Consider the following 72,089-nt stretch of genomic DNA (forward strand, 5'->3'; position numbering starts at 1 on the left):
CCTCAACGCTTGAGTAGTTCTGGATACTTCTGTATAAAAGTCTCATCCTCCCATGTGGAATCTTCAGTGGATAAGTTCTTCCACTTGATAAGATACTCTGAAATAGATCGATTTTGTAGTTGTCGAGTTCTTGTTTCTGTGACTGCTTCCGGTTCCAATATAATTTTTCCTTCCTCCTCAAGTTCTAGCAATATTGTTTGAACTAGGAGCTTGTCACCTATAACCTTCTTTAAACATGAAACATGGAAAACTGGGTGCAATCGAGAAGTTGCAGGAAGCTCCAATTTGTATGTCATAGTACCAATCTTTTGCAACACCTTGTATGAACCATAATACTTTGGTGATAATTTATTATCCTTCTTAGATTGCTTGAGGGACATTTGCTTATATGGTTGTAGTCGTAGGAATACCCAATCACCTACATCAAAACTTCTTTCACTGCGATGTTGATCTACCTGTTTTTTCATTCTATTCTGTGCCAACACGAGGTTATCCTTTAAGAGTTGGAGGACTTGTTGTTGATGTTCTATGTGATGTTCCACTGCCTGAACCTTAGATTTTTCTCTTGAATATGATGTGATGGATGGTGGTTGATACCCATAAAGTGCCATAAATGGGGTCATTTTTGTTGCTGTATGGAAGGAAGTGTTATACCACCATTCAGCCAGAGGCAACCATTTGACCCATTGTGTCTGTTTATCAGATACAAAGCAACGAAGATATCATTCCAAACATTTTTTTACTATCTCAGTTTGCCCATCAGATTGAGGATGATAAGATGAGCTATGAGCTAACTGAGTACCAAGACAAGAAAATAATTATGTCCAAAAATTTCTAGTGAATATGGGATCTCTGTCACTTACAATAATCTTTGGGTTTCCATGTAGCTTTTGAATTGTTTCCATAAATGCAGTAGAAACTATACTAGCTTTAAATGGATGTGATAATGCACAAAAGTGTGCATACTTGGTAAGTCTGTCAACTACCACCATGATGACACTCTTTCCCTCAGACTTGGGTAAATATGTGATAAAATCCATTGAAACCTCCTCCCAACGTTGTCCTGGAATGGATAAAGGTTGTAATAGACCCGGTGTCTTAATTGTTTCAACTTTATTTTGTTGGCAAACCAAATATTCTACCACAAACTTTTGAATATCTCATTTAAGGCCATCCCAGAAAAATTCCTTCTTAACCCTGTGGTAAGTTTTTAAAAATCCTGAGTGCCCTCCTAAGGGAGAAGTGTCCAATTCCATAAGAATCTTTTGTTTTAGCTAGGAATTCTTACATAGGTATAAGCGATATTTGTACCATAACGAATCATTTTGCCAGCTAAATGTATCAGATGTACTGGAATCTTGTTGTAACTTTCGAATAAGTTCCCACACTTCTTCGTCATTCTTCTATTCCTCCCTTGCTTCATTTATCCAATCTAGTTGGATAATAGAAATGGAGCACAACAATGCTTCCAGATCCTCATCCTTTCTTGAGAGTGCATCTGCCACCACATTTTGCTTCCCTCTTTTGTAGATGATTTCAAAGTCATAACCCGACATCTTTGTGACCCACTTTTGTTGCTCTTCAAAGGACAATCTTTGTTCTAAAAATTATTTAAGGCTATCATGATCCGTTTTTACCTTGAAGTGTCTTCCCATTAGGCAGGGTCGCCATTTCTTAAGTGCATGGAGTATTGCCAACGTTTCCTTCTCATAAATAGCTTTGCTTAAAAACTTTCCCTTGATTGGACGACTTTCAAAAGCAATGGGTCTTTAATCTTGCATTAGAACAACACCAATTGCATTTCCTGAAGCATCACATTCCACAATAAAGGATTTTGTGAAGTCTAGTGTAGCTAAGATCGGTGCTTGCACATTGCCTCTTTAAGATGTTCAAAGGCCTTTGTTGCTTCCAGAGTCCATGAAAATGCATCTTTCTTCAATAATGTTGTTAGAGGTGTTGCTATTCTCCCATAATTCTTAACAAACTTGTGATAATACCCTGTCAACCCGAGAAATCCTCGCAGATGCTTTATGGATGTGGGGATTTTCCATTCGTTAATGGCTTTAATTTTGCTAGGGTCTACCTTAACTCCTTCATGAGATACAATATGACCCAGATATTCCACCTCCTGGACTCCAAAGAAGCATTTGGATCTTTTTGCATATAATTGTTTCTCCTCCAATAGTTGTAGCACCCTATCAACATGTTCAACATGATCCTTCCAAGACTTGCTGTAGATTAGTATATCATCAAAAAATACTAACACAAATTTTCTAAGGAATCATTTGAAAATTGAATTCATCAAACCTTGAAATGTTGAAGGTGCATTAGTAAGGCCAAAAGGCATGACCAAAAATTCATAATGACGCTCATGAGTTCTAAATGCTATTTTTGGAATGTCTTCAGTATTCATTCTGATTTGATGATATCCTGAACGAAGATCCAACTTAGTGAAGTAAATTGATCCATGCAATTCATCCAGTAATTCATCAATGACAGGAATGGGGAACTTATCTTTAATAGTGAGCTTGTTGAGCTTCCTATAATCCGGACACATGCACCATGATCCATCCTTCTTGTGCACCAATACTACTAGAGCAGAGAAAGAACTTTGACTCGGCTGAATTATACCAGCCTCTAGCATTTCTGCAACCATACGTTCAATTTCACTCTTTTGGACATAGGGATATCTGTACGGCCTGATGTTTGGAGGAACACTTCCTGGAATCATATGAATAGCATGATCATGATCAAGCATAGGTGGGAGACCTTTGGGAGTCTCAAATAACTTGGAATGATTGTCCAAGACGTTTTGGAGATCTGGGGAAATAGATGATTCCGATGTGGAAACATCTAGCGAACATAATTGTGCAATTACACCTATTTGCTCCTTTTTTAGAAGCTTTGTCATACCATTAGAGCTTATTATCTTTCCTGGCTTCCCGACAATACCCCTTAATTCAACTTCCTTTCCTTTCGTAGAAAATTTGATGAAAAGTTCTTGAAAATTAAAAGCTATTGTACCCAAGGATTGTAGCCATTGGACTCCTAGTACAACATCAACACCTCCCATTGGAATGGAAAGCATTGGGCTAGTCAATACATATTCTCCCATGGATAGCTTGATATTATGGCACTTTCTAGAGCAATTTATTGTTCCTCCATTTGCAATCATCACTTGACACTCTGGTGCTGGATATAGGAAGCAATTCAATTCTTTTGCTACCTTAGAATGAATAAAATTGTGGGTGCTTCTTGAATCAATCAACACTATTATCTTTTTCTTCTTGATTTTTCCTTCTATCTTGATGGTTTAAGGAGTGGTAATTCCTGCCAATGAATTACAAGATATGGTCGGATTTATTTTTTCTTCATCTAGGCTTTGTTCCTGGAGTATATCCTCTTCTTTTGACCTTTCTTGCTCCTTTTCTTCTTCCTCTTCACAATCTATGTAGAATAATTTCTTCTCATCACACTTATGACCTTTAGTGTATTTGCTATCATAACTGTAACAAAGCCCTTTTTCTCTTTTTCTTCCAATTTTTGTGGTGTCAACCTTATAGGTTGTGGAAGACTAGGGGCAAGAACACTTCCGTCTTTATAGTTGTGAGTGGTATGCTTCCTGATTTCCATAATTTTGCTTTCCATTTTTCTTGCTAACCTGAATTCCTTCTCTAATGAATTAGGTTCCCAAAGGCAAACATCATGTTGGATATTATCCTTTAAATATCCTATGAACACATCAATCCTATGCTCCTCTGGAATATCTTTTACCCTTATGTTCAATTTTTGGAACTCTTCAATGTGCTCCATTATTAAACCCTTTTGTTTGAGACTTATCAATTGGCTAAAAAAAGTGTTGCTTTTTGTATCCTCATAATGTGCTATCAATTCTTACGTAAAAATTGCCTAAGTGATAAATTGTTTACGAGAGAAAAGCCATTGATACCATACAAACTGATTTGGTTCCAAATATAAAGTTTCCATACGTACCTTTTGTGTGTTTTGCACATTATTGAGATCGAAGAATTGCTCCATCTGTAATATCCATGTGGTGGGATCCTTGCCATCAAACTTCCTCATATTGATTTTTGCAATATGGTGAGTCTTCGATCCAACATTAGAGTCTATGGAATCATGATTAACATTTTTTTTGTTCTCATCATGAGTTTCCTTTAGTACCCTTTCACCCTTAATGACCATTTCTTGTAGCAACTTATTCATATTTATCTCTAATTCTTCCATCTTATCATCCATGCCATCAATTTTAGCGTCCATGCCATTCACCTTAGCTTCCATGCCATCCATCTTAGCTTCTATGCCTTTCTTTAAACCATCCATCTTAGCTTCTAAATATTTCCTTAAACCATCCATCTTAGATTCTGTTGCTTTTGTGCAAGTGACACTTGTTGCACTTGTTCTTGTAATTTTGGTATATCATATAGCATTTCTTCTTCTTCTTCATGAGTCATGCTAGAGCATTCAGGTTCCTTACTAGGTGTTTGCATTTTCTTTCCTCGGGGCATTAGTTACCAATAATAATGCTCTATTATGCCCTTTGAATTCCTTCAAAATAAATTATCAAACCAAGCTTAAGCAAAAATTTAAGAAAATCTACACACCTTTTTTCACTTTGTAGGAGCTCAATATTGTCTCTGATGTGTCTCTGTACTTTCCAATCATCTAGTTCTGAATTTGTGACCTGCAGTAGCCCTATGTGTCCTCTTTCCAATGCCACAAGTCTGACCCAAATTGGATTCTCCAAGGAAGAGTTATGCGAAATCTCCCACAGTGACTTGATTATAGACTAGTTCAGTAGAGCGAACTTGTACGACGTGCCATGAGTCACTGTTTCAACCTTTGGATCTGAAAAATGCATAAAAGAAACTACATTCCATCCTCTTTCTGCACCTTCTTATGCAATTTCAATCCAAACCCCAGAGAGAAGGTTATGACGATTTTCCCCAGGTCGCCTGTTTGGAATGTAAGTCAGGAGTCTGCAAAAAGACCAACTTCTTCAGATCATATCTCCGCAAATATAGCACGACAAGCTCTGACATTCAGATCCAAGGTTTAGTAGGATCACTTCTCAAATGGGTTTTTTTTGCAACTTCTGAAATGTCGCAGAAAAAAACGTTATAGTGAAAATGCCACGATGACCTGTTTGTAGCAGCGAAACCCTAGAATCCAAAGCTCTGATACCAAATCTTATGAAACCAGCTCAAGAAAAGATAGAAAATATAGATCAATGCCTTAGAATTCAGCCTCTTCGAGGGGGAAACCTCCTTTACATTACATAAATGAACAATTCTTTGATGATTCAAATGACAAAACCTCCTTTCTATATATAGGAGTCTAAGGAGTCACAATATAATCCAGCCAACCTAACAACAATAATATAAAGCCACAAAAATAACAATAGAGGGATTCTATGGGGCACAGTAATAACAATATGGGGGCAATAGGGGCACAACAATATTAATAAGGGGTATAACTATAATAGTAATGGGGTAATCACCAGTATCAGAGGGACCCAACATTTGCTCCAAGAAACCCAAATCCATTCAAAAGAGCAAATGAACAGTTGCAAATAATTCATAGGGGTAAAGAAGCTAACGAAGATCAAAGGGTTAAAGCTCCTTTTCAAACTGTAGTCATGGAGGAGGAATAGATTGAAGATGAGGATGAAATTCATTGTATGGAACATAAAGGTAGTGCTGCATTTTTGACATTGGCTGCATGTGAAGAATCTTTGCTGCAAGAACAAGACAGTCAAAGGTCGGACAGAGAGGCTATTCTACAAACGAAGGAGTAGTAAAGATATAATCTGAGGTCAAACACAAATAATGTCAAGGATAATCCTGCCCAAAAAGCTGATGTCCAAACAGAGTCACAGAATATCAAACAGAGAAGGCCAGCATCTGATCTAGTCATCTTCAAAGAACCAGTTCAAGAGGTAAGAGGTTCTGACAATTTACCTCCCTCTTTCAACTTTGAATCAGAAGTTCAGAAGTTAAAAATATTTGTGCCTCTGGTAGATTTGTTAAAGAGTGAAGTATTTAGAAAGCCTATCCTTAAGGCTCTTGAGCTGAAAGCCATACAAACCTCCACTGACTCTGTCAATTTGCTAGACGATAGGCCTGCAGTTGTGCTAAGTCCAATGACTGAACTTGCTAATGATAGTTCTCCATCATTTTATGTCTCCTTGAACATACATGACAAAATCCTCCAAAACTGCCTGCTAGATATAGGGGCTAGATACAATTTGATGCCTAAAGCTGTCATGGAAGAGTTAAGCCTTGACATCACCAGACCATATCATGATTTATTCACATTTGATTCAAGAAAGGGGAAATGTCTGGGGTTGATTAAATATTTAGCCATTACCCTAACTCAGCTGCCCATGATGAGTATGATGATGGATATTGTGGTAGCAGATGTCCCTCCCAAATTTGGCATGTTATTGTCAAGAGGATGGATTAAGAGACTAGGTGGGACATTGTAGAATGACCTATCTTATGCCACTGTCCTAGTTTTTGGAGGAGAAAGTAGGAGATTATACAGAGAGGCACAGTTGGCATATATCATCAGTGATGAGAAGAATCCTTCTAATCATCCTATTTATGCTGTGGACACCGATTTTGGAGCATGTATCCTCCAAATTGAAGAATCTCAGAAGGCCTAATTGTAGCTCAAGAAACCAATTGTTCAGGCTGAGGAAGAGAAAGGAAGTTAGGTTTGGGAGATGTTCTTTGATGGAGCATGTTCCAGGGAGACTGCAGAAGCAGGGGTGGTGTTGATATCTCCAGAACAAAAAAGCACACAACTTTCTTTTAAGCTAGCTTTTCAGTTCCAATAACATAGTAGAATATGAGGCTTTGATATTGGGCCTTAAGTAGCTAAAGACAGAGGAATCAGAAGCATAAAGGTATTCAGAGATGCTAATTTGATCATTCAACAAGTAAACAGAACATTTCAAGCAAAGCAACCAAGGATGAAAGAATACAGAGATGAGGTATGGAGACTCAAAGATTCTTTTGATGACTTTTGTATCTCATATATCCCTAGAGCCAAAAATCAGCTTGATGATTCCCTTGCTATGTCAGCTAGCATGTTTATCCCTCCCATGCCTCCCAGACTAGTTTATGAAGTTCAGATGAAATATAGACCATCCTTGCCTAATAATGTATAGCATTGGAAAGTTTTTGAAGATGATGAGGAAGTGAATAGGTTCCTACAAGTCATTGATGAATTTTCTGAAATGAAAATTGACCAAGAGAATGAAGCTTTGCATGAAAGCCCCCAATTCCAGCTTAGAAATAAAATTGGCAAAGATAGTATTGTCCAGCTTCCCAACAATCATTTTCCAAAGGGTTTAATTCCTCTAGAAATACTGTTTGACTAGAATGATGTGCCCTATAAAGCTACTCAAAATGAAGATCAGTCTGCAGTCTGTAAGCTTGATATAGGGAGTCCAGGTTAGCCAAGATACATAAATCTATCCACGCATCTGTCTGCTGACCAAAGTTCAGAATACTGCAATTTAGTGAAGCAATTTGCTAATGTCTTTGCCTGGGAATATAGTGACCTGAAAACATATGATAAGAAGATCATCCAACATAAAATCCCTTTAGAGAAAGATACCATTCCTTTCAAGTAGAAGCTAAGACCAATAAATCCTTTACTCCTTCCCTTGATTGAAAAAGAAATGAAAAAACTGTTGGCTACCAAAATCATTGTTCCTCTCAGATATTCCAAGTGGGTAGCAAACCTAGTAGTGGTAAGGAAGAAAAGTGGAGAAATCAGACTGTGTGTTGACTTCATAAACTTAAACAAATGCTCAAAGAAAGACAACTATCCTTTACCCAAGATGGAGCATTTGTTGCAAAAGGTCTCAGGAGCCAAAGTGATATCTTTCCTAGATGGATTTTCAGGGTATAATCAAGTGGCTGTACATCCAGATGATCAAGAGAAGACTGCGTTCACCACTCCTTGGGGCACTTTTATGTATTCCAAGATGCCTTTTGGGCTGATGAATGCTGGAACTAACTTTCAGAGAGCTATGGATATAACATTTGTGGGAGAGAAGGATAAATTTGTCCTTATCTACCTTGATGATATAAGAGTATACTCCAGCAGCCATCAAGACCATTTGCAACATTTGAGGAAAGTGTTCCTGAAGTGTAGGAGGTTTGGGATCTCAGTCAATCCTAAAAAATCACAGTTTTCTTTAGAAGAAGGTAAGTTGTTGGGACATATTGTTTCTGCTGCAGGCGTCTGGATTGATCCAGAAAGAGTAAAAGCAATATAGACCTTGTTTGTCCCAAGATCAAAGAAGGACATCCAGTCTTTTCAGGGAAATATTAATTTTGTGAGGAGGTTTATACCAAATTTTGCAGAACTGGTGAAGCGTATTACCTCCATGTTGAAGAAGGGGTCGGAGATCAAATGCACTGACGTAGCAAGAAAATCTTTCGCTTCCATTAAAAAAGCTATTATGGAGGTTTCCACTTTAATCAGTCCAGATTACAGCAAGGAGTTCCATATATTTTCTTTTGCCTCTAATGACACCCTTGCAGCAGTTTTATTGCAAGCATATGAAGAAGGCTCAGAGCATCTGGTGGCATTTTTCAGCAAAACCTTAATGGATGTTGAGCTGAGGTATGATATTATCGAAAAACAAGCTTATGCTCTTATCAAGTCTTTGAAAGCTTTCAGAGTTTATATTCTGCATTCCAAGATAATTGCATATGTACCCTCCGTTGCAATAAAAGATGTCTCAACACAACCTAATGCTTATGGAAGAAGGGCTAAATGGATTGCAAAGTTTATTGAATTTAATATAGAATTGAGTCCCACTAAGCTTGTCAGAGGTCAGGGCCTTGCCAGCCTATTGGTTGAAGAAAATTGCAGAACATTGGACATAAATCTCATAAGCACAGATGCAGAAAAGGGTCAAACAGAAGAAGATGAAGCAGCTGAACTAGAGAGAAAGTAGTCGGTGGCAGAAAATCTAGCTTCTTGTGATTGGTACTCTGCAATAGCTAATTTCTTGTTGAAGCTATAAATCCCTCCAGGCCTTACTTAAAGTCAAGTCAGAACTGTTAAATTCAGGGCAGCAAAATATTGCATCCATGAAAATCTGCTCTATTGGAGGGACCCATCTAGAATGCTTTTGAGGTGTCTAGACAAAGAACAATCAATGGAAGTTATGAAGCAGTTTCCTTCCAGCATGTGTGGTGGACACCATTATCGGAAAACTACAGCCCACAAGATCCTCAGAGCTGAGTACTATTGGCCCACCTTATTTTCTAATGTCTTTTCATTTGTTAAATCTCGTGATAGGTGCCAAATATTTGAATGGAAACAATAGTTGAAGTCCCTGCCCTTAAAACCAATACATGCGAAGAGACATGTTCAACAATGGGGCTTGGAATTCATTAGAGAAATCAATCCACATTCTAGTGGCCAGCACAAATGGATATTAGTAGCCACTGGTTATTTCACTAAGTGGATTGAAGAAATCCCTACCAAAAAGGCTGATCATAATGTGGTCATGAATTTTTTGACAGAGCATATCTTTACCAGATTTGGTTGTCCACATAAATTAGTCACAGACAATGCAGCAGCCTTCAGGGTAAAAGAATTGGTGGATATGTGTGATGCAATGGGCATTAAACTGGTTCATTCCACCTCATATTATCCTGAAGGCAATGGTCTAGCAGAATCCTCTAACAAAAGCCTGATAAGGATAATCAAAAAGCCGTTGGAGGACAACAAAAAGAATTGGGATTCTAAGCTCAAGTATGCACTGTGGGCCAACAAAGTGAACATCAAGAAATCCACAGGGAATTCTCCATTCAAGCTGGTGTATGGCACTGAGGTTGTACTCCCGATTCGGTTAACTCTCCCTGTGGCAATGTTCCTGCAACAAGAACAGAATGAGGAAGAAGAAATGGAAAAAAGGATCACTAATTTAGTAGAGGTACATCAAATCAGAGAACAACTAGTTGAAAGGCTACAACACATCAGAATAATATCAAGGAATATTTTTAACAAAAAGACAAAAACAGATAATTTTCAAGTTGGAGACTCGATTTTGAAGTGGGATGCACTAAAAGAAAAGAAAGGCAATCATGGGAAGTTTGATGCTTTCTGGACAGGGCCTTTTATCATTTCTCATATTCAAGGGAACAATACCTTCATACTAAAAAGTATGGGAGGAGAAGCAGGTTTTGATGGCCCAGTCAATGGGCGTTTTCTAAAAGTTTATGTTGTTTAAGGTCTTTTGGCCTTAAAGTTGTAAATATTTTGTTTTATCAGTTTAGTGTAAGCAAAGTAGACTCCATGCCCAATGGAACACTAGGAAATTTTGCTAATTTGTTTTTCATCAGAAAGGCAATGATCTACAAGTTCTTAAGGATCTCATCCCCAGAAGGAGCCAGCGTTAGCTCTACTATGGAACGAATAGAAGGCCCAGAATTGGATCCATATCTGTTGTAAAAGTCTGCAAATCTGCTTAAATCATGCCAAGGGATCCATTCATGCTGTAGAAATCTCCAATTTTTGTCAAAGGTCATCCACCGATTGAAATAGTTGCAGCTGGAAAGCCCTTGGAAGGTCAGAAATACACTATCAAGAGACATAAAACACTCTAAAATCATGAAAAAACCCACAGGCGCAGGCTTAAACAATTGTTTCACAACAGTCATTGGATCTAGCCGATCAATGGTCCAGATCTAATTGGCGGAGGTTATTGGCGCAGACAATATTGCAATGAGCGATTGTGATCGGTGATTCAACACAGACTGTTGGTTGCGTGCGCAAATTGACGGCCCACATCGCATCGGTGGATTGCAATCAGGAAAACCAAAGGGGTAAGGCATTTACATATACATGCATGCGACCTGATGGGCCGGACCTGATGGCGTTATAAATGATTTCTTATAAAATTTCAGTTCCGCACCAAAGCCTTGTTTAACGATTTTTTCGTGTATTTTGTTATAAAAAAAAATACAAAGGAACCTTTGGCGAGTGCTGATAGGGATGAAGCCCGTACCTGAAAGGGTCTAGGAGGTGAAATATATATATTTTGAAGTCCGCCAAAGGCAATTTTTCATGTTTTCCAGTGTTTTTTTATGAATTTCCAAGTACAAAGGGAAGAGAGGGAATCGGTCGGCTACAATATGTGACAATGACCTGAAGGGTGGACCTGATAAATGAATTAATCATGTTTATGGACTTTTTGAAGTCCAAAAGAAGCAAAATGGGTGGGATTTCTCAGTATTACAACATTTTTTGTATACAATAGAAAATAATCATCATTAAGCATTTTCGAGAGATCACAAAGGCTCGAATAGCCATCCGATCACGTAAAATAGGCCGAGAGATAGAGACGGAAGGTTGGAATTGGAAAGGCAACAACACAACACGATTCAGCCCATAACAGAAGTGATCAAGGAGCATAGACAGCGCAACATAGCCATTTCATACTCCCGAAAGGACGAAGGTGGCCAGTGTTCAACACTCTACGTAGTTACTCTTCAACCACCACATTCAACAAACAGAATGGCCGAGAAGGAAAGGACCAGCCTCAAGTAGATCACAACATTTACCAGTTATGGAACTTCTTCCATACTACACTCCACCTACTCGAGAAGGACATCAGAGCATCCGAGAAGATCAAATTTGTTCATTAAAGCAAGCAGATTGTAGCAGAGACGCCATCAGAGAGTTAAAGTGGTTGGTGGTCCATTATGACCCCTCCATGCATAGAGCAGCAGAATATCTTTGTAATCAAACTCTATATATACCCAGAAAATAGATGTAATGGAGGTTGATGGTTGTATTTTTTATGTAAGGTTCAACTTCTGGAGACTGTAACTACATTGATACTTGCAGCGTCTGGTCTTCATTTTCAACTAATACAAGCTTCTTTTGCTGTTAATTGCTCACTGTCCACTTCTATTCTATTCTAGGTCGTGCCTGTTATGCATTTGTTCATGTGCTCTTGATATTTAGCATTAGAGGGGTTGTCATCCCACCTCTATATTGAAGTCTAGTATGTATCATTGAATGTGTTATGTAGGTTTCTGTTTACTTAGTGCTAGAGAGTTGTCATCCTGTCTGTGCATTAGGAAATAGATTTGCAGACCTCTTTACTAGTTGTAGCCGGCCATCACAGGGTCCTGTGCATCTGCTGGTGTGGTCAGTATTCTCCATGTTCACCTAATCCTCAAACTATGAGTAATTGGTGGTCTAAAGCCTTGTAGTCTAGGGGTGTTCACCCATGTCTGGAGTTAAGCATGATAGAAGTGGTTATCTGGCTTGAACAAGCATCATTCCTTCCATTCATCCATTTCCAACATTTTGTTGAGTTTGTAATGTTCCCAAGCATCTCTGAGATACAACCTAGGAGAGTTTCTTGGGGTGATAACAGGGGGTTAGAGGGGGGGGTTATAAATATGTATTGTAACACTGAAAGGAATATAATGAAAAAATCAAGTTGGTAGTCCAGGTTTTGGGATCCAGGGGAAATCTCTATGTATATATGTGCTTTATGTGTTATGCTCTTGTATTGTTTATTTTCTTTGTTTTAGAATTAGTATGTAGGTAATTTCTGTACGGAGTTAAAACCTACAATTTTGAAAGTCAACAAAAATGACAGGCAACGTGTGTTAGCTTCTAATGTTAAAACATTAAAAACTAACTCTAGGGGACCAGATGAATTACCAGATCCCTTCTATGAAGAAGCAACATTGTTACCTAAGGAAGTTTGTTGAAGGGCTTAGGGAAGCAATTCCTGATGGGTGGCTATCCTTGTAAGGTCAAAGATCAAAATTTTTACGCAACTTTCTTCATGTCATCCACTATATCATAATTTAGCGCAACAGGAATTGTCAAAGTGTCTGGAGGAATGACTTTTTCTGACACTTAGATAGTGGTATACTTCATTTTACGATTAGCAGAAGTGTTGTTTCTAGTGGAAACTTTTCCAAACTTGCCCCAAGTGTTCTGAGCTGAGCTGACCAATGGTGTGATTTTTCTTAACAAGTGTTCTTTCATTTCTACCTCATCACCTCTTGTTTCTAAACTATACCTTGGCTTCTCAACTTATATCGACTATTTTTCTTGTGTTTTGATGCCTCATGTGGTGGTGGTTCTTTGACAATTTTCTTTTAAGCTTTGAACACACAAATGGAAGTATTCACTACATGCCCAACACTTTTAGTCTCTTCAACTGCGACAATTTCTTCTGTTTCTCCCATTTTTTTAGTTTGCTCATTTGAAAATAGTGTATCAATGATGTGTGTAGCTAGATAATTCATGTTGTGATTCCATTTTGGCATGTCTTTTATGAATGATATTCTTGGTGAAAAGAAAAATATTGGTCCATACCCCTACTTTCAACATCCATCACGACATTTGAGCTTTGTGCAGATTTATCTGATTGATTGTTTTTGTTGTTGTTGTTGGTAGCTCTTGTCAAGAAGTTGAACTTTGAGGGCTTGCTATAGACTGTGGTCATGCTTGACCTCTATTTTAACTCTTCCAACTCATTAGAAAAATACTTGATGGTCGAGGTCAAGCTTTCAATATTAGTGGCTTCTTTATCCTTGGACTTGTTTGAAGAGGCCTGATACCTTTTACTTGTGCCTTTGGAGTCTTCTGATGGTTCATCATCATTATTGAATCAAATTGTCTGCAAGTCCTTTTCAATTATGATGGCTTCTTTAAAATTTTCAGCCAAATTTTCTTTCACATTTCTCTTCATGAATTGCGTGATGCTTGTCATCAAGGTGAAAGTGTAATAGTCAATTTTGATGGAGTCACGAGGTTTCATATTCCTAGGAAATTTGCTCAATATGAAATTGAACCTATGATTAAAATATTTAACCTTTTATTTATGTTCCATCTTTAAATTTCCCAAATCCGTTAATAACCTAGCTAGGGTTTTTTCATCGACGAACTTTTCAAGGAACATTTTCTTAAACTCATTCCAATTCTAAATTCATTTTGGGGGAAGATTGTGGTACCAAACAATTGCTTTACCATTGAAGGTACAACAAAAGAGTCTACATGCAACATCATCGTAACGTACCTCAAGCATCTACAGTTGTAGATAGAATTTATACAAATGGTCTTGCACTTTCATTTCTCTATCAGGGTCATATTTTTTTAGAAAATTTCATGGGTGTCTCAGAATCTTGTGTAAAATACTTGGTAGAGAAAGTGGGCCCTGATTCATCCAATCTAGATATTGTTCTGCCATGTTTTTGTTTCTATGCTCCTCCTCTTCTTCATAATCTAATGAATCTTATTTGTGACTGCCTAAACTGTGGAAAGTGTCATACGAGAGCACAAAATTGTCCTGTCACCCTATTAAGAGTTATATTACTCTCGACGGTGATGGTTTCTCTACATTTTCTATAGATTCCACTAACTCTTTGAGGGTGGTGGAAACCAAATATTTGACTGTAGAAACCAATACCCCAATAGGATTTGTCTCTTTCTTCTTTGGAAAATAAGGAAGATTATGTACTCTAGGGATTAATTCGATAGAATTTACAAAGCGACAAGTTATAGGCTGGATTTCTTGGATGTGCTCATAAGAAATTTCACAATTTTGTTCTCAATTAGGCTAAGAAGATCCACCAACTTAAAGAATATGAGTCAGAGAGGTGGTGGGCATATTAATGCCTTAACCCAAAGAAGTATGATGAGGGTGGGTGCAGTTATCAGCCATACAAATATTCCTTCCCTCCTTCTAGCACCAAAAATGTTGACAATGTTGGATCTTCCAACATTCAAGGCAGTCTCCTTAATACATTGTCCCAATTAGACCTAACACTATTTCGATTAAGAGCCTCACCCAAAATATGACCCAGTTTCCATTTTCTTAAAGGTTTACCTTGGATTTAATTTTTAACAAAAGAGATGATCATATATGTTCCTTCAAAAAGCAAGTAGGTGTACCTGTTGAGTGTTTGGTTGTAGGTGTGTAGAGGTTCTTCTACTATGGAGGGAAGAGAACGTGAGACTCTAATAAAGAGGTAATAGTACTACCCTAGCTAAGACACATGCAAACCATAAAGATACATATAACATCCAACAAAATAGTCCATAAGGATGTGACGACCATAATAACCATTAAAACACATTCTCAATATAAGCACTCAAATAAAGAAAATAGTTCAACTACTTTAATACATATTAAAATAAACATGAATCATAAACATTTATAGAAATGTTTTACATATATTCATAATCCATGAATGAAGAGCGTGTGGGCCATCAGTCTTCATATACTAAGTAAAAGTCCTAGGAAACATGTGTACAACAAACACCACTAGCTTCAATAATGGAGCATTGGAGCCACCACTTGGTGGGTACAGAGCTTGATTATCTTCTTGATTGTTCATATATTTTTTGCTTTAGTCATGTTGGACCCCTGTTCCTAATGGGGCGGAAAAATCGCCCATTTAATCACCATAAAGGGGGTCCATGAGGGGGCGGACAAAGACTTTTATGAGCCCCCACATTGGGGATTAAAGGGAAACGCCCTCGAAGCTAAAAATAGATGAAAAATTACCTTGTATTGTAATTTCATAGTAAATTTAGGTTGTTCATTAGACAAATGACCTGATGGTAGAACTTATGTTAATTTAGGGTTTTTTTCCCAAGAAGGAAACCCTCAGTTTATATGAGGGAATTGTATTGTGTCTGTGTATGATTATTTAGAGTGAGGGAGAGAGAGAGAGAGGAGGTTGTGTGAGAGTGAAGAGGAAATTATAGTGGATCTATTGTAGGTTGTATCTCTTCATTTTTCTGGATGATATAAAAGGAAGGACTAGTTGTTTCTCCATGGATGTAGCCAAAATTGGATGAACCATGTATATCTAAGTCTCTCTTGTTTTATGCATTTCTGTGTTTATGTTTCTGCAATATTTTATGTGTTCCATTTCTCTATAATATATAATTTTAAAACAATTGGTATCATAGTTGATAAATGTGTTGTAGAGAACGGTTCCTAGTTCTAGTGGGAGGAATGGTGGAATATGGTAGGTTTAGGTTTTGTTGTTGTTGCGATAAACACCCTCCATAAATTTTCCTACACTTGAATTTTGGAGCCTACAGTGGATGTTACAATCATTCATTTTGTAGTCACTTCTTGGTTAGTTCATTCTTTTGAGATTCCTTCTTGGATTGGAAGTGTCAAGGGTACTTTCTCACACATGCTCAGTTCGTAACAAGTTCATGAGTTCAATATTCTATGCAAGCTTGAAAAGACATAGTGTGGTCCATCAAGATTGTTCTTGTACGATTTCCAATCCATGTTGACAGTCAGTGCACACTAACATTGACAGTTCCTCACTTCCAGCTGTGTTTGTACTTCTATTTCAATGAGTTTTTCAAGCAGTCACTTTCACACACCTTTGTGTTCACGAGTGTCATTTTCATGTTTTCAATTGTTTCTTTTTCTTCCTTTCACTATAATTTGTTTCATTTACATGTTATCTTCACTTTGGCATGTGTTTCTTTCACTATCGTTCACATATCACAAGCGTAGTTCACACTTAGAACTTCTCATCTTCTAGCATGTTAAGTGTCACACAATTTACACAAGCTTGTTTTGGTGGTTTGAATAGCTTCTCCTTGTGTAAATGAGTCTATATTACTATTTAAACCTTCATCACACTCATTTCCAAAATTTCAAGCATTGTCCCACAAGTGCCATCATGGTCGTCACAAAGTGTAACTTTAGTGTCACACTTGTTGTAAGTTTTCATAAAATTTGTCACACTAAGGGAAGTATTTTATTAATGTGTTTCAAATTATCTATGTTGTTTTATAAATAATTATAAGAGTTTTATCAGAGTAAATTCCTATCATTATTCACATCAGTTTCACTGATCCCACTAATGAGTCTCATCATGGGGTAATTATATGGGCCTTAATTCACCCCCTAGCTTAGTCAAACCAACTCTTCTCACAACTTATTACATGTTTTGATTATATTTGTTTAATGAGATGAGTTAAACCGAGATATTATGCCTAGTGAACTATTATGCATTGAATGTAGGTTTGGAAGAGAAAATCAAGAAATTTTGGCGAGACTAAGGTTTGAAACTAGAATGGGACAAGGGAGAGAGATTGTAGGACGTAGTTCATCCTCATTTACTCCTCTCCTATTTGAATATTCCTCCATTAATCCCACCGGCTCGGAGTGCAAGTAGCCAAGTCATGAAGATCAGAAGGCAGCCAAGCAAGTGATAGACAAAGAGTTAGTTCATCTTGAGTTTGGGAGTCGAGCCTCCCTAAATTTAAGGAAGTCATTGGGGACTTCAGTTTTATAATTAGAGAGGCCTAGAGCCTCATTAGGATTCAATTTTTTGTTGTAAAAACTTTAGTTATTTTCGAGCTCTAGACTTGTGGAAGACTTTGATGTAATTTCCTATTTTGGTAATAAGAATTAGATTTTTCTTCATCCAATACTGATTTAACTTAGAGGGCTGAAGCTCTTTGGGTAAGGCCCAATCCTAGCAACAAAGGATCCTCTTCTTGTATATGTATTCTTATCTTAGTTTCATAGATCCATGGTTAAACTGTATTTAGAATTATTTCATTGCAAGTAGTGTAGATTTGATTAGTTTTTTGTTAGTTTGCTTCCATTTGTGCCTTACTTCAATAGAAAGTTAGAAGAGATAAAAGAAGAACCACAAAGCTGTCAGTAGGTTTCCTGTCTACAATTCTTCCTTCTCGGATCATGATTTGAGGAAAATACCTTTATGCAACCCCAAAGAGAAAGATTTCCATTTCTCTCATAAGATTTAGGGTTTACTGTACTTGAACTAGGATTTGATCAGTTTTGCAAGTGTAGGATTTTATTTCCATCTCTTATATCTTCATTCTTGCAGTAGATCTCATCCATGATTCCATTTTATTCAGCAATTTCCTCATACATTAGGTAGAGAGTTAGTTCATTAAATTTTGGTTTTCTAGCTCATGAGAATTCTTCTTGCTTATATGACTTTTTGAAATTTATTCATGTTTGATGCAGAGTAGGTGCTTCAGAAGTAGAAATAGATATCATAGCAAGAAACCACCTTCTAACTTCATCCACCGATAGGCATTCCTTTTCTTCATCAAGATGTTCACCAATTTCATCATTTTACATAGCAAATCACTCAAGCATGTTGAGCGAATCCAATCATTTCCTAAACTTGGTTTTGGGTTGTGAGTGATCCTAGGCCTTTTCTCACTCCATTCCACCCATCAACCACCTTCTCTAAGCCTTCCATCACGTCCAACACCTGTCATTTTTCTCTCGTATATATCTTGTAGAAATACAGGGAATCCTGTAGGTTTCTAGTACATCCTAGGTTTTCCTGTAGTGGCCTGTTTTGAGGCCGAATTGAGGGAAAACCTATAGGAAGCCACCCAAGGCCACCCAAGGGTATAAAAAACCTTACAACCATCTCTTGAACCTTCCATCCATCCACCAGCATCCCTAAGCCACCTGCCACATCACCAAAAGAGATTAGCTTGCACATTTGATTTTTCATGAAATGCATAAAAAGACAAAACATATTTATTACCGTATTTTACATGGATAACAATGATGTTTGATGTTTTTAACTTCCATGCTTAGGACAGTACCATTTTTTTCATGTTAGTTTAGCATTATTGCAAAGCATAACTCTTAGCAGTTAATTAGGAAATGGTGTGCCTTAGCATTGAATTTCAGTTTCTTTCATTATTACAGTAGATCATCTCTCTCTTAGAGTAGATTTCTATTTCTTTCATCAAGGAGCCAAGATTATTCTGAATCCATAGAAGTTTGGCTTGAAAACCCTAGTGGGCTCTGACCAGATGAACAATGACAAAACGTAGAACCATCACTTTTAATTATGTATACAACACTATCACCTCCAAGTTTGTACGAACCCTTGGTTGATAAACTAAAGTTGATAGCCCAAGAGTTGCAACATTCTTGCTACAATAATGGTGCTCATCACTTTTTGGCATCGTTGCCGGGGAGGTGTCTGAGTAATATGTGATTACTTCTTTCCTTCTTCTATTTCTTGTTTCTAATATTCTTCCATTAGTTTCATTTCTGTAAAAGTAATTTAGTTGCTTCCTTTTTGATTCTACATTCTCTGTTTTCCTTTCAACAATTAGTTTTTCATTCAGTCAGTAGTTTTCATTTAAACTACAATTTCAGGTCTTCAAAGTACTTCCCAAAGTTTGAAAAAAAACAAAACCAAACCAAAAACATATCCGTTCATGCCTTGTAGGAATAGGGACAACTTAGGGGTTTTTTGTGCCAAATACCCCCACTGCATCAAACAACCAACCTTCCCTCTTCTTTGGTGGCTGTGAACTAGAGGAACCCTTAGGTTAGCAACCAGACATATTTGAAGAACCTATAGGGGAAGAAGAAGAAGAAGAAGAACCCATTCCTACTGAGCTAATGGATGAAAACAGAAATGACAGAGGGAATAGAGAAAGAGTTGAGGGTGCCTTCCCCATCAAGGAAACCAATGGGGACACTAAGATGAAAAATATAATCCCCTATGCCCTTCCTCATTTCCATGGTCTGACCACAAAAGATCCCGACACTTTCCAATTTGATTTTGTTGTTATATGCCGAACCTATGACTACACAAATGATGAGCAGAAGTTGAAACTATTTCCATCTACCCTCAAGTATGCATCTTTGTGCTGGTTCATGGGTTTACCTGGGGATAGCATCACAAATTGGGCTCGGATGTAGCAATCATTCAAAAACAAGTATTGAAACTACTGTAGGTCTAAAGATACTAAAGAGGATAATTTTAGGATGACCATAGGTAATGATGAATCCGTAGATGATTATGAAGAAATATTCTAGCTTTGTTACAAAAGCGCGAGGTGCACACTTGACCCTGAGTCACTGAAGTTGGTCCTACTTAGAGGAGTACAGGAAGACCTTTTGGATACACGACAGTTGTTAGAAGGAGTATATATATATACCAATTATCCTATGAGGATATAAATACTATCTTTAGAAACCATTCTAGGGTAGCTAGGAAAAAGGGTAGGGGAAGTCAAGCTATGGTCAGTACATCCTCTTCCAATTCATCCATCAAGGGTGAAATTGGAAACATGTTGGAATATTTCAAGAGTGAGATGCTGCAAACCCTTGCCTTACAGATGGACACTATGTACATTAGGAGAAATCAGGAGGAAGCAGAGAAAGCCTTGGCCATTTTCTTTCCTAGATGCACCAGGAGGTACCCTAGGAGTGAATGTCCATTGAATTCTATTGAAATTTTCTTAGTTTGTGAAGAAAAACATCCCACAGACAAGCGCCCCTCTTTTCCTTGACTCAAAGATATATATCAAGGAGCTGAAGGGGTCACTGAGCAGCTCTGCTACATAAACCAAAGGAGACCTCATGGGCCTAGGCCATACTAGCAGGGCATGCAAGGGTCATCCCATGCATATTACAACCGAAACCGGAAAAAATCCATACCTTCTTAGGGAACCCTTTCTCATCCTTCCTGGTCTACACCTCCTCCTCAGTACTTTGCATCTCAATATCATTCCCAGCCAGCTAGCAAATCGTTTCAACCATATGCTCCACCACAACCTTAGTGGAATACACCGCCCCAGGGGTGGAGGCCCTAGTACAATAATATTCCTACTTTATTACCTTCACCACTTGCCCAACCACAACTGTTACACTCTGCTCCACCTAAACAACGTCAGATTCCTGCCTAGCCAAATATGAACCTAAACAATAGACAGATATAACAAGAATACAGTGGAGAGACATCATATCCAGCTTATGCTATGGAGATCCAAGAAATTAACCTAAGATCTGGGAGATTTCTCCTGGATAACCAACCTCCACCTACACCTAGGGAGGTTGAAGAAGAAAGAGAAGAAAGCATTCTGAAAAGTAAATCCACCCTTTACTGAATGATTAACTCAACCACTCTAGATTACCCTAGAAGCGACTGAACTTATGGGAGAATTGAAAAACCTATGTGTCAGGATTCCACTTCTCCAAGCCATTAAATATGTACCTATTTATAACAAGTTGATTAAGGAGAAGTTCTTCAAGCATCCAGGGAGGCGAAGAAGAGATGTCCCTACCATTAATTTCATTGGACAGTTGTCTGACTTAATGCTGGGGTAGGCAATCTATCCAAAGTATTTGGACCTTTGGAGCCTTGTGGTAGATGTGCACATCAATACCACCATTTTCCCACACACTTTGATTGATGTTGGGGCTGCCATTAATGTCATGACCAATGACACCGTGCTCAAGCTCAACCTCCAAGGTTCATTGAGAAAGAACACAATAGTGGTGCAACTTGCAGGCTTATCCACGGTGACCCCTAAGGGGATTGTGGAGGATGTGATGGTCCCCATTGACTCTTAGGAGCACCTTGCAGATTTCCTAGTTCTCCAACCTAAGGCTAAGCTTATTGGTTACCCTACCATCCTTGGAGGCCCTAGTTGGCCACTGTTGATGCTTACATCAGCTATAGAGCTAGGAATATGACCATCAAGAATGGGCATATGTCCAAGCAGTGAGTCGTATACTTGCCTGCTTAGGGATCTCTAGAACATGATTTACCTTTATGGCTAGAAGAGGAGGAAGAAGATGAAGTTTATTCTACCCAACTGTATACCTTAGAAACAACCATGGGAGGAGGACAACATGATGAAGATTATATGATTGAACACCTACTCCAAAGTCCAACTCGGAGTACATTGTCCATAGAAGAAGTAGTAAGGGAAACCCAGAATAACCATTCAATTCATCATTACTTGGACGATTCCAACCCTCTCCATGTCAAAACCATATAATTCAGCCCTAAGAGAATTTTGAAAATCAATACATCTATTTGTGTTCTCCAAGAGGAGAAGTTGTGCAACATGCTAAAGGAACATCTAGATTCCTTCACTTGGAGTTACAAAGAAATGATGGGAGTACATACCTAAGTGTGTACTCACCACATTTACATCAAATAAGGTTACAATCCAGTCCAGTAACCCCAAAGGAGGATGAATCTAGCTCTTAAATATATAGTCAAAGAAGAATTGCAAAAATTGCTAGATGCAGGATTCATTTATCCTATCTCCGATAGTGAGTGGGTCTTCCTTTGGTGTTAGTTTCCAATAAAAATGGTAAGTCGAGGATTTGTTTCTATGATAGGGAATTGAACAAAGCCACAAAGAAGGACCGTTTCCCTCTACCTTTCATCAACCAAGTGCTAGATGGCCTAGTAGGGAAAATGTTTTTCTCTTTCCTAGATGGATTCAACGGATACAATCAAATTGATATCAACGCAGAGGATCAGGATAGAACCACATTCACTTGTCCTTGGGTCACCTTTTCCTATAGGGTCCTTCTTTTTGGCCTATGCAATGCTCCTGCCACTTTCTAGAGAGCAATCCTAAGTATCTTTTCTGAGTTAGTCCATGATGCAGTAGAGATTTATATGGATGATTTTACACCTTATGGATGTGATTTCCAAGAGGTTCTATCCAACCTAGGTAAAGTACTACACAAATGCATTAAAATGAACCTATCTCTTAGTCCTGAAAAATGTGAATTCTTGATGATTATAGGGATCGTGCTGGGTCATTCAATATCTAAGCAAGGACTGTAGGTGGACCCAAACAAATTAGCTATCATCCAAAGGGTCCTGCCTCCTCAAAAGCAAATAGATGTCACAAGTTTCCTAGGGTTAGCTAGATACTACCAAAGGTTCATAAAGGACTTCAACAAGTTGGCCTCTCCTTTATTTGGGTTTTTGGCTAGAGACTCTAAGTTTATATGGTCAAAAAGTTGTCAAGAGGCCTTGGACATATTGAAGAACAAGTTAACCACTGCACTGATTCTCTGAAGCCCAAATTGGGCCCTTCCTTTTCATTATCATGCTGATGCCTCACACAAAGCCATAAGAGCATCCCTAGGTCAGATAGATCAAAAGTTGCCTTATGCCATTTACTTTATTAGTAAGAATCTGTCAAAGGCCGAAGTTAACGACATAATGACTAAAAAGGAGATCCTGGATATTGTGAATTCATTGAACAAATTTAGGCATTATATCACAGGCTATCAAACATTTGTCCATGCTAACCATGTTGCAATCAAATATTTAATGAATAAACCCGATGTAAATGTACGTATTATATGATGGTTACTTTTATTACAACAGTTTGATCTAACTATGGTTGATAAGCCTGGAAAGGAAAATGTTGTTGCAGACTTTTTGTCCATATTAACTCCGCCTGCAGGTGAGGAGGGAATGGTTGATGACTAGATACCAGATGAGCACTTGTTCGCCATTTCAGTTCTCTCTCCATGGTTTGCTGACATAGAAAAATATTTGGTATCTACACAGTTCCCACCGAACTTGTCCTCCAAAGAGAAAATCATGATTATAAGGAAGAGCGCCCCCTTACACTTGGATTGGGGGCAATGTCTTCAAACTTGGCCTAGATCAAATCTTGGCAAGGTGTGTCAGGGAGGAGGAAGTCTTTAACATCCTTCTAGCCTATCATGATGGGCCTTGTGGAGGTCACCTTTAAGCAAGGAGGACAACATTCAAAGTGTTACAAGTTGGCTATTATTGGCCAACTCTTCATCGGGATGTGAAAAGATATACTAGTCAGTGTGATTGGTGCGAAAGGATGGGAAATCCTACTCTGAGGGATGAAATGCCTCTGTAGCCTCAAGTGAATTTCAAGCCATTTGGAAAGCGGGGCATGGACTCATTGGACCTATTAACCCTCCTTCCAAGAAAAAATAGTACACCGTTGTGTGCACTGACTATCTGACTAAGTGGGCTGAAACCAAGGCAATTAAGGTAGAAATAGAGGAGAGGGTAGTTGAGTTCTTAAGGGAGAATGTATTCTACAAATTTGGGTACCCTAGAGAGCTGGTCATTGATCAAGGTAGCCAGTTTACATCCAACATGGTTGAATACTTGCTTAGCCAGCACAAGATCAAGCATAGAACCTTCACTCCCTATCACCCACAAGCTAATGGGAAAGTGGAGGTGACCAACAGAGTGCTGAAGGGCATCTTGACCAAAGTGGTTAACACCAGCAGGAAAGATTGGGTAGATAGTCTACTTGAGGCCACCTGGGCCTATAATACCACCTGGAAGACTGCCACTAGATTCACAACCTATGAGCTGGTCTATGGGAAAGAGGCCCTGTTCTCCATTTAGTTTGAGTATAACACATTAAGGATGGTAGCCCAACTAGATCTAGATCTCAATAGTGCAAAAAAAGAGAGATCTCTCCAGTTGAATGGTTTAAATGAGTTTAGAATGCAGACCCTCCTACACATAGAGGTAACCGAACAAAGGAAGATCTGGCATGATAAGAACATCAAGGATAACAAATTTCAAGAAGGTGATTGGGCTTTATTATATGATTCCAGATATAAAGAATTTAAGGGAAAGTTAACGACAATATGGCTAGGGTCTTATGTCATAGAAAGATGTCATGATAATGGTTTAGTGCATATCAAAACCACAGATGCAGAGGCCATTCCTTTACTTGAATAATGAGTCCATACATGTGGAGTGTATTTGAAAGAGTGAGGAATGACCTGTGAATGAGGTTCTTAACCCAACGTTTCGGACTACAAAGTGAGTCCATCATAAAGGGAAACACTTAATTATTTGAGAAGATTTAATGTAAAAGAGCTGATGATTTCTATGTATTTGCGTGAATAATATTTAGGAAAAACGTAGTTGGCTAAATATTTATATTAAACTAATTTAATATATAAAAATGTGCATAATCCTTATCAATCAAACTTATTAATTTAATATATTACTTTATTAGTTTATGTGGGAATTTTATTTATTTGTATCTAGTGAATTATTTTTGTTTTTAATTTTATTTTTATGTATTTATTTATTTAAATTAATTTTATTTTTTTTTAATGATTAAATTGTGCATATGTTTTTGAAAAATCTATTATTTAGTTTAGCATTATATTTATCATTTATTAGTTTATGTGTTTGTAAATTTAATTATTCTTGAAAATATTTAAATAATACATTATAAATCTCATGATTTAGCTAGTGTAGTTTCTTGATGTTTTTATAAGGATTTTGTTAGTTCATTCAAAATTTAGTGATTATGACGTGTTTGTAAGGAAATGAGATAAGATTAGTTAAAGAATGTTTATTTAATTATTATTGTGTGAAGTCTATTATATGTTTATTTTTTATTAGTTTATTTATTTAGAATGAAATCAATTTTAAATATTTAGTATATAATCTAATGATTTTCTTATTGTTTATAAACTTTTATTAATGTAATTAATTATTGTAGGAATATCTTTTTAATAAATGATGAGACCTATTGCATGTTTATTATTTATTGGTTTATGTGTTTAATATGAAATCATCATTTTGAGTGTTTAAATCTATAATCTAAGATCTAGTGATTTTATTATTTCTTATAGAGATTATATAGAAATACTCCTTTCTGTAAGCTGGGATTTATAGGGTCTTTGACAGAGTTAGTTAGTTTCCCTATTGTGTTGTGGGGCGTGAAGGCTACATTGATATTATGTTTTTTAGAATTTTTTCAATCTTATTAGTGGTGCCTTTTATGTAAGGAAGAGAGATTTTTGGAGTGTAGGAAGGTATTTTCTCGTTTTCTTTTATTTTTAGAGTTTGTGGATGGTTTTGTTAATGGGGTGTTTGTTGTAACCATTCTTTTCAAAGACTTTGCAGAGATGGTAAAGTTTTAGATATAGGTGTTCAGAGTTTAATATTCTGGAAGCCCTTGTGGTTAGGGTTTTTATAATACCTATTTTTTGTTTAGGATGGTGATGGGAATTTGTATGCAGGTATCTCTCAGTTTGAGTTTTCTTCTTGAAAACCTGGAAGCCAAGTTTTCCATAATTCTTTGTTAGGAGGATATCTAGGAAAGGGAGCTAGTTGTCTTTTTCGATCTCGATAGTGAATTTTATGTGTTCCAAGAGGCTATTAATGTGAGTGAGGAAAACTTGCAGTTTTTCCTTCTCGTTGCTCCACTTAGTGAATATATCATCTACATATCTTTTCTGTTTTTCAAGAGTGTAAGGAAAGGAGTTTAGGGCATTTTTTTTTACTATTCCATGTAGATGTTGGAAATTATAGGAGATAAGGGAGAACCCATGGCTATGTTGGCTAGTTGAATTGTTTATGAATTAAACATTCAAGTACCACATTAATTGTCGACCAGGGAAAGTCTTTTTATTTCAAAGGCACTGCGTACTGTATGTACTTAAAGTCTAAAAGCATCGAAAGCTGTAGTATACGTAATTCTTACGCTATGTCATTACAGTACTCGTTAAAATGAAAGCAATTAATTAAAACTACAAATCTGGAAAGCAAAATAATGGACGCTCTGTTGGCAGAGGATAAGGACCCTATCCTCCAGATGGGGACGTTCAGCCCCTGCCCCTGTAATCAGAATTACTGATGCACACTGCACTCTCATTCACCGGTGAGAAACAAACTCAAAGATCAATGAAACAGAGTACTAGTAAAACAAAGAATACCAGAGGTAATGCTATCAAATCCAAACAGAGTACCAAAAAGAAATTACTGCACACTTACACACTTGACAGGAAAGTAAATGGGTGAATCTTGTGAGGAAGGTGGGCCCAGTCCCTCTCACAAGATTCCCCAGGAAAACGAAGACAGGACTAAGTGCTCAAAACAGTTTTATATTCATCTGCCAGAAAGATTAAATACAATAGAGTTCAGACTTGCTGATGTTCTCAGAATCTCGATTACAGACTGACCATAGACACCGACTAACTCCCGTTTCATGTAGATGTCTCCTCTTTACAGAGGAGACATCTATTACAATAGAATATTACAGCCTATTCAGTTAACCCATTTTGTCAAAAATAAGCAATTTAGAGTGCTGTTACAACAGTATGATAATACATTCTTTTCTTGAGCTTTATCTGTTACACGGCAGGTACTGACTTTGACTGTCTTCTCGGGATCTTCATATTCCTTCGCCATTTCCCCATGCTGTTCATGCTGACTATGTTCTTCTTTCTTTAGACTTTCGCTTGATTATGCCACGTCACGATTCTCTAGATAGCTGCCATCTGTTGTTCGTGGCTGTTACAAAATAGCTTGCTTTAGGTAATTGCTGTTGCTGGTGTTGCAGCAACTGCGTAGTTGCTGTTTCTGGTGTTGCAGCAACTGCGTAGTTGTTGTTTCTGGTGTTGCAGCAACTGCGTAGTTGCTGTTTTTAGTGTTACAGCAACTATTCATTATAACTCCTGCAAGCTTAAGACAATTATTTGACAATTTAGTCAGCGTTTCCAAGGATAAGTATAAAGATATTCACGAATATGAAATAAACAATTAAACATAGACATGCGGAAGGTTACTTCATACCTTGGGGTTAATATGTCATTATAAAATAAAAGCTTTCAACTTATGACTGCAAAAAGGGTAATTATACGACAAAAGATAAGGTCAAAAATAGGTCAATTGTGAGTCCCAACATCCCCCCCAACTGAAGAGATTGCATGTCCCCATGCAATGTCTACTCTGAGTCTGAGTCTGAGAACTGGGACGAACAATGGAGATTACTAAGACAATAGCTGTAGGGAGTGACATCAAACTTGTCTCTGAAACCACAAACAGTTCGTATCCGTTTCCATACTGCTGCCTCTTCTCTGTTAGAAAGTCCAAACTGACCCTTATACTGATCACCCGGCAACCATAAAAGTGGGAACTTGAATTTGTAACCTATCCAGTTCTCTGCACAAATTTGCATGCTTTCAACATACCGAGGTACCCTTGATAATGCTACTTGCAGATTTGATGGGTTATACGGGTGATATTCTTTCCTTTCTGCGGGGCAGTTATCCCAAAATAGTTTATTTGCTTTCACAGCCAATGATGCTTTGGTTTTTATATACTGCTGACAGTCTGTTAGGACCTCTGTTCGCAGTCTCATAACATGATCCTTCATCTTATCATTGTATATCATTTTTAAATGTTGCAAAATGAAAGTGGCAGCGTTCTATGGTTCAGCCCGAATCCACAAAAGGCAATTTTGTTCGTTCTGGACGCCTGAGACATAGGCATTTTGCCAGGTGAGCTGGTTTGCCAGAAAGGAAATGAAAGCTCTCAATTGTATGTCACCTACTACAGGTGTCATATTAATGTTTCTTTCTTCAGACACAACCTCATTATGGAGGTATAATTCACATAGCAGGTTTTGGTCACTTTTGGGTGCTTCTGCAAAAGTTTTCATAAACTGATCTGCTGTGACCACTTGATAAGGCCTCCCCTCCTTGATGGCCTTCAGCTGAATAAATGCAAGCCTTTCCCTTAAGAATGTGGCATAGTTGAAGGAGGGTTTCCTTGCGGCGAGCATCCTTTGGCATAACTCAAACATCAGGGACATCCTGTGTTTCAGTTCCTTAATTTCTTTATACTGGGCCCTGCACTGTTCCAGTGCTTCCCAGTTCCTATAGGCATGATCAAACCAGGTCCCTTTCTGTTGTTCAAATGCTTTCCCTTGAGATTGATGATATTCTCTCCACCATATGCGTTTCAATTCCAGAAAACTTTCTGTTTCTACACATACATCTCTAACAGTGGGAAGCTCTGCTTGCATATAGGCATCAACCAAAATCGTCTGTTCTGTTGAAGTGGGCTGGGATGATCCAACATCTTTTTCTTCATTTTCCACCAGAACTTCTTCCTCCTGCTGGGCTAATTCATTGTCCTCCAGATTGATTTTGGTGGTCCGGGGTGAATTTGTCTCTTTTTCTTCTTCTGCTCCTTGCTTCAATTATTCCTTATTTTCTTCTGAGACTGTTTGCTCCTCTTCCATAGTAATCTGGGTAGGCCGGGGTGAATCTGTATCTTCTTCCTTTTCCATAATAATCTGGGTAGGCCGGGGTGAATCTGTATCTTCTTCCTTTTCCTCCTGCATAGCATCGGGAAGCTCCTTTGTTTGTTCTTGTGCAGCCTCTGAGGAACTTACTGGTTCTTGTGTGTCAGTAAGTTCTTGATCTTGTACAGCTTCAGGTGGACTTACTGGTTCTTGTGTATCAGTAAGTTCCTGTTCTTGGTCTTGCATGTTTTCTGGATGACCTGTTGGTTCTTGTGTATCAACAGGTCTCACCGACTGCATTTCTTTTAAGGATCCTGTTGGTTCTTGTGTAACAACAGGGTTCTCTTTCTGCACTTCCTCTGAAACTGGTTCTTCTATCTGCACTTCCCCTGAAACTCCTGTTGGTTCTTGTGTGTCAACAGGCTTTTCTGTCTGCATTTCTTCTGAAGCTGGTTCGTCCATCTGCACATCCTCAGGGCTTTCTGACTGTACTTTTTCTGAAGCTCTCGTTGGTTCTTGTGTGTCAACAGGGCTTGCTGACTGCGCTTTTTCTATAGATCCTGTTGGTTCTTGTGTAGCAATAGGTCTTTCTGTTTCAGCAGAAAATTGTGAAATTTTTACTTCAGCATCAACAGACTCCTTTGTTTCATTTTCAGCCTCGGGGGCTTCCTCTATTAGTTCCTGCACTAACCTATACCCTGCCTGAGCATATATCTCACCACAACTTGTACACAAATATTCGATATCTTTTCTTTTCTCTGCTGCCGAGGCTGCTCTTGCTAAAACATGCAGACTGAATTCTTCTTGATACGCTTCCCTCATTCTTATTATCTCTTCCTGGTAATCCTGAATCTGAGCTTTCAGAAACTCGATTTCTTCTTGCAGGGCGGGTATAGTAGGCTGATCCTATGAGACAGTAGATTCCAGTGGAGGCAGAGGTTCTGCTACGTCAATTTGGTCAATATTTCCCATAGGTGGTTCTTGTGTGTCACCTGGGGTAGTGGCTGGTTCTTGTGTTGCAGCCACTTGCTCACTATCATTCTGGGTGTCGGCAGCTAGTTCTTGTGTATCAGCTGTCTTAAGATATGATGCCACGAAGCTATGAACGCTCTGCATCTCAGCCTCTGTGGGTGAGGGAGAAGGGTTTCGGGAAGTGGCCGGAGTACGGGGTTTTAAAACAATGGATGGTGGGCTGGAGGGATCAGGGGATCCAACTACTGCCGATTTCCGTTTTGGTAAAAAGGCAGGGAATTGAGGTGTTTTTCTCTTCCTGTTGGCTCTTGTGATCGGAACAGTAGTCGGGGTGGTGGGTGCTTTGGTTGAAACCCTCGTTCTTCTTCTTTTTACTGGGGTTTTCTTTGCCTGCTGCATTTTTCGTTTAAGCTGCGTAATTGGGATATTATCTTCAGAATCATCAGTGGAGATACTGAGTATGGGGGCAGGAGAATTGGTTCTTTTGGGCGACACAGTTAATTGCACTGCTTCTTGTTCATTTTCTGTAACATGCAGAGGTATTTGCTGGGGTTGTTCGGGAATATGCTCTGTCTGCTGAGGGTTTTCCGAAGGGGTTTGCTCAGGGGTGTCGTCCGTTTGTTGAGGAGGCTCCTGGTCTTGCTGAGGAATGTCCTCAGCTTGACAAGGAGTTTCCTCTTCTTGATGAGGACTACCCTGTACAGGCTGTGGACTTCTTTCCTCCGGATGGGGATTAATGGGGGGTGGAGGGATGTTCAGAGGAAGAGCTCTGTTAATCAGCAGTTGAACTAGGCGATGGTGTTTTAGGGAGAGGGCTGGATTCTTCGCTTTCATAGCATATCGTGCCATATTTTTAAGACAACCCAGCAAATAATATGGCATGTTCAATAATTGACCATTTCTTAAGTGATTTAACAGAACGAAGTCGTGCTGGTAGATTACCTGGTAACGACCTTCGCATGTTAGACACTGCTTGACGAATTCGGCGACTCTTGGCCATGGTTGAGGTAACGACCGCAATGCTACACCCCTGCCCTTGGTTTCTACTTCCTCGCCCGGACGGAGAAAGTCTTGCTGCGCGTTCAGAATCAAGTGCTTCCTGCTGAACCATCTCGTACCAGTGGTTGGGAGTCCGGTGACTTCGGCTATGAATTCTTCCGTAACCGGAATTTGAATTCCTTGGACGACAGAGAATCCTTCTGTCAAATTGCATGTGAATTCCAGGACTTGCTGCTCGTCAAAGTCCGGAAGTCTCCTGAAATATTCTATCCATCCGGCTTGCAGGAAAATTTGGTAAATTTCCGGAAAGAGCTCCAGAACTGCTGTCGTGCCTGGTTCATGAGTGATAAGGGTTCCTCCCATGGCTATTGTCTCGGTAAATCTTCAGAATTCGGGGCCGAGCTATCGATTTCAACTCAGAGTATACATCACAAATGGTAACATGCTGTAGTTTTTACATACAACCGGGAGAATTAAGGGTGGCAGTGGTTGGCGTGGTTAACCATTATGGAAATTGCTTTGGTAACCCCCCCCTTCCTACGTGTGAATGATATGATTGGGAAATACAATAATTTGATGGACCTATCACCCTTTTTCCGCTTATCTATTATTTAATGCTTATTCATAAACGTGCGTACCTTCGTCCTTTACCTTTTTGGATCGCTGCGTCAAAAAGTCTTTTCTCGTCTGCTGTCAAATTATAATCATTACCGCGGATCTGAAAGCACGGGAATATGATAATGACGGGAAGTGACGGTGAGGTTCTGTAATCATCACGAAAGGTGATATGTTTCGTGTGAAAGGATATTTCGGATCAGGAAGCACTGTCGTGGCACCGAGATTGGTGTTGCAGCCACAGATAATTATCGTTGGGCAACCGGAATTAAGGGGAAACGTTTGTGAAAATGGGAAATGTGCTGGGATAATGGAACTAGTGTTACAGCAACAGGAAAAATGTTGGGACAACGGGAAGTGGTGTTGCAGCAACGGGGATAATGCCGCAGCACATGGTGTTGCAGCCACGGAAAGTGGTATTGCAACAACAGGAAATGGTGTTGCAGCAACAGGAAATGGTGTTGCAGCAACGGGAAATGGTGTTGCAGCAACAGGAAATGGTGTTGCAGCAACGGGAAATGGTGTTGCAGCAACGGGAAATGGTGTTGCAGCAACGGGAAATGGTGTTGCAGCAACAGGAAATGGTGTTGCAGCAACAGGAAATGGTGTTGCAGCAACAGGAATTCCTTTTGAAGCCTTTGCTCTCAGCTACTTTCCATGCTACATCTGCAAAATCTGGAAATATAATATTGCAATCCTTGGCAGGATTTATTAGTTCCTAAAAAAATTTCTAATCCTAATAATTACATAAATAATAGAAATTCAAGTGTTCTGAGGGACAGCAAGTTCCCCTGGAAAAGAATACTGTTTTATTGCCATGCAGGTAGCTTTAAAGTCCTCTTTGGAAACCGGCCGCTGATATAACCGAAGTCGGTAGCCATTCACCAACAGTGGTGTTCTGCTTCCATCGATTGTTACTAGTCTAACTGTTCCATTTGGGAAAACAGTATCCACTTCATACGGTCCCAGCCATCTTGTTCTCAGCTTCCCTTGAAAGTTCTCGAAACGTGAGTCGTAAAGAAGAGCCCAGTTACCTTTCTGGAACTGCTTTTGCTTAATGGTTCTGTCATGCCATCTGCTCCTTTGTTGCTGTATCATAGTTGTTTGGTGGATGGCATCGAGTCTTTTCTCGTCCAGTTCCTGCAACTGCTGCAACCTGGCTGTCTGTGCATCAGTTAAATCAAGATTAACAGCTAAGGCAGTTCTTAAGGTTTTAATTTCAAATTCTACAGGAAAAATAGCATTCTTTCCAAAAACCAATTCATAGGGTGAAAATCCTGTTGTGTTTCTCCAGGTGGTTCTGTAGGCCCAAAGAGCCTCGGGCAAACGCTGAAACCAGTCCCTTCTATTCTCCTTTATTGTTTTTGTTAAGATAGCTTCTATGACCTTGTTTGTGCTTTCCACCTGCCCATTTGCTTGGGGGTGGTAAGGTGTGGTCATCTTATGTTTGATATGATATTTCTGAAGCGTATCTTTGAAACCGTGGGAATTAAAAGGAGGTCCTCCATCAGTGACTAATTCTCTGGGTAGTCCAAATCTAACGAAGATTTCTTCAAATAGGAATGTTAATACTGCTTCTTCATTAGATTTGATGAGTGCTTTGGCCTCTACGCATTTAGTCATGTAATCTGTGCATACTAAAATGTAAAATCTTTGATTGGATGGAGGGTTAATGGGACCTACAAAATCTAATGCCCATTTCTCAAAGGGTTCGAGAGTTACCTGAGGGTTGAGTGGCATTTCATCCCTATGGTTGGGCTGGCCCATTCTTTGGCAGCTGTCACAAGCCTTCACATATTTTTTTGCATCTTTAAAAAGTGATGGCCAGTAATATCCCATTCTAAGTACCTTGTGAGCTGTTCTTTTATCTGCAAAATGTCCTCCACAAGGACCATCATGACAAGCTTTCAATATGTCATGAATCTCATCTTCCCCAACGCATCTCCTGATTTCTTGATCTATCCTTGTATGGAACAGACACCCGCTTATCCAGCTGTACCTAGCACTTTGCTGGATGATCTTTCTTCTTTCTCTGTGTGATAGGTGTGATGGTAATTTTCCTGCAACTAAATAATTAGCAATGTCTGCATACCAAGGTGAGTGAGCAGATACTGCAAATAGATACTCATCAGGAAAAGAATCATCTACTGGAACATTTTCATTGGTTTTTAACCGAGAAAGAAAATCAGCAACTACATTTTCTTTTCCTGGCCTATCTACTATTGTGATATCAAATTCCTGTAATAGTAATAACCACCTGGTGACTCGAGCATTAATAATTGATTTATTCATTAAATACTTGATGGCCGAGTGGTCTGTATGCACAAAGGTAGTATAGCCAGTAATATAATGCCGAAATTTATTAATAGCATAAATAACTGCTAAAAATTCTTTCTCAGTTACTGTATAATTTAACTCAGCTGGTGTCATGTTTTTGCTAATGAAATAGATAGCATAGGGGAGATTGTTTTCTGCCTGACCCAGGACAGCTCCAATTGCCGTGTCTGAGGCATCAGAGGAAATGTGAAACGGCAATGCCCAATCGGGTCCTCTCAAAATAGGAGCTGTGGACAACTGATGCTTAAGTTTATTGAATGCAGTCTCACAGTCATCAGTCCACTTGAATTCAACATTTTTCATTAATAACACAAACAAAGGGGAGGCTATTTTAGAAAAATCTTTAATAAATCTTCTGTAATAACCGGCATGTCCTAAAAAACTTCTCACCTCTGTTTGTGTTTTGGGGATAGGAAGGTTCTGAATCACCTGAATCTTAGCTGGGTCGACTTGGATTCCTAAAAATGAAATGAAATGACCTAATACGATGCCCTGGTTTATCATCATGTGGCACTTTTCAGTGCTCAAAGCGAGGTGTGCTTCAATACACCTCTTAAGTACTTTTTCAAGGTTTTGCAGGGCATCTTCAAAGGTCACTCCATAAGGAGTAAAGTCGTCCATGAATATTTCTAATGAATCGTTTAACATATCAGAAAAGATTCCTATCACCGCTCTCTGAAATGTCGCTGGAGCATTACACAACCCAAATGGCGGTACTCTATAGGCAAAGGTTCCCCATGGGCTGGTAAATGTGGTTTTGTCCTGATCCTGGGGTGCAATCCTGATTTGGTTGTATCCACTAAACCCATCCAAGAATGAGAAGAATTTCTTACCTGCTAAGTTATCCAATACTTGATCAATAAAAGGTAAAGGGAAATGATCTTTTTGTGTTGCTTTATTTAATGATCTATAGTCTACACATACTCGCCATTTCCCATTTTTCTTTGGGACAATTACGAGTGGAGAAACCCACTCGCTGTCAGATATTGGATATATGAATCCTGCATTTAAAAGTTTTTGGAGTTCCTCCTTCACAATTTCTCTGAGGTTAGGGTTCATTCTTCGTTGGGGTTGGCAGACAGGTCGGCATCCCTCCTTAATGTATATACGATGAGTACATAATTCAGGGGAGATTCCTTTCATGTCTGTGTAATCCCATGCGAATGCCTCTTTGTTTGCTTGGAGTAACTTTATTACTTTCTGTTTTTCATTCTCAGTCAAATCAGGATTTATATTCAGCATTTTACCAGGCTCGATTTCAACTGTTGTGCTCTTGGAAGAGTTACCTAGTGCTGTTTGGCATAAGTTTTCATCATTCATATTCTGCTGGGATTCCGGTTCTAGGATTGCAGCGAAGTGATTAGATGTTTCTGGGTTAACCGAAGAGGGTTCAGAAATAAAACTACTAATTAGCTCATCTTCGGTGGAATCTTTAAAGGTCAAAGCTTGTCCAATAGTTAATATTGGTTGGGTTTCCTCATCCTCATAGTCTACCCATATAGAATTATCACTGTTAATCATGGGAGTGGCATGGGGATAGAGGGTCAGCTGTTTAGTTTCTTGTCCATTGGAGATGGTCATTGATCCAGATCTACAGCTGATGAAAGCATCTGCTGTAGCCAACCAAGGTCTCCCTAGAATCAAAGGATGACCCCCCAACTTTGTTTTGGTTTGTAAGACCACAAAGTCAACCGGGTAGTTCCAGGATTCTACAGAGATTATAAGGTCTTCAATGACCCCTTCAGGTTTGATCGTAGAACAGTCAGCTAGTTCTAAGATAGTAGGAGTTTCCCTGATAAAATTTTTCAGTTGGAGCAATTGAGCTGTTTCGAGAGTCATGATGTTTATTGCAGCTCCTAAGTCTACTAAGACTTTAGAGATAAAGGTTTTTCCTACCTGGACTGTTACTGTAGGGTGACCAGGGTCACCGTACTTGACAGGATAATCTTTTTCAGTCATTAAGGCAGTTAATTCCCCCATCACATGAACTGTGAGGGGGTCTTTATCCTTCCTTCCAGGTTTCTTTACACATGTCTCTAATAGTTCTAGCGTATATAGGAACATCCCTTAGTGCTTGCAATAATGAGATTTTGACATACAAGTTCTGTAACTCTCCTAAAAGATTCAAGGTAGGTTGTTCAGGTACTTTAGTGAGAGTTAATCTTTCAGGGAATGGTGGGTCTACCGTTTGGTCATTATTGTTAGGTGTTGTTTCTACTGTTTCAGTATTATGGTTAGCTGGTTTCTCTTTTCTAGTCTCTTCCTTGTCAGAGTCCGTGATATCATCTATAATAGGTTCAACTATTCTCCCTGAGTAGAGATGGATGTCATTACATTGCAGGGGAGAAATAGACTGACTCTGAATGTCAATAACTTGCAAGGCCTTATTATTTGGATTAGGGTTAGGTTGTACAGGCAGCTGTGGTCTCATTGCCTGATTATTCGGAGGATTATTAGGTGGTAAGGAAAGAGATTGTTGTTGTTGAGGAAAAGGTATCTGTTGGGCTGCCCAGTTTGGGTTCCATTGATTAAAGTATGGTTGCTGGGGGGCCCAAGGATTCCACATAGTAGGGTCAGGAAAAGGTTGCTGCATAAGTGGAAAGTTCATTGTGTTGAAGGGTGGGTATTGCATTTGATTCATGGGTGGGTAAAAAGGAGAACTATTATTCCAACGATTGAATGTTGTATTAGAGCTCGTACCTTGTCTTTGCGGCCATTGCCTCCTCTGAGTCATTAGATACACCGCTTCAGCTTCTTCTTCAGTTTTTTGCAATGCTGCTTTGATTCCAGGCAGAGAGGGGCATTATTGTGTTTCATGATCCTTCTCGCAGATTGTGCATATAGGCATCCTATCCAGTGGGCATTCTCTAAGTGGATGTTTCTCTCTGCATTTTGAACAGAAAATCGCCAGAGCAGCTTCTACTTCTGCCTGTTTCTTCTTAACCTACAGAGCGTCAATCTGTGAAGCAAAATAACTTAGCATTTTAGTTTTAAATTCTTCTAATAAGTTACCTATCTCTACTCTTGTTGCTCCTCCACTGGCTGACTTTTGAACCCTTGAATACACATTATCTCTGCCTTTCGATCTGCCTGCCGCTCCCCTTGAACACCGCATACAGAGCTTAATAATTTCATCAAAGGGTTCTTTAGAAATGTCCCATTTTCCAAGCATGTTCAGCATGTCCAGGCAATCATCCCTTACCCCTTTTAGCAGTATGGTCTTCAAAATATCTTTGCTCATATTAGGATGATCAGACCGCTGCAGATTATACTGTAATCTTTCCACGAAATCTTCTAAATTCTCGTCCTCTTTCTGGACCATTTTAAACAATTCTTCCTTTCTTTCTCTTGTCCGATAGTAGTCTTGATACTTAGCCAGAAATCCCTCTTTCATTTGGTCCCAGGTGGTGATTGCTTGAGCTCCCAAGCTCATAAACCACCTCAATGTATTCCCTTTTAGTGTTGCTGGAAACAATTTCAGCTTCTGATTAGGACTTATGTAATCATAGCTTCTGCACAGTATGTCGAATTCGAAGAGGAATTCGTCCGGATCTTCGGAGGAAAACCCATGGAAATTGGGTAATGCCGAGAGTAGAATATTTTTCATGGGGGTCGTTCCACTCGGAAGTTCCCCAATAGGGAATTCCAGGGTAGAGAGCGAGTTTTCCCCTCCCCCTTCTGTTCTGTTATCCTCCATCGGGATTTTCCCTGAATCACTTGCCTTGTCTTCTGTGTCTTCTGTTTCTTTAGGTTCCTCTTCCGATTCCTCGGTGTACTCTGGTGCTTCCAGCTTCCTCTCAGGTCCTATCACTTCCTCCGTCTGCTGGTCTGTTTGTGAGGAGTATTGGATCTGGGGTCTCCGGGAACTCGTTCTCTGTGATGCTTCGGCCTTAGAGATGATTTCGTCGATGTAAGTCTTCCTTCCTCCTTTGCCGCCTGTAAAATTAGGTTTCTTGCGTCCTCTCATACACCTATTATTTTCACAAAGAAACCATTAATGCTTTTAGAATTTTTTAGTTGCCTTCCCCGGCAACGGCGCCAAAATGTTGGCTAGTTGAATTGTTTATGAATTAAACATTCAAGTACCACATTAATTGTCGACCAGGGAAAGTCTTTTTATTTCAAAGGCACTGCGTACTGTATGTACTTAAAGTCTAAAAGCATCGAAAGCTGTAGTATACATAATTCTTACGCTATGTCATTACAGTACTCGTTAAAATGAAAGCAATTAATTAAAACTACGAATCTGGAAAGCAAAATAATGGACGCTCTGTTGGTAGAGGATAAGGACCCTATCCTCCAGATGGGGACGTTCAGCACCTGCCCCTGTAATCAGAATTACTGATGCACACTGCACTCTCATTCACCGGTGAGAAACAAACTCAAAGATCAATGAAACAGAGTACTAGTAAAACAAAGAATACCAGAGGTAATGCTATCAAATCCAAACAGAGTACCAAAAAGAAATTACTGCACACTTACACACTTGACAGGAAAGTAAATGGGTGAATCTTGTGAGGAAGGTGGGCCTAGTCCCTCTCACAAGATTCCCCAGGAAAACGAAGACGGGACTAAGTGCTCAAAACAGTTTTATATTCATCTGCCAGAAAGATTAAATACAATAGAGTTCAGACTTGCTGATGTTCTCAGAATCTCGATTACAGACTGACCATAGACACCGACTAACTCCCGTTTCATGTAGATGTCTCCTCTTTATAGAGGAGACATCTATTACAATAGAATATTACAGCCTATTCAGTTAACCCATTTTGTCAAAAATAAGCAATTCAGAGTGCTGTTACAACAGTATGATAATACATTCTTTTCTTGAGCTTTAGCTGTTACACGGTGGGTACTCATTTTGACTGTCTTCTCGGGATCTTCATATTCCTTCGCCATTTCCCCATGCTGTTCATGCTGACTGTGTTCTTCTTTCTTTAGACTTCCGCTTGATTATGCCACGTCACGATTCTCTAGATAGCTGCCATCTGTTGTTCGTGGCTGTTACAAAATAGCTTGCTTTAGGTAATTGCTGTTGCTGGTGTTGCAGCAACTGCGTAGTTGCTGTTTCTGTGTTGCAGCAACTGCGTAGTTGTTGTTTCTGGTGTTGCAGCAACTGCGTAGTTGCTGTTTTTAGTGTTACAGCAACTATTCATTATAACTCCTGCAAGCTTAAGACAATTATTTGACAATTTAGTCAGCGTTTCCAATGATAAGTATAAAGATATTCACGAATATGAAATAAACAATTAAACATAGTCATGCGGAAGGTTACTTCATAGCTTGGGGTTAATATGTCATTATAAAATAAAAGCTTTCAACTTATGACTGCAAAAAGGGTAATTATACGGCAAAAGATAAGGTCAAAAATAGGTCAATTGTGAGTCCCAACAGGCTACACCATGGGTTTGTTCATAAATCTTACCTTTAAAGGTAAAATAAGAAGATATCAGGCAAGGACTTAAGAATTCTATGGTTTCTTCATCAGAGATCTTTCTCATGACATTGATGAATTCATCTACAAGGATCATTGTGTACAAACATACAATGTCAAATACTAACAAGTCTTCATCATTTATTTCTAGGTTTCTTATCCAGTTTATGAATGAGGTGGAATATATTATGTAAGAGGAAGTGTTTCCCGATAATGGTTGGATTTTTTTAGCTATGTATTTAGCAAGAAGATAGGGAGGAGAGCCTATAGTGTTTACTATAGGTCTTAGGGGAATGTTGGTTTTATGGATTTTTGGAGCACCATAAATTCTAGGAATGATAGGGCTACTTCGAGTGATCTTCTTTTTGGTGACTATGTCAAGCGAAGACTTTTTAATCTTCTTAGTGACTTTATTAAGGATCTTACTACTTAGGTGTTTATTAATGATTTTGTAGCATCCACTTTGGTTTAGATGTTCCCCCATTTTTTTATCGTATTCTGACCTATCCATGATTACCGTTTCATTACCATTGTAAGATTTTAAAATGACTATGTCTTTGTTAGATCTGAGAGTATTTAAGGCTCTTTTCTCTTCTTTGGGCATGTTATAGGTAGGAGGTTTGGCATTCCTTAGAATATGGCCTATGTCTTATGTCTTGTCTAACCACTTCACCTTATGTTGCATTGAGATCTTTTATGGCGACTTCTACATTGCTTATGACATCTTCAATTTGGATTTTATTAGGCGTTATGGCGAAATTAAGGCCTTTTTGAAGGAGGGTTTCAGTGTAGTGGTCTAACTCGATGGAGGATAAGTTAACCACATTAATTTCTTTGGGGCGGTAATCTCCATCGTTGTTTGATTTGACTAGCGAGATATTCCTAGGGACGATATTGTTGTCATTCAGAGGGATGCTTTTGCAAATCTGCTTCGTTGCAGGTTGGATGAGGTGGGAGGGCCGTATGATAGATTGTGGCTCTTTGATATCTGGATATAGCAGGTTTTTGACGATATTCCCGGGGACGCGATCGTTGTCATTCAAAGGGATGCTTTTGCAAATCTGCATCGTTGCAGGTTGGATGAGGTGGGAGGGTCGTATGGTAGATTGTGAGTCTTCAATATCTACATACAACAGGTTTATGACAGAGTGGTAAGCGTGGTTGACGTGAGGGGGGTCAATGGTAGAGTGTGATGGGAGTGCGATGACCGAGATTAGAACAAGATCCGTGTTTCTATATGCGTTGGGAGGGCTGGAAGGGATATGCCTATGTAGAGCTCGGTGACAGGCGTGGTCAATGGAGGTGGAGTGAGGTGTGTGAGAGTTGGCTGCGTTTAGAATGGACGTGTTGTGCGTACGCATCGAGGATAGTTGTAACATGTTATGTGTGGATGGGTGTGAGTCATAGTCGTGGTTGACAACAGGGGGGTTGGTGGTAGAGTGCGGTGGTAAAACAGAAGAGAGGGATGGAGTCGAAGGGCTGTTAATGGTTGTGTGTTGGTTGAAGTGTTGTCATCTGGTATGGAGTTGTGTGTGTTTCATGCAGAGAGCCATGGAGCGATGCTAGGAAACTATGCTTGGATGCTTATGGGTGAGGATACGACAGATGAGGAGGAGGGATGTGTGTTAGAGAGGTCTGTAGGAGAGGGGGAATCCATAAACTAGCCGAGTAATTTGTTTAATTTCTTGAGCTTTTTTTCACTATCTTTGTTCAGCCAGATTTCGGATTTGATGTATGTCACCACGTCCGGAGAGTGCGTTTTGGGGATATTTTGATTAGCTGGAGTCTAGTTTCTAATTAGGGTTTCACTTAGCTTTTTGAATATGTGAAGCTTTCTACCATACCTGAGAGGGTGTTTACAGATAGAAAATTTAGGAATGATATTTTTATCTCTGCAATTTTTAAGAAAAGATAGATTAGATATGGATTTTTCTCTAGATATTCATAATTTCTCAAACTGGGATGTTGTTCAATATTTCCCTTCCATGTCAGGACTTGATGTTTTTGAATAATGACTTCATACAAGTGGAGTGTATTTGAAAGAGTGTAGAATGACCTGTCAATGAGTTTTTTAACCCAATATTTCGAACTACAAAGTGAGTCCATCATTAGGGGAAAAACTTAATAATTTGAGAAGATTTAATATAAAAGAGCTGATGATTTACATGTATTTGTGTGAATAATATTTAGAAAAAACTTAGTTGACTAAATATTTATATTAAATTAATTTAACCTATAAAAATGTGTATAATCCTTATTAATTAAACTTATTAATTTAATATATTAATTTATTAGTTTATGAGGGAATTTTATTTATTTGTATGTAGTGAATTATTTTTGTTTTTATTTTTATTTTCATGTATTTATTTATTTAAATTAATTTAATTTATTTTTTTAATGACTAAATTGTGCATATGTTTTTGCAAAAATTATTATTTAGTTTAGCATTGTACTTATCATTTATTAGTTTCTGTTTGCAAAATGTAATTATTCTTGAAATATTTAAATAATACATTATAAATCTCATGATTTAGCTAGTGTAATTTCTTGACGTTTTGTAAGGATTTTGTTACTTCATTGAAAATTTAGTGATTATGGGGTATTTGTAAAGAAATGAGATAAGATTAGGTAAAGAATGTTTGTTTAATTATTATTGTGTGAAGTGTAATATATGTTTATTCTTTATTAGTTTATGTATTTAGAATGAAATCAATTTTAAATATTTAGTATATAATCTAATGATTTTCTTATTGTTTATAAATTTTTATTAATGTAATTAATTATTGTAAGAATATTTTTTTAATAAATGATGAGACCTATTATTGCATGTTTATTATTTATTGGTTTATGTATTTAATATGAAATCATCATTTTGAGTGTTTAAATCTATAATCTAAGATCTAGTGATTTTATTATTGCTTATAGAGATTATGTAAATGATTATAAGGTGTAATGGGAGGTAAGTATAAGTTGAGGGTTTTATTAGAGTAATTAATTAGAAAACTTTGGAAATGATTATCATATATTAATTGTTTTTAATAAATAATATGGCCTATGAATTTTTTAAGTGTAATGATATTGATAGGGATTAATTAGATCTATGCTCTTGAAGGTCTTGTTAATAAAGGTTTCCAGGTATTGCTTATTTGTAAGCCATCATCTTGGTTCATGTTGTTTTTTCTTTTTTCAATTTGCAATGCTTCCTTAATTTTCCTTTTAATTGATGGTCTTGTTTAATGATAAGTCTGGCTTCTTCTATGAAAATGTGGTGTGTGAAAGAACATGCATGTTCTGCTAAGGTAGATTTAGAGGCTCTATCTCCACAAATTTCGACAACATGTTCTTTCAGCCTGATGTTAAGGGATCTACCAGTTTTTCGTATGTATTCTTTCCGACAGAAGCATGGGATAATATATATTCCTTTCTGTAAGTTGTGATTTATAGGGTCTTTGACAGAGTTAGTTAGTTTCCCTATTGTGTTGTGGGTTGTGAAGGCTACATTCATATTGTGTTTTTTTAGAATTTTTGCAATCTTATCAGTGGTGCCTTTTATGTAAGGAAGCAAGATTTTTGGAGTGTCGGAAGGTATTTTCTTGTTTTCTTTTCTCTTTAGAGTTTAGTGGATGGTTTTTTTCATGGTGTATTTGTTGTAACCATTCTTTTTGAAGACTTTGAGGAGATGGTAAAGTTCTGGATATAAGTGTTCAGATTCTAATCTTCTAGAGGCCCTCATGGCTAGGGTTTTTACAATGCCTATTTTTTGTTTATGATGGTGATGGGAATTTGCGTGCAGGTATCTCTCGATATGATTTTTCTTCCTGAAAACCTGGAAGCCAAGTTTTCCATTATTCTTTGTTAGGAGGATATTCAGGAAAGGGAGCTGGTTGTCTCTTTCGATCTCGAAAGTGAATTTTATGTGTTCCAAGAGACTATTAATGTGAGTGAGAAAATCTTCTAGTTTGTATTTCCCCTGGCTCTACTTAGCGAATATATCATCTACATATCTTTTCCATTCTCCAGGAGTGTAAGGAAAGGACTTTAGGGAAAATTTTTCCAAGTGTTCCATGTAGATGTTGGAAATTATAGGAGAAAAGGAAGAACCCATGGCTACACCATAGGTTGTTCATAAATCTTACCGTTATAGTTAAAATAAGAAGATTTCAGGCAAGGACTTCAGAATTCTATGGATTCTTCATCAGAGATCTTTCTCATGGCATTGATGGCTTCATCTACAAGGATCATTGTGTACAAAGATACAATGTAATTTTTTTTTTTTTTTTTTTTTTTCTGAATGCGACTAATTCTATTATCATACAAAACAGAGATACATATAGAGTACAGTGGGCAAGGCTAAGAAGTTTTTCCAATCAGCCCTTTCCTTGCCCTGATTCCAGTTCCAAAATTGAGCAGATTCAAAATTGGAATTTGATGCTTGACCACTGAAGACACATTGACATGACACATAGAATCTGAACAGACACCAGGGCCATAGACTGACCCGGACAAAGACAGACAGACACCTGAACAATTACATCTGACACATGAATAATTACATTCGACACATTGACAAAGATATAGATGCCGCTTGGCAGAGTCATACACAGAAAACCCAAGAAAACAGCTGAGGTTACCGTGAGTGAGTTCATTCGTCATCGGTGGTCTGGGGTGCCTCTTCGACTCGGCACCCAAAACGGAGAGAATCTTTGGAGTCTGAGAGTTGGATGACCGTGTCAGGGCTCCCTTCTTGTGCTGGCCCGCTTGGACCAGCAAGCGCTGAAGGGCCGGCAGCATAGACGCAATTGGTAGCTGGGCTCGCGAGGTCAGATTCGAGCTCACGTCCAAGGGCCAAACAACTGGTTCCTACCCCAACCGGAAGGCACGCAATGGGGGATTCCTCTCTGCTGGAGCGCTGCCCATCCGGTAAATGCTCTGGCTCCGTGTTTTGAGAAACGCCAGGCTCAATCGTAATGGAAACAACCAGAGTAGAATTAGCTTGAGGGCAGGGGAGCCGATACCTGAGCGTGGGGAGCTCCATCTGACCCTCCTCTGAACGTGGGCTTCTGCTATCATAACCACCATCCTCCTCATTGCTACCTTGGTACCTCTGAGGCATTGACGTTACTTCAATGGAGGAGGAGGGCGAATTGTGGTCTTGCCGCTACGTGAAGGTCCTGCCTCTGGTTCCTCCTCGTCTGCTGCCCATACGCGACCTCTCCCTCGGCATTTTTGAATTTTCCAGTTGCAGCCTCACACAAGCACCCGGAGCTCCTCCCGCTATGAAGACAAACTCAATCTCAGCACAGTTGCAGGGTGTGCTCGTTCCTTGCCCTGAAACCGGCGGAGCGCACTTCAAATCGTCACTCTCGTTCCCCTCTGAGCGGAGCAGGGCCTCAACACATTGCTCTCCCATGTTCCTCTGCAAACCGAGCACTCTCCCATTTAATCGCTCCACTGCATCGATCGCCATGCCCCTCGCGCGAGCTGAGAAGACAGGCATTAATGCCTTTGGCTGTCGAATTTCATGCGGGTTAATATCCCGCCTCGCATGGTACCCCTTGACAACGCGGGCCTGCCACCTGCCCACGTGATGGCTAACGCCATCAACACGTAGCCACTGCACCCGCATCCGGGAGATACAATGTAAAAACTTACTCACAAGTCTTCATCATTTATTCCTAGGTTTCTTATCCAAATTATGAATCAGGTAGAATATTTTATGTAAGAGGAAGTGTTTCTTGATAATGGTTGTAGTTTTTTAGCTAGGTATTTAGCAAGAATATAGGTAGGAGAGCCTATAGTGTTTACTATAGGTCTTAAGGGGATGTTCGTTTTATGGATTTTTGGAATACCATAAACTCTAGGAACTCCAAACAGCTCTATCATTCCTAGAATTTATGGTGCTCCAAAAATCCATAAAACCGACATCCCCCTAAGACCTATAGTAAACACTATAGGCTCTCCTACCTATCTTCTTGCTAAATATCTAGCTAAAAAAATTTGACCATTATTGGGAAACACTTCCTCTTACATAAAATATTCCACCTCATTCATAAACTAGATAAGAAATCTAGAAATAAATGATGAAGACTTATTAGTATGTTTTGACATTGTGTCTTTGTACACAATGATCCCTGTAGATGAAGCCATCAATGTCATGAGAAAGATCTCTGATGAAGAAACCATAGAATTCTTAAGTCCTTACCTGAGATCATCTTATTTTACCTTTAAAGGTAAGATTTATGAACAAACCCATGGTGTAGCCATGGGTTCTCCCTTATCTCCTATAATTGCCAACATCTACATGGAACACTTTGAACAAATTGCCCTAAACTCCTTTCCTTACACTCCTGAAGAATGGAAAAGATATGTAGATGATATATTCGCTAAGTGGAGCCACAGGAAAGACAAACTAGAATATTTCCTCACTCACATTAATAACCTCTCAGAACACTAAAATTCACTATCGAGATCCCTTTCCTGGATATCCTCATAACAAAGAATAATGGAAAACTTGGCTTCCAGGTTTTCAGGAAGAAACTCACACAGAGAGATACCTGCATGAGAATTCCCATCACCATCCTAAACAAACAATAGGTATTATAAAAACCCTAACCATGAGGGCCTCCAGAATATCAATCTCTGAACACCTATATCCAAAACTTGACCATCTCCACAAAGTCTTTGAAAAGAATGGTTACAACAAACATACCATGAACAAAACCATCCACCAAACTCTAAAAAGAAAAGAAAAGAAAAAAATACCTTCGGACACTCCAAAAATCTCCCTTCCTTACATAAAAGGAACCATTGATAAGATTACAAAAATTCTAAAAAAAACATAATATCAATGTAGCCTTCAGGACCCACAACACAATAGGGAAACTAAATAACTTTGTCAAAGACTGTATAAATCCCAGCTTAGAGAAAGGAGTATATATTTTCCCATGCTCCTGCGAAAAATAATACATAGGAGAAACTGACAAATCCCTCAACATCAGACTAAAAGAATATGTTACCGACATTTGTAGATATAGAGCCTCTAAATCCGCCTTAGCAGAACATGCATGTTCTTATGCACACCACATCTACATAGAAGAAGACAAAATTATCATTAAATAAGACCATCAATTAAAAAGGAAAATTAAGGAATCTTTGGAAATTGAAAAAAGAAAAATTAACATGAATCGAGATGATTCATGATGGCTTAAAAATAATCAATACCTAGAAACCTTCATTAACAATATCTTCAAGAGCATAAATCTAATTAATTCCTATCAATATCATTACACTTAAAAAATTCATATGCCACATTATTTATTAAAAACAATTAATATATGATAATCATTTCCAAAGTTTTGTAATTAATTACTCTAATAAAACCCTCAACATATACTTACCTCCCATTACACCTTATAACCATCTATATAATCTCTATAAGAAATAATAAAATCGCTAGATCTTAGATTATAGATTTAAACACTCAAAATGATGATTTCATATTAAACACATAAACCAATAAATAATAAACATGCAATAGGTCTCATCATTTATTAAAAAGATATTCCTACAATAATTAATTACATTAATAAAACTTTATAAACAATAAGAAAATCATTAGATTATATACTAAATATTTAAAATTGATTTCATTCTAAATACATAAACTAATAAAGAATAAACATATAATACACTTCACACAATAATAATTAAATAAACATACTTTAACTAATCTTATCTCATTTCTTTACAAACACCTCATAATCACTAAATTTTCAATGAACTAACAAAATTCTTATAAAAACATCAAGAAACTACACTAGCTAAATCATTAGATTTATAATATATTACTTAAATATTTTCAAGAATAATTACATTTACAAACACATAAACTAATAAATGATAAATACAATGCTAAACTAAATAATAATTTTTTCAAAAACATATGCACATTTTCATCATTAAAAAAATTAAATCAAATTAATTTAAATAAATAAATACATAAAAAAAAACTTCACAACATAGAAATAAATAAAATTCCCTCATAAACTAATAAATTAATATATTTAATTAATAAGTTTAATTAATAAGGATTATGCACATTTTTATAGATTAAATCAATTTAATATAAACATTTAACCAACTAAGTTTTTCCAAAATATTATTCACACAAATACATATAAATCATCAGCTCTTTTACTTTAAATCTTCTCAAATTATTAAGTGTTTCCCCTTATGATGGACTTACTCTGTAGTCCGAAATGTTGGGTTAAAAAACTCATTGATAGGTAATTACACACTCTTTCAAATACATTCCTTTACTTATTAATGGACACATATTGAAAGTTACAAAAGACCATTGTCAAAGCAAGAGTTCATTGATGGTATCAATAAAACAGTGATGGTAATGGATCAAGTCTCAGGTCCTACCTCATCAAGTCACTGAGAAGAAAATGAGACTCAAGTGAAAACCTCCATGAGGCACCTGAGTCCCACTATTGGGTTGAAAGCCTCTTGGGGCGACCCAATGGCATCAGAAAAAAGAGAAAATGAAAAGATCTCCAAGTGAAAACCTCTCTTGGTGCCCAGGGAAAACACCTAAGATGAAAACCTCTTAGACGCAAACTAGTTGTTTTCAAAAAAAAAGGGTGGGGAGAAAAAAAAATCATGAAAATTTCTATCTGTAGGTCAACAACGAGGATAATCAGATAACAGAGGAGAATAAACAAGGAACCTGTTCCACTCCCATGTTTATTTTTCCACCCATTGTCATTCATCACTACACCATTTATTTCATATCTTTTCTATCATTTTCTTCAGTTTACAAGGGGACTGTGTTTTCTAAAGGATCCCATGGAAACCTAGTGGTTCGAGAATCCTACAGAAAGTGAGCCTAGGATGAGAAATTGACCTGCCATGTCAAAATAATAACATCCCTACATCAAAACGTCATTACCATGCCTATCTCCACTTTCATCATCCCTACATTCACCATTACAAAATTCAGTTTCATATATATATATATATATATATATATATATATATATATATATATATATATATATATATATTTCACAGTCTTCAAGGGAAAGCAAAGAGAGAAAAAATAAAACAAAGAGCAGAAGGGAGCAACACCTGAGTATTTCTCATTCTTCGCATTCCTAGTCTTCCTCTCAATCCATGTCATCATCCTCAAGATCCCAGCAGAAGTAATGATTGTAAATTCTGAGGGAGAAGTAGGTATAGGACATCCTATAGAAAAAACTGTAGCAACCTATCACATAGAATACAAATCATGATTGCAGCAAGCATCTAGCATGAAGATCCAAGGGAAGAAAAAGCTCAAGAACAATAGCAACACCATCATCTTCAACACCAGGTACCTGCACATCAAGGGAACCATCAAAAAATAAATAAATATAAAAAAAGTAAGAAAGGAGAAATAACATGCAACCAACACAAAGCAAGCACCTCAGGTCTTCAACAACTGCAACAAGGTATTAGCACCACAGGTAAGTATCTCAATTCACTCTCTCATTTGCATAATGTAGTCGAAAGATGTAAAGGTTACAAGAAAGTTGGTTTATAAGCGAGAGGTAGCCAGTTAACTTGGCCACCTTCGTTGAGTCAACAAAGATGAAACAATTGCTCCTCCCACATGTGGCAACAATCAAGTCAAGAAAAGAAAGGAGAAGGACAAAAGTAGTTAAGGTTACGAATGCATGAAGTGGGAGTTGATTATGAGGAGATGGGAATGATGAGGTGGTAGTGGGGACCAACGGTCCAGAAATGGAAAACATACCTCGGTTGCCAGCACACCACCTCACCCAACTCGACCATAGGAGGAAATAATCATCGATCCCATGCACTCATGCATTCATTTCCTCAAGGCTCACTCTAGCAAAGTCGCTCTCATACCTAGGAAACCTACAGAAGAGGAAAATTCCATCTTTCTCTTGTGCAGGAATTCCTACAAGATTACATAGGAAATCCTAGAATATCACACAGGAACCCTACATGATATAGACAGACAGTCTATAAGATTAGTTGAGAGGAGTTTCAAAGGGGAAAACACGGGGGTTGTGTTAGGCCCCTATACTACTAGTGTAACCCCTTATTGTAATTAGTACAAACCCCTTATTATATTGTTGTACCCATTTAGTCCCCATATTGTTATTATTGTGCCCCATTGAAGCCCACTATTATTATTATTGTGCACTTACATTATTATTGTTATGTCAGCTTTGATTATATTATGACCCCTTAGACTCTTATATATAGAAAGGAGGTCTTGTCATTTGTATCATCCAAGAATTGTTCATTTGTGTAATGTAAAGGAGGTTGCCCCCTTGAAGAGGCTTATTTCTAAGGCATTCATCTATCTTTTCTATCTTTTTGAGAGCTAGTTTCATAACATTTGGTATTAGAGCTGCGGATTCTAGGGTTTTGCTGCCCCAAATAGGTAATCGTGGAATTTTCACTTTAAAATTTTTATATGAAGTTTCAGAATCTACAAAAAATACCCATTTGAGAAGAAATCGGTCTGAACCTCGTGCCCAAATTTCATATCTTTCCGTGCTACATTTTCAAAGATATGATCTGAGGAAGTTAGGGTTTTTGTAAGCTCCAAAATTTTATCTAAAATAGGTCATCATGGAATTTTCACCATCTCTTTCGCTATGAAGTTTCAGAAGCTAAAAAAAACCATTTGAGATGAAATCGGTCTAAACCTCAGCTCTGAATTATAGATCCTGTCTCGCTATATTTTCGGAGATATAACTTGAGGAAGTTAGGGTTTTTGTAGACCCCCAAATTACATTCCAAACAGGTCACCTTGGGAGAATCATCATAACTTTTTTTCTGAGCATCAAATTGAAATTTCATAAGAAGTTTCAAAAAGACGACTTCCTGTAGTTTTCTGTATATCATATTTAGGTACTAAGGTCAAAACAGTAAGACGTGGCACGTTGTACAAGTTTTCTCTATTGAACTAGTCTATAATCAGGTCAATGTGGGAGATTTGGCATAACTCTTTCTTGGATAATCAAATTCTGATCAGACTTGCAGGGTTACAAAGAGAACTTAGAGAGCTACTGCAAGAAGCAATTTTAGAACTTGGAGATCTGAAATTACAGAGTTACAGTCGTTTCAATATCGAGCTCCTAAAATCAAGAAAAATCGAGATGAGGAAGTTTGATGGCAAGGATCCATAAATTGGATACTACAGATGGAGAAATATTTTGATCTACATGGTGTATCACTATTACAAAAGGTATGTATTACATCTTCATATTTAGAACAAGATCAAATTTTATGGTATAAAGGGCTTTATTCTTGTAAACCACTTGTTACGTGGTCAATTTTCATGGAGGAAATTATAGCACATTGTGAGGATACAAAGAGAAACACCTTCTTTAGAGAAACACCACAAAAATTGGAAGAAAAAAGAGAAAAGGGGCTTTATTACAAAGTGGAAAGAAAACTTATGCCAACAAGGAAGTCTACCTCTCACAACTATAAAGATGGAAGTGTTGTTTCTCCTAGCCGTCCACAACCTACAAGGGTTACACCACAATAATTGGAAGAAAAAGGAGAAAAAGGGCTTTGTTACAATTGTGATAAGAAATACATTAAAGGTTAGAAATTTGCTAAGAAGAAATTATTTTACATTTATTGTGGAGCGGAGGAATAAAAGGATTAAGAAATGTGAAAATACGAGTATATACACGAGGAACCAACCCCGGAGAAAGAAGAAATGAATCTGACCACATCTTGTAAAGCATTGGAAATCATTATTACTCCTCAAACTTTCAAGATAGAAAGACATATCTAGAAGAAAAAGGTTCAAGAAGTGAAAGATCACATTGAGAAAGAAGAAATGAATCCAACCATATCTTGTAATGCATTGGCCGGAATTACTACTCCAAAAACTATCAAGATAGAAGGACACATCAAGAAGCAAAATGTTTAAGAAGTGAAAGATCACATTGAGCATCAAGAAATGAGTTTGACCATATCTTGTAAAGCATTGGAGGAAATTACCACTCCTCAAACTCTCAAGATAGAAGGACATATCAAGAAAAAAAAAGGTTCAAGCAATGAAATATCACATCGAGCATCAACAACAAGTTCTCCAACTTTTAAAGGATAACGCCACTTTGGTGAAGAATCGAATGAAACAACAAGTAGATCAACATCGCAGTGAAAAAAGTTTTGATGTAGGTGATTGGGTATTTTTACGAGTACATCTCAAGCAACCTATTTATGAGAAGGAAATGTTGGCAATACTACATGCACTTAAGAAATGGATACCTTACCCAATGGGAAGGCACTTCAAGGTAAAAATGGATCATGATAGAGTTAAATACCTTTTAGAACAAATATTATCTTTAGAAGAATAGAAAAATGGGTCACAAATATGTTGGGTTATGACTTTGACATGATCTACAAAAAAGGGAAGAAAATTTTTGTTGTAGATGCACTCTCAAGAAAGGATGAGGGTGTGGAAGCATTGTTTTGTGCTATTTCTATTATCCAACCAAATTGGATAAACGAAGCAAGGGATGAATGTAAGAAGGACGAATAATTGTGGCCACTCATTCAAAATTTTAAGAATATCCTAATTCAAACAATATGGCCAGAACTTGAATAGGAAGGAAAAATCATATTGGAACCTGGAGCAGTCATAGAAACGAGAACCCGACAGCTACGAAATTGATCAATTTTAGAGTATCTCATCAAGTGGAAGAACTTACCCACTAAAGATTCCACATGGGAGTACAAGAATTTTATACAGAAGCATCAAGAACTACTCAAGCATTGAGGACAACACTTTTTGAAGGAGAGGGGCATGTTAGGCCCCTATACTACTAGTGTAACCCCTTATTGTTATTAGTACAACCCCCTTATTATATTGTTGTACCCATGTAGTCCCCATATTGTTATTATTGTGCCCCATATAAGCCCACTATTGTTATTATTGTGCACTTACATTATTATTTTCATGTTGGATCTGATTATATTATGACCCCTTAGACTCCTATATATAGAAAGGAGGTCTTGTCATTTTTATCATCCAAGAATTGTTCATTTGTGTAATGTAAAGGAGGTTTCCCCCTCGAAGAGGCTTATTTCTAAGGCGTTCATGTATATTTTATATCTTTTTGTGAGTTGGTTTCATAACAGGTTGGCTACAACAAACACTATGAGGAGGTAGGCTCTATAATTACTTCCCTTTCTCAAAGTGAATTGAATAGAAAATCACCTAGTATTGAGTGAATTTGGCAGCGGTGTAAGGGAATTGTCTCCACAGTTCATTCAGTTGTTTACTTTTGCATTAAAAAATTGTATTAACCATCTCAGCTCCTCAAAATTCACCAACCAAAATGACATGGGTGTTTAATAGAAGGGAATCCACCAACACCCTATTGTGGTCACCAACAACCCCCCTCTTTGATTGGTATTAGCAATAACACCAAGAAAATAGGGACCCTTAACAAAAATCCAAAAAACATTTTATCAAAAAATTTTGTATTTTAAACTCCCTAAAAGCTATATCGCATCGCGAAGAGAGAGTGAGACGTTTTCCTATGCGCATAATAAACTGCGAAGAAGCGACGCGAAATTCATCGCATAACTTATTATGTGAAACACTCTTAAATGAAAAACTTAAGGAATCGCCGACGGCCGACATGCGACGTCGCATATCACAACATCTCAAAAACAACACACGATGATTATGAAACTACGATCTGCGATACTGCGATCTGCGATTTGCGATCTGCGATGAATGCGATCACAAGTTCCTATGATGATACATCTTAAATGATGCAATCCTCGACACTGCGATGCGAGTCGCAGAAATCACTCATCGCAAAGGTTCCTCGGCACAGTGTTCAAGGAAAGCTGTCTGCAGACCAAATTGAGCGCGCACCTAAAAAGAATTTAATGATTGTACGCCAAAGTATCCGAGAAGGATTGTATTGTGTTTTTCGAAGAGTCAGTTCATTATGAGTGTCATGATTATGCATTCATTAGAGCTTAAAGCTTTCATGTCAATCTTTTCGTCGTTACTAATTTTCTTTGCGTAAACTACAAGATAGAAGCTAATATAAATCAATATGCAGGAAACATCTAAGGAGAACAGAGAAGAAATGCCTTCGAAAACGGATGCCACATGCAGCAGGACCGCGGATTCCAGAGTATCACTCAACAGAGACTGATGGAAATACACTATCCAAGACTCAGAGTCAAAGGCGCACAAAAGCAGCATGTTCACAAAAGATCCTGAAGCTTAGACTGGGTAAAGTAAAAAGAAAAACGCTAAAGAGGGAAAGCGCTCCAGAAAAGCCTGGAACAAAGAACGGAAGTAGTTTTCAATTCAGAAGATTTTCCAGAGAGCAAAGTCCCTAATTTATTCAGTCATTCGCAAGGCCGGAAAGAGAAATAGCAACAGCACAATCAGTTTGAGAGAAATTTGGGTTATTACCAAGAATACACGCAGCGAATACACCGAGTCAGAGGAAAATATCTTCTAGTTTGTCATAAAAGCGGTGCTAGCTCTTGTTGTTTCTATTTTCGTAACTCAAACCAAAGAAGAAGACAACCAGCCGACTCTTCCCAGGCGAATGTTGCATTTCTTACAACACTAAGGAGCAAATACAGAAACAGTTAGAAATTAGATTTAATTTTTAGAAATAAATTTGCTTTAGTAGAAGGACGATCATCTGAAACCGTGTCCTAAATTTATGTAATTAAGATTAATTAGTTAGCAGTATTTAAACCCTTCTCAGGCATTTAGAGAAGGGTCCGGAAATTTGTCAAAAAACTTGTCCTCAGAACATGCACTTTTGCACCCTCGGAGGGGGTTTTTGGTGAATGGATGGATCGAGATTTTTCAATGTTTGGATTTAATGTCTGCTACTGATGTTGCACTTTTGTAATCTTAGTAGATGTTGGAACAAGTAGAGATAAATCGTTATTGCTTAAAGCTTATGAGTGGAACCAGTCATAAATGGCACTTTTATCTCTTGACCTGTTTCTGTTCATATTGTTAAAGTGATATGCAGTTTCAGTTGTTTATACGTTAATGCATGAATGTGTGGGTTACCATTTGGCACTTCTATATGGTGGAGTCATTTATTCGTACTTGATATATGAATAACTCATTATGCGATATGCTGTTCACAACTGTTTTGCCTAACTTTTTATGCAGAATGGTTTATCTTGATTGATTTCTATTCTTATGATAGCTGAATGATCTTTATTACCAGTTATTGTTTGAAATCGTTTTAGATCGCATAATAGAAGAAATACACCCGGGTTAGTGTAGATTAGATGTGTTGTTTTTCCTTTATTAGATTACAATAACATAGAGTTAGCTTAGAAGTTTGAATTAAATTAGCTTAGAACACTCCTAGATCAACATCATTCAACTCTACACACACACACACCCCTTAGATTGGGAAACTGGTCCCATTATCCCTAGTCGAACCCGCTATACCAAACGGATAAGGAGCTGCCAACCGAGGTCCGGACCGGGTGGGTATCCCCCTTGTTGTCGACCCGATTTTCGGGCCTTCAACATATTTGGCGCTAGAAGGAGGGCCCGAACTAGGAATGGCATCTAAATCAAAATCTAAACACCATTCTGAGAGTAAATCGCCCTCACCAACTCCCCCGACCTCTCCAGTAAGATTAAATCCAGAGTCAGAAGTCGCTCGGGTATCAACCGCTGCTACACACCCTAATATTTCAGACCAACCTATCATTGAACCCCCTGAAGTTCAAAATCTGATTCACAAACTCCAGGGATTTTCTATTTTTTCTCAGAGGTCTGAAAAATCTCAAAGCAGCGTGACTTCGCAGTACAATCCTACTCATCCTCTGACCAGACTAAAGAGCAAAAAATTTGGCATCCAGCCAACTGAGTTTCCTCTTCCCACCAGGAAAAGAGCAAGGAAAACACCACCAGAGTCTGACAGTGAGACTCTTTCATCTACGTCGTGCATCTCAACCCCCTCACCGCGAAGTCAGCCACCAACGTCTTCATTTCAAAGCATTCATCCATCTTCCACAACCCCTCCTCTTCAATCATCAAAGATCATAATACCTTCATCTTCCCAGCATCAAGGATCATCCTCTGCACTTACATTCACTAGCAGCTCAACGATGGCCCAGTCTCCATGGAACAATCCTGGGGCAGTTTTAATGCCTCCACCTCTGAGCCCAATACCTACCCATCCTGAGAAATGGCTACCCAAGTTCAATCCAGAGGAAGGCATGCTAGCTGAAGAACATATCAATAATTTCATGATTTCTGTTAATCTCAACGGAGTTACCAACGAGGATGCTGTCGTCCGGCTTTTTCCCTACACAATGCAAGGAACAGCCGGGTCATGGTACTTTTCATTACCTTTCGGGTCTATCACAAGTTGGGACACTTTTCAAAGTCAATTTCTTACCAAATTTGGCGATGAAAGATCAACAGCGACATTAATAAACGACCTATCCAATCTCAAAGACGAGGCTAGAGAACCCATCAAAGACTTTAACTTACGGTTCAATAAAATCCTCAACAAAATTCCTACTGCTTCCCAGCCCAGCGAAAAAGTGAGATGTGAATCGTATATTACTGCCTTACCATCGAACTTGGCAATCTTCGTGGATAGGGAAAATAAGACAACCTTAGTTGAAAATTTGACAGAGGCGATAGCAGTAGAGGAACACGTAGTAGCCCTGGAAAAGTGATCTGCGATAGAGGAACGCAAATCTAAGAAAGTCTCCTACAAGGAAGACCCCAAGAAGAAACAATCGAAAGATCCTTTCGATTTGGAGGGATTACAAAAAGTGCTAAAAACCATGTCCAATGAGATGATTGACATAAAAAAACAAGTTGCAGAAACTTCTTCGAGAAAGCCCTATAGAGCTTTTAAAAGAAATCCTTCAATGGAGGTGAAACCGCCCAACGCTATCTCAAATGTCGAATCTGAAGAAGAAGAAGAAGAAGAGAATACCATTAAAGGGCAGACCGATGACGAAGAAGTTGTGGAACTACAAGGAATGTGGGATTTCATCCTCCCACAAGAAGATCAAGAAGCATTTCTGGTTAGTACACGAAGCAAAAATCAACTTGATCCTCCCCAAACTACCCCCAAGCAGAAGGGCGCAAGCCCTGCAGCAAAAGACAAAGTCGCAACAAAGAAAACAACCGCGAAGGCGACTCAATCTAGCCCAGTCCGATCAGATCAAACACCTCCATTAAGAACACTCATTGTGTCGGATGAAATGGAGTATAACATTATTGATGACATGAAAAAGACTAGGGCTAATATCACTCTTTATGAGTTGAGCAAATTGAAACATCAACAGAAGATAATGATGAAAGAATTACATGCCGTACCTACTACATCTCTGCCTACAGCTGTAGCTTCCCATAACACGGGAAGACCTTCAACCAACACAATCAATAAGATTGACCCAAATGACATCGCCTTGATTGGAGGGAGATCAAGGTCTCACACTCCCCCTTTTCTTCTCACTTACGAAATTTTCAACAAAAACGTGCAAAATTGTTTGATAGATTCTGGTGCTTCAACGAATATTTTACCCAGGTCAATATGTGCCAAGTTGAATGTTCAACCGCAAATAACCGCAGTGCGCATAGTTTAGCTTGATCGATCCCAAGTCGAAGTGATTGGTGAACTTAATCAAGTGACCATAAGATTGTCATCTAACCCGAAGGTGTGTCAGGTTTTTGACATTCTAGTAGCTGATATCCCTGAATTCTATTGCTTAATTCTTAGCAGGGATTGGTCCGAAAAACTCCATGGATATTTCTCAACCGACTGGTTGCACATGTGGTTACCTTACAATGGTAAACCAAATCAAATAAAGGTTGAACGAGAGTTACACCAGAAGTACATAGTGACAGAATTGGAGGGAGAAAATGAAGCAATAGCATACAACAGCAGCATCATAAGAAACTACTCGGTAGATTCTTTCCTCGGCAATTTTAATGCTCAGACCTCACCTTACTTAGAAAATTCAGTTTTGTCCCAAGTAGAAATTTTTTCCCAAACTGATGATTCAAAGTGTGTTAATTTTTTAGATAACTCTGTAAATACATCTTTGTTTTGGAAATTATATTTTGATGGCTCCAAATCTAATGAGGGAGTAGGAGCAGGATGCGTTCTGATTAGCCCAGACGGAAATAAGACCATGCTTACGTGCCGGCTTGAATTCGATTGCACGAACAATACAGCGGAATACGAGGCCTTGGTGCAAGGCCTATACAAAGTAATCGGGTTGAACGTTAAGTACCTTCAAGTCTTCGGAGACTCTAAAATTGTCGTCAAATAGGTACGTAACACCATACATTTCCTATCAGGTCATTTGAAGCATTATCAATCTTTAGTTCAAGATCTGACTACACATTTCGTAGCATTCAATATTTCGTCAATCCCAAGGCTCCAAAATGCGAGCGCAGACCTGTTAGCTAACGTAGCCTCTAGACTTATTCCCTCCGAAGATTTTAGTCCAGATAGATTCTCTATAGAATTAATTTTTAGACCGTCCATCCCTGACAACATTACAAACTAGGGAGTGTTCAATGACGATCCAGACATTGTAAATTTCCTCACTTCTGAAGGATCCTACTCGAATCAAATAATTGACGAAGACCATCACGATCATCAAATACAACAGCATATTACTGATAATGCTATACCTAAGTCGGTGGTTAAATTAGAAGACTTATATGATTTTAAAAGTCGGTTTAAAAGGTCTACCAATGCTAAACTTCATAGTTCGACTCTGAACTACGATTTAGTAAACCTAGGAACCGATGAGAAACCACAAAACATCAATCTAGGCCACGACCTAGCACCTAAAGAGAAATTAGCATACATCCGTCTTTTGAGACAATACAAACATGTTTTTGCCTGGAACTACGATGAGTTGAAAACATACGAAACTTCTATCATTCAACACACTATCCCGATGATTGACAATGAAAAACCTGTCCAACAGAAGCTCAGAAAAATCCACCCCAATTTAGAAAATCAGATAAAAACTTAGCTAAATAAGTTGTTGAGAGCCAGAATAATCTTCCCCATCAGACATTCCAAATGGGTCTCTAATATGGTACCCGTTAGAAGGAAAAACGGAGATATTCGAATTTGTATTGATTTCCGAAACCTCAACAAAGCCTGTCAAAAAGACAATTTTCCCCTCCCACCTATGGAGCAGATATTACAGGCACTAGCAGGCTCAGAATTAATGTCTTTTTTGGATGGATTTTCAGGATACAATCAAGTGCTGGTGCATCCCGATGATCACCTAAAAACCACATTCCGAACTAAATGGGGCACATACGCATATCGGAAGATGCCATTTGGTTTGATCAATGCCGGCGCTACATTTCAGAGAGCCATGGACATCGCATTCAAAGGCTTGGTCAATAAATCTGTAGTGATTTACTTGGATGATATAACAATGTACTCCAAGAAGCGAAGCGACTACCTCAAAGACTTGAAACAAATCTTTCAACGATGTTTAAGGTACGGGATTTCACTTAACCCGAAGAAATATTTTTTCGCATTAAGTGAAGGAAAACTTCTAGGATTCATAGTGTCAAAATCTGGCATTCACATTGAACCTGACAAAATTAAAGAAATTTCCGAAATATCCATGCCTCATAACAAAAAGGCCATGCAATCTTTCCTTGGCCAAATTAATTTTGTGAAGAGATTTGTCCCAGATTTCTCACGTATTGTTTCTCCTTTGCAAAATATGATAAAAAAGAATTCAAATTTTAAATGGGGTGAAGATGAGCATGAAGCATTCAACTTGATAAAACAAGCCATCATTAACGCTCCATCTTTAACAACCCCAAATTTTTCAGAATCTTTTATCTTATACACATTTGCCTCAGAAAAATCTTATGCCGCGATTCTAACTCAAACAAATCAAGAGAAAGCGGAAGCTCCAATCGCATTTTTTAGCTCAAATTTACAAGGTGCTGAACTCAACTATTCCGATGTAGAGAAACAGGTGTACGTTGTTTTCAAAGCAATCAAATATTTTAGACCTTTCTTACTCAAAGCTCATACTAAGGTCATAGTACCATTTCCAGTGGTAAGGAATCTTCTGATACAGAAGGATGTGGGCAAAAAAAGAGCAAATTGGATCACCGCTTTACAAGAATACGATCTTGAGATCAAACCAGCAAACATTGTGAGAGGCCAAGGCTTCTGCAAAATGTTGGCTGGAGCATCGCAAATTCCTGAGAATTCACCTGACGAGGTACATACGTATGAGGTAAGCCTAAACGATGCGGAATCATTATATGCTGACACCATTTATTATCTTAAGAATGGGTATGCTCCATCACGCCTGTATCACACCAAGAAAAGAGCTCTGAGGTTAAAATCCAAACACTACCAGCTCATAAATGATGTTTTGTTTAAAAGGAATTATGATTCTGTGCTTCTTAGGTGTCTTGAGAAAACTGAAGCCGAAAAGGTTTTGCAGGAACTCCACGATGGGCCAGCAGGCGGACACTATGCTGGAGATACTACTGCACATAAAATCTTACGTGCAGGATATTATTGGCCCACACTGTTCAAAGACTCACACAGTTACGTGAGGAAATGCCAAATCTGCCAGACTGCTGCAGGGAAACAAAAGAAACCGTCCATGCCACTACAGCCGGTAAACATCGAGCAACCATTCAGCCAGTGGGGCTTGGACATAATAGGTGAGATCGTTCCTCACTCTTCTAAGTAGCATAGGTACATCCTAACGGCAACATATTATTTTACTAAATGGGTAGAAGCAGTTCCTCTTAACACAGCTAATTCTGAAAATATTATTGAATTCATAGGTCAATTTATAATCACTAGGTTTGGATTGCCAACGGCCTTAATATTTGATAATGCTTCATACTTTTCTGGAAATACAATGACTGAGCTTGCACTTAAAAGAGGGTTTAAACTAAAATATTCGGCCAACTACTATCCGCAAGGTAATGGATTGGCTGAATCAACAAACAAAAACCTGATTAGGATTATTAAAAGAACAGTCGACCAAAACCAAAAGAATTGGCACAAAGCGTTGGTAAATGCTTTATGGGCAGATAGAATAACGAAGAAAGCTTCAATCGGCACTTCTCGCTTTAATTTAGTTTATGGGAAAGAAGTGGTTCTTCCAACTCACTTAGTCATTCCCTCTTTATCTTTAGTACAACACATCGATGAGGTACCCACCTCCTCCATACAACTAAGGCAAATGGAAATAATTAAATTAGAAGAACGACGAGAACAAGCTAAGAAAACCCATGCTCATCACCAAGCGCTGATAAAATCCTCTTTTGACTCAAGCATAATGACCAGAAATTTTTTTCAGATGGGAGATTTAGTTTTGAAATGGGATAAGGCTCATGAAGAAAAGGGCAAACATACGAAATTTCAGAAACTGTGGCTTGGTCCTTTTCAGATTGTACAAGTCATAGGCCCATCGACGTTTGTGTTGCAGGATTTAACAGGTAGAATAGATTCTTTGCCTGTTAATGGACAAATTCTTAAAAAATATTTTCCATAGAACATTACTCTTCTATTTTTGTAGGATAGTTTTAGTTTTTATTTGTTTTCTCTTTCTTATGAATAAAACCGGTTGTATATGGTCACTAAAAGGGTTCATGAAAAGAACACCAATTCTTTATCAGATTTTGAGCTTTTCGCTTGTACAAGTAGCAAAAATTTTCGAAAGATCTGATTTTTATTATTGACAGGTAGAGTTAACTTTAGCCTAAACATTGATGCTAGTTTCAACTTCAAAAAATTTGATGAAAGCAACCTTTTGGTCAAAAATTGTTTTATATCAGCACAATGAAAGGTATCAATAATAAAATAAATATTCTCTGTAAGGCTGCTGCTTTCAAACTCTATTATTGTCGTCCAGAGCTTTCTTAAGGAAAGACAATGACTTCCTCCCTGCTAAAGGAAATCGCAACGTTCAGAAGAACAATCCTGGAAAACACTATATCTCAAAGAATAAGAGGTCTCATCACGAGCCGGCTTATCATGATCACAGATATTATAACTTGCTAACTTTGCCAATACTGTCTACCAAAACAGGGCAACGACTCAATATTTTTGCAATCAAAAGACAAGGGGTCTCATCACGAGCCAACTTGTTCAGCAAAAGTGTAAATCAAGTGAATGACTGTGTCATAATTTGGCCACCAAACCAAGACATTGTTCTTTAGAGAATAAAAAAAAGGAAAAAGTGTCAAAAAGGGTTTTCCTATGAAAATGTTGTAAATAACCTCAAGCAGGATAAAGGATCATTGCTGGATAAACAGGTAACCTTGTCGAGGCTATGGACGCTTGCGGGCAGCAGAGGCTCTACCTACGACGAATGAGAATATTTTAAAAGGCCAGCGCGCAGAGAAGACCTTATTTTATCTTTAAAAGACCAAGTAGTGTCTGGTGTGAATACAAGAATTAAGCCTGAGGAAACAAACGATTGGAATTTGAAAAAGTTGAGACGAAGTATCAATGTTAGGATAATGCATAATATACTCTATCTGTCCATAACAAAATTTAGATATATGAAAATTTTTCTGCTTCGGAAGTTGAAGTTCAATAGAAAAACAGAGATAACTGGTTCTTCACAGTGAATCGCCATTGTTGTGGTCACCAACAACCCCCCTCTTTGATTGGTATTAGCAATAACACAAAGCAAATGGGGACCCTTAACGAAAATCCAAAAAACATTTTATCAAAAATTTTGTATTTTAAACTCCCTAAAAGCTATATCACATCGCGAAGAGAGAGTGAGACATTTTCCTATGGGCATAATAAACTGCGAAGAAGCGACGCGAAATTCATCGCATCGCTTATATTGTGAAGCGCTCTTAAATGAAAAACTTAAGGAATCGCCGACGACCGACATGCGACATCGCATATTGCAACATCACAAAAACAACACACGATGATTATGAAACTGCGATCTGCGATACTGCAATACTGCGATCTGCAATTTGCAATCTGCGATGAATGTGATCACCAGTTCCTGCGATGATACATATTAAACGATGCAATCCTCGACACTGTGGTGCGAGTCACAGAAATCACTCATCGCAAAGGTTCCTCGGCACAACGTTCAAGGAAAGCTGTCTGCAGACCAAATTGAGTGCGCACCTAAAAAGAATTTAATGATTGTACACCAAAGTATCCGAGAAGGATTGTATTGTGTTTTTCGAAGAGTCAGTTCATTATGAGTGTCATGATTATGCATTCATTAGAGCTTAAAGCTTTCATGTCAATCTTTTCATCGTTACTCTTTTTCTTTGCGTAAACTACAAGACAGCAGCTAATATAAATCAATATGCAGGAAACATCTAAGGAGAACAGAGAAGAAATGCCTTTGCAAACGGATGCCGCATGCAGCAGGACCGCGGATTCCAGAGTATCACTCAACAGAGACTGATGGAAATAGACTATCCAAGACTCAGAGTCAAAGGCGCACAAAAGCAGCATGTTTACAAAAGATCCTGAAGCTTAGACTGGGTAAAGCAAAAAGAAAAACGCTAAAGAGGGAAAGCTCTCCAGAAAAGCCTGGAACAAAGAACGGAAGTAGTTTTCAATTCAGAATATTGTCCAGAGAGCAAAGTCCCTAATTTATTCAGTCATTCGCAAGGCCGGAAAGTGAAATAGCAACAACACAATCAGTTTGAGAGAAATTTGGGTTATTACCAAGAATACATGCAGCGGATACACCGAGTCAGAGGAAAATATCTTCTAGTTTGTCAGAAAAGCGGTGCCAGCTCTTGTTGTTTCTATTTTCATAGCTCAAACAAAAGAAGAAGACAACCAGCCGACTCTTCCTAGGCGAATGTTTCATTTCTTACAGCACTAAGGAGCAAATACAAAAACGGTTAGAAATTAGATTTAATTTTTAGAAATAAATTTGCTTTAGTAGAAGGGCGATCATTTGAAACTGTGTCCTAAATTTATGTAATTAAGATTAATTAGTTAGCAGTATTTAAACCCTTCTCAGGCATTTAGAGAAGGGTCCGGAAATTTGTCAAAAAACTTGTCCTCGGAACATGCACTTTTGCACCCTCGGAGGGGGTTTTTGGTGAATGGATGGATCGAGATTTATCAATGTTTGGATTTAATGTCTGCTACTTATGTTGCACTTTTGTACTCTTAGTGGATGTTAGAACAAGTAGAGATAAATCGTTATTGCTTAAAGCTTATGAGTGGAACCAGTCATAAATGGTACTTTTATCTCTTGACCTGTTTCTGTTCATATTCTTAAAGTGATATGCAGTTTCAGTTGTTTATACGTTAATGCATGAATGTGTGGGTTACCATTTGGCACTTCTGTACGGTGGAGTCATTTATTCGTGCTTGATATATGAATAACTCATTATGCGATATGTTGTTCACAACTGTTTTGCCTAACTTTTTATGCAGAATGGTTTATCTTAATTGATTTATATTCTTATGATAGCTGAATGATCTTTATTACCAGTTATTGTTTGAAATCTTTTTAGATCGCATAATAGAAGAAATACACCCGGGTTAGTGTAGATTACATGTGTTGTTTTTCCTTTATTAGATTACAATAACATAGAGTTAGCTTAGAAGTTTGAATTAAATTAGCTTAGAACACTCCTAGATCAGCATCATTCAACTCTACACACACACACACACCCCTTAGATTGGGAAACTGGTCCCATTATCCCCAATCGGACCTGTTATACCAAATGGATAAGGAGCTGCCAACCAAGGTCCAGACCGGGTGGGTATCCCCCTTATTGTCGACCCGATTTCCGGGCCTTCAACACACCCTAAGGTGTTAGATATCTTCGCAATGCATAATTGGATGGGGTATTTTGAAAAATTAAGACTATATGATGATGAAGCGGCTTGAGATTTTTCTCTCTCCCTCATTCCACTGACTAGAGTCCATGCCACTATTGTGGTGAGAGGCCTCTCGATAGAGCTCACCCCTAAGCTCATAAGAAGAATTACCACACTTCCTGTAGGATTGCCTTTGACAAAGGAAGACAATGGAGACAACCAGACTGCCAAGAATAAATTCCTTTTAGAGGGTGAGGATCACATTGAGGATAAGAATGGAGTAAGGAGAACAAGCCTGCCATATCCCTAGAATGAGGTGAGCTACCACCTTATAAAATACATATCATGTGGGGGTAGGTATAGTGTGGTTTATGGATATCACTTTAGGCTTCTTGAAGAATTGAGGTTCGGAAACGCCTCCTCACCACAGGCTCAGTATACCATACTTCCTTCTCCGGTTAATAATAGACACAACCACAAAGGTGCAGGAGGGAAACCCCTAGAATTTAGCTCACCATGGATTAATTAGAATCATTATTGAAGACGCCCTCCACAACCTCAAAATTCCTATCCAATGGTCAATTTTCAAAGACATGCAGACGGAGAAGGATATCAAAGCCCTCGCATATGATGTTAGCCCTACTCTAGTGAGAAGGATGAAGATGAGATAGATGAGGAGAGAGATGAGTAAGAAGAAGAGGAAGAAGAGAAGGAGGAGGATGAAGGAACAAAAGAAGATGACAAAGAAGAAACTAATAAACAAGATGAGGATCTATAAGGAGAAGGATAAGGGACAAACATAGGAGAAAATGGAAATGGGAAAAAGGGGGTAGAATACAACGAGGAGTCACCTAGGGTGTCTCTAGAACCCAATGAGAGAGAAGTAACAACTTCCCTCACTCCTCTTAGCACCCTTATCAAACAAAAAGGCAAATGACAAAGGCAGAGCCCCTTATATTTCAGAACAAGGAAAAGCACAAGGATAAGGTAGGGGAAACCCCAAAGTCCAACAAAATTTCCCATTATAATTGAGGACTCACCTAAACAGTAGGAGAAAATGCATCCTCCTATGAAAGCTCAAGAAAGAGGTTCCTTAAAACAAACCACCCCTAAGTTTCCTATCACCTATGTGAGAAGGCCTGTAACTAGATCCACCTCATCCAAAGGAAAATAAATCCTATAGGATACACAATAGGACCTATAGGAAGCATAAGTAGTCCTACAAGAGAATCAAAAATTGGATAAGGAGGGAATCCTATAGCAAGAAACTAAATGAGAGGACCCAAAGCTAAGGGAACCTAGCCCCCAACCTAACCTTGACTCCTACTACATATTTATTGAAGGGGGCAGGGTCATTGCACAAATAGTTTTTATTGCATTAGTCTTTGAGCTTGAGAAGGAGAGATCCAGAACTCATAGATGGATGCAAATTTCCAAGTCCAAGGGGGTGGAGGACATTGCTCACATGGAGAAGCTAAAGGAGATGGGTAGAGAATTAAGTAACTTGAGTGACAGAGAGGCCATAATGAAAAATCAATTAGAGACAGAAAATGATGGTTGAAAGGACAACTGCAAGAAAGAGAGAATAAATTGGCATCCATGGCCAGTCTCTCTTTGGAAGAAATCTAGTGCAAGATGCCAGCTAGATCCTATGCCCTATACCTTAAGAAATAGTGGTTGCAGTTCCAAATCAAGACCCTAGCACAGAGAAGCACTATGATATTTCAAGATTATAGAAAGTTCATTGATCTTTGTGATCTAAATACATTGGAATATAGAGCCAGTATATCTGAGTTTTATTTTCACAACATGGCCTTAACAGACATGAATGTATGGGACCCTAATGAAAATCTAGGAGATTTACAGTTAATGGTTTTGGCAGCATGGATGAACCATGAGGAAGCAAAGGCTACAGAAATGAATAATTTATTGGCAAGAGAAAAAACATAGCCTCTTATGATCAGAGCTGATCACTCCAATCCAATGTCCCTCATCATTATACATAGTTTAATTGCAAATGATCCTTAGCTTGCACCCAGGTATCTTGCTTCCCAAGAGCAAGCAATTACACATTTTGAGGACATGTTCAGGTTGTTAGGAGATGACAACATGAAAGCTTTCCTAAGGAGATGGAACACATTTCCATACAGTTTAAAGATAAGAGAGTACTACTCTCCTCAAAGAATGAGAGAAGCACTAAACAAGACACCCATGTACAAGCAATCTATTCAAAGGCCCAAAGTCAATTGGATTGGCTTGAGACTCAATCCACCACTGCTTTTAGGGATGCTAGAAGGAAGGAATGAAAAAGAAGAAAGGAGGCAGTGGGAGGAGGTAGAAAAGAAGGCATATTTCTATGCACAAGAAGAGGAAACCATAATAGAGGCATAGGATGTCAGGGAGGCCACTAGAGCTATGAAAGACTTGGATATTGATTGAGTTGCTCAGAGGATGAGTAACACTTTCAGTAGGGGGTGATGATGAGCCTCATCATGGGGTAATTATATGGGTATTAACTCACCTCCTAGCTTAGTCAAACCTACTCTTCTCACAACTTGTTACATGTTTTGATTATATTTTGTTTAATGAGATGAGTTAAAGTGAGATATTATGCCTAGTGAACTAATATGCATTGAATGCGGGTTTGGAAGAGAAAATCAAGAAATTTTGGCAAGACTAAGGTTTGAAACTTGAATGGGACAAGGGAGAGATATTGTAGGAAGTAAATCCTCCTCATTTAATCCTCCCCCATTCAAATATTCCTCCATTAATCTGACCAGCACGGAGTGCAAGAAGCCAAGTCATGAGGATCAGAAGGCAGTCGAGCAAGTGATAGACAAAGAGTCAGTTCATATCCAGTTTTGGAGCCAAGCCTCCCTAGATTTAAGGAAGTTATTGGGGACTTTAGTTGTATAAGTAGAGAGGCCTAGAGCCTCACTATGATTCTAATTTTTGTTGTAAAAACTCTAGTTATTTTCGAGCTCCAAACTTGTGGAAGACTTTAATGTAATTTTCTGTTTTGGTAATAAGAATGTGATTTTTCTTGATCCAGTACTGAGATAACTTAGAGGGCTAAAGCTCTTGGGTTAGGGCCCAACCCTAGAAGCAAAGGCTCCTCTTCTTATATCTGTATGCTTATCTTAGTTTCATAGATACATGGTTAAATTGTCTTTTTAAGTACTTCATTGCAAGTAGTGTAGATTTGATTAATTGCTTATTAGTTTTCTTCCATTTGTGCCTTACTTTAGTAGCAGGTTAGATGTGATAAAAGAAGCACCAAAAAGCTTCTAGTAGGTGTCCTGGCCTCAATTCTTCGTTCTGGGATTATGACCTGAGGAAAAGACCCTTATGCGGCGCCAAAAATACAGATATCCATTTCTTTCATAAGATTTAGGGTTTACTGTACAAGAACCAACATTTGATCAATTTTTGCAAGTGTATGATTTCATTTCCATCTCTTCTATCTTCATTCTTGCAGTAGATCTCATCCATGATTCCATTTTATTTAGCAATTTCCTCATGCATAAGGTAGAGAGTTAGTTCATTAAATTCTACTTTTCTAGCTCATGAGAATTCTTCTTGTTTACCTGACGTTTTGGTAATTACACATGTTTGATGCAGAGAAGGTGCTTTAGAAGTAGAAAGAGATCTCTTAGAAAGCAACAACCTTCCAACTTCATCCACCCATAGGCATTCCTTGTTTTCATTAAGACATTCACCAATTTCATCATTTTACATAGAAATTCCCTCAAGCATGTTGAGTGAATCCAACCATCTCCTAAACTTTGTTTTGGGTTCTAAGTGATCCTAGGCCTTTTCTCACTCCATTCCGCCCATCAACCACCTTCCCTAAGCCTTCCATCACCTCCAACACCCATCATTTTTCTCTCAGTTGTATCTTGTAGAAATGGAGGGAATCTTGTAGGTTTCTAGTACATCCTGTAGGTTTTCCTGTAGTGGCCTGTTTTGAGGCCGAATTGAGGGAAAACCTCTAGGACGCTACCCAAGGTCACCCAAGGGTCTCCCAAACCTTCCAAACATCTCCTAAACCTTCCAACCATCCACCAACATCCCTAAGCCACATGCCACATCACCAAAAGAGATTAGCTTGCACACTTAATTTTTCATGAAACACATAAAAAGACAAAATAGATTTAATACAGTCCTTTACATGCATAACAGTGATGTTTGATATTTTTAACTTCCATGCTTAGGAAAATAGCATTTTGTTCATGTTAATTTAGCATTATTACAAAGCATAGCTCTTAGTAGTTAATTAGGGAATGGTGTGCCTTACCATTGAATTTCAGTCTTTTTCATTATTATAGTAGATCAGCTCTCTCTTAGAGTAGATTTCTATTTATTTCATCAAGGAACCAAGCTTATTATAAATCCATAGAAGTCTATCTTGAAAACCCTAGTGGTCTCTCCCCAGCTAAACAATGACAAAAGGCAGAACCATCACTTTTACTTGTGTATTCAGAACTGTCACCTCCAAGTTTGTATGAAACCCAGGTTGATAAAATAAAGCTGGTAGCCCAAGACTCACAGCATTCTTGATGCAATATTGGTGCTCAACACCCACACTTACCCAAATTCCATAAAATTCCAAGCAACTTAGCCTTATCCGGCCTTCCTCAACTGCGCATTGTGTAGTCCCACCCTTCAACCTACAACCATGTCTCTTGACACTGCATAATTCAGAGTTCCTTCCTTCTAGGACTATGCACTACCAATGCTTAATACCAAGACTTGGTCTCCAAAATAGCACAATTCAGCCCTCCAGCCTGGCCCCAAATGTACAATGTGCAATATCTGAGCTCAAGCCCAAATCTTGATCTCTTGAACTGTGAAACTACACAATCACAAGGTCTTCTCTATGTCTTAGAACTACGTAGTTGATAGAAACAGTGCAAGGCCCTATAGCCTAACTCACTCAGCCTGAAAATCATGCAATCTTCCTAAATAGTCCAACCTAAACTGTGCATTACACAATATAAAGGCTCAAGCCTCAACCCTGATCTCTTCAACTGCACAATTACGTAATCACCTAGGCTCCTCTATCTTCTAGAACTGATCAATGGGAAAAATCAGTATTTAGGTCCTCAGCATAGCTACCTGAGCTCCCCATTTGCGTAATATTTTTGCTCAATACAAGCATGAACTGCAAATTGTGTAGTCTCAAGGCTCAAGCCTCACCCTTGACTTCTTGAGCTATACAACTATGTAGTCACTGAGCCTCTCCCTTAGCCTACCACCCGGTTCCATCTCAGTCAATGGATCATCATGCAACATCTTAGATTGGGGTTTATCATACTGATGTCATCTTGTCATGAGTGGATTGCAAATGCAATAACTCTATCAACCTATGTTAAGATGATGAAGAAGGATATGGAGAAGAAGGACATGATATAAGACACCTAAGGATCTAAGGAGATAAGATGATCATTAGACAAGAAGATGAAGGAACATCGAATAAAAACAAAAGACTAAATATCAAGACCACGTGAAGACTCCATTTGATTCACAACCCTTTGGAGGATATATATGAACAAAAAATCATATCTATCATGAAAATGAAGTATTGGATACATCTATTATTGATGATAGAAAGAACGAAAATACAAGAAGGACATCTTCACGCTGCCACATCATCATGAATTCCATGTCATCAATGTCATGTCATGTCCTATCATGAGTCATCATGTACCACATCATTTATGGATTATGTAATTCTATATCAAAAAATTTAATGTGAAGTGGAAGTACAAGGGTCATCTATGTAATGTGAAGAGTCATGTAGGAAGTTTAAAGTTCATGAGAAGCCAAATGGTCATAAGGTAGTCCAAGATTCATAAGGGAGGTGAAGGATCACCGCATTTGTTATATATACACCCTCATTTTTCATGCAAACGAATTTTCACCTCGGCTCCTCCCGCAAGGCATTAGAGAGACAAGCTAGTTTTTTCGGGAGCAAGGAGTGGCTCCAATGCTCCACTATTGGGGCTAGTGGTGTTCATTTTTTATATGTGCCTTGTGACTTTTAATTAATACTTTAAGCCTAATGGCCATCACGTTTTCATGCATGAATTTTGAATATTTGTAAGATTTTTTGTGAATATTTATGATTCATGTTTGCTTTCACCTGTACTAAAGTAGTTAAACTATTTTCTTTATTTTAATGCTTATCTAATTGAGAATGTGTTGTAATGGTTGCTATAAATGTCACATCCTTGTGGACTATTCTGATGGATGATAGTCAAATCCTTCTTGTTTATAATGGTTGAAATGACCATCACATCTTTGTGGACTATTCCTCTAGATATTAGATGGATATTTTCTATGTGTGTGTGCCTCTAGAGGGTGGTACTATAACTTCTATTCTAAAGGCTCACTTTCCTTTCCCTTTGCAGTAGAAGTATATTGACACACACACAACCGAAGACTCACAATGAATACTCACTTGCTAATCCAAGATTACCTATGTATAACTCTATTGTGCTAAACATGTAGCAAAGGAAAACCTATAATAATATATGGCAACCGAGGTGATATCTCGGATGGGGCTCCTATTCCAAATGGTGTGAGTTCTAATTGGGAATTGACTACAGGGAGACCCCCTAGGTTGATGCATTTCCAACACCGTTAAGAAAATGGGACTAGAAGGAGGTCCATATGAGAAGTCATCCATATTGAGTCTATTTTGAACCTCTTATCACAAATGTATCATCCTCAAATCATACCCTTGGGGTGTTTTTCCAATGTATCCCTTGGTAAACTACAAATCCCTGATGAGCCTCTTTATCAGTTGTCTCAATTAAAGTTTAATGATGAGGATGGAACATCCATAATTGAGCACATTTATAATTTTGTTAAATTTTGTGAACATTACAAAATCAATGACGAATATTTTACTTGTGTGTCTTTCTTCCTCACCCTTGAAGTTCATGATAATCGATGGTGTCATACTTTACCATCTACTTCCATCCATTCTTATAAGCATTTCCTCAAGGAGATTTATCAAGCCTTCAATAGGTATGATTACTGAGATGTTCTTAAAAGAATCAATTAGATAAGAATGGAACCTAATGAATTAGTTGAGGATTTCTCTGAATGATTCCTTCACCTTTGTTATCAATTTGTTGAAGAAGAAATGGATTTGGATTTGTTTAAGAAAATGTTTGAGAACTTGGTTCACATCTCTTTTCACAGTGAACCTGAACCTATTGATGTTTCTACTTCCCGAAATCGTGTAGATCATGGGACACCTTGAATTTCACAGGAGGAACCTAGTACTTATTTTATTCTTTGTCCTCCTCCTTTCCCATTCTTGATGAGGGTGCATCCTCATGATGATAATAAAGTTAGGAAATATGCACACCAAATTCCTAATCCATATTCTCATCCTCCTTCTTCTTTTAATGATTCAGATTCATTGTAGGAAATCATAGAATGTATCATGAATCCTATGGTGAAGACTAACTCCTCCATTCCGCAAGATGATTTAACTCTTGATAACTCTAGTCATGAATATGATCTAGATTTCGATTTTCCTCTATCATGTACATGCCATGACTCTTTGTACCATGATAGACTTGATAATTCTGCTCCACCGGCTACTTTTTCACTCTTGATTTTCAAGCCGATGGTCCAAATTTTGATCAAGTTCAAGGTAGTCACATTACACAGGTTGAGGAGCAAGAAGGTGAGGATTCTTTCAATTCTTTATTTTTTTTCAAAATCCTCCATGTGATGACAGCGATTCCTCATTTTTGGCTGATATCAATTTTTTTAATCTTGGTATTGAATCTAACAAAATCAATTTTTTAGATCCGTAGTCTGGGGAAACAATAATTATGATGACGATGATGATTTTGTTGATGTATCTGATGGTGAACTCTGAAGCACACCAACTGATCTTTATGTTTGTCATGAATATTTTAATTTATATCTAGAATCTTATTTGG

This window comes from Pinus tabuliformis, chromosome 8, assembly GCF_031772625.1.
Source record: "Pinus tabuliformis cultivar Carrire ecotype Pingquan chromosome 8, CPIR1, whole genome shotgun sequence".
Classification (NCBI taxonomy): domain Eukaryota; kingdom Viridiplantae; phylum Streptophyta; class Pinopsida; order Pinales; family Pinaceae; genus Pinus; species Pinus tabuliformis.